At 42.4% G+C, this 70,000-nt stretch overlaps 7 gene segments (V, D, J or C); all 7 read right to left on the reverse strand.

Moving 5' to 3' along the window:
- Window positions 1-9,215: 9,215 nt before the first annotated feature.
- LOC103164412 lies at window positions 9,216-9,645 on the reverse strand (the record flags this gene model as incomplete). The annotated part of the segment is given in 2 exon segments: window positions 9,216-9,520; window positions 9,603-9,645. Coding segments are annotated over 2 exon segments (348 nt in total), but the record flags the coding sequence as incomplete, so codon positions are not given.
- A 7,371-nt stretch (window positions 9,646-17,016) lies between these two features.
- LOC113838592 lies at window positions 17,017-17,494 on the reverse strand. The segment is given in 2 exon segments: window positions 17,017-17,375; window positions 17,449-17,494. Coding segments are annotated over 2 exon segments (405 nt in total).
- An 8,415-nt stretch (window positions 17,495-25,909) lies between these two features.
- Window positions 25,910-26,356, reverse strand: LOC113838591 (the record flags this gene model as incomplete). The annotated part of the segment is given in 2 exon segments: window positions 25,910-26,229; window positions 26,311-26,356. Coding segments are annotated over 2 exon segments (366 nt in total), but the record flags the coding sequence as incomplete, so codon positions are not given.
- A 7,850-nt stretch (window positions 26,357-34,206) lies between these two features.
- On the reverse strand, window positions 34,207-34,712 carry LOC113838593. The segment is given in 2 exon segments: window positions 34,207-34,586; window positions 34,667-34,712. Coding segments are annotated over 2 exon segments (426 nt in total).
- Window positions 34,713-49,895: 15,183 nt separating this feature from the next.
- On the reverse strand, window positions 49,896-50,356 carry LOC113838595. The segment is given in 2 exon segments: window positions 49,896-50,230; window positions 50,311-50,356. Coding segments are annotated over 2 exon segments (381 nt in total).
- Window positions 50,357-52,300: 1,944 nt separating this feature from the next.
- LOC113838596 lies at window positions 52,301-53,097 on the reverse strand. The segment is given in 2 exon segments: window positions 52,301-52,947; window positions 53,052-53,097. Coding segments are annotated over 2 exon segments (693 nt in total).
- Window positions 53,098-57,104: 4,007 nt separating this feature from the next.
- Window positions 57,105-57,611, reverse strand: LOC113838597. The segment is given in 2 exon segments: window positions 57,105-57,460; window positions 57,566-57,611. Coding segments are annotated over 2 exon segments (402 nt in total).
- Window positions 57,612-70,000: the final 12,389 nt, after the last annotated feature.

A 70,000-nucleotide genomic window follows, 5' to 3' on the forward strand; every position in this document is an offset into this window, starting at 1 on the left:
GAATGAATTGAGCAGATGAAGAAGAGAAAACTGAGAAACTGGGAAATAATTAAGTAATAGACTATTATTTATTACATGTTTGTGATATAATCCAAGTCTTATTTTATTGTGTTATTGACTACAGACACCACTCTGCCTGATTAGTGCCACAGAGGCCAATAAAATAAGGTTTTGATGATTTTAGAAGGAATATCAATGTTTTATTAATATTGAATCCAGATATTAAATAGTAGGAATTGGTTCCAAGGAGGTACCTTAGAGCAGATTCATGAAGTCAACTTGTATGTGACACTCAGTTTTGAAAAATAAACATATTTAAGTTGTATAAATTATTATTTTTCTGTAAATAACTTTTGAAAATTTACACGTTTGTTTTTGTGTGGAGTGGGCTGTGTTTCATGAAATGCTCCTGTACATTAGGTCACTATTTCTAAACATCCTCAAAGTAATAAATGAGCATGTCTGTGAGTAAAGAGAGATCTTAACACTCCACTGTGGAACCCTGCTCTGATACCCTTCCAACTCTCCAGTCCTGTACTGAATGGAGGTGACTCTCAGCATGAAAGGCCTTGAAATCACCTCTCCATGGGACACATGTGCCAGCTCCTAGTTTTCCAATTGAGGAAATCATTCTACCATAGGTAAACTGTCTATATGACGGAGAAGGTCTTTGAGTTGTGTCATTTCTGTTCCTGTAGCATCCCCATGAGAGTGACAGATTCTAGGAACTAACTGAACTCATCTCTGTCAGATCTGGTGTCCTTCAATGCATGGACTCTAGATGAAATACAGATGTCTCCTGGGTCTTGCATGTGGTTAACAGACATTACATAAACACAGCAATTCAGCATCAGAGAGAGAAGACATCCCCTGTCTTCTCTGTGCATGGGGAGTGGGAATCAAAGACAGAGGAAACCAGTTGTTTTTCTTTACCTGTTCTAAAGAATTACAGTGCCTATGATTCCTTATTGCTGAGCGCCCCCTGCTGGCCCAGAGCTCCTCTGCAGGGAGGTTTTTGTCTGGGCTCATGCTGAAGTCCCCTCAATGTGTGTCTTGCACAGTAATATGTGGCTGTGTCCTCAGTGGTCACAGAGTTCAGCTGCAGGAAGAACTGGTTCTTGGCTGTGTCTCTGGTGATGGAGATGCGGCTCTTGAGGGATGGGTTGTAGTCGGTGCCACCACCATTATCTATGTACCCCATCCACTCCAGCTTCTTCCCTGGGAACTCCCTGATCCAGTGCCAGCTGTAACCACTGTTGGTGATGGAGAACCAGTGACAGAGCAAGTGAGGGACAGCGACTGTGAGGGCTTCACCAGGCCAGGTCCTGACTCCTGAAGCTGGATCTGGGACAGGACACCTGCAGACAGGAAGAGTCAATTCTGTCAATCACATGTTGTCACATCCCCTCATGGACACATGTATGAAATGGTCACACTCACCAGGAAGGGCTGTCACCAGGTACAGAAGACCCAACAGTCTCATCTTCTAGGCTACACCCCCTTTTCTCAGAGGTCAGCCTCCTGTGAGAGAGATGTGAGCTCCCACAGCCCAGGAGGGGATTTAACTTAGAGCTAGAAGATGCATTTGCATGTGGGGAGTCAGCCTTGTCCTTATAAAAGAGGAGGGTGGATACCACTCCATTTCCTCATTACAACACAGCCATCACTGTGTCTGACTTCCTACCGTGTGAGTCTGGAATAGAGAGCATGGGGACCACAGGGATCACAGGACACACATACTGGCATGACCCCACCTCTGCTCCCTAGCCCACCCTGTCACCAAATTCTTCTGCTCCTGTATATTTTTTTGCTTTTTTCCATTAACTTATTTCTTAATATTTTATAAATTATTACTATTTAATTAATTTATTTATATTTATATTCCAATCCCAGTTCCCCTCCCTTCTCTCCTCTTCCTCCTCCCACCCCCACCTCCCATCGGCTCCTTGAAGAGGGAGTCTACTAAATCTGCCCATTATACGTTTGAGGCAGGAACAAGGCGCCTCCCCACCACCCTGCACATCTGCGTTTTGTTTGAGCAAGCAACTGCACCATATAGAATGGGCTCCTCTAAGAAAGTTTTGCACTAAAATTAGATCTTGGTCACATTCCCAATGGCCTCATGTATAATCCCAGCTGCACCATTGTCACCTATATTAAGGGAGTCTAGTTTGGTCTTGTGCAGGTTCCCTATTTGTCAGACCTGAGTCAGTGATCTCTCTTTAGCTGGCCCAGCTAATTCTGAATTCCTCATCATGGTCTTGACCCCTTTGTTCATATTATCACTCCTCCCTCACTTCGATTGTACCCCAGGAGAATGGTTCATTGATCAGTTTTGGAATTCTGCATCTGCTTCTATCTGTTTCTGAAAGGGGGTTAATGCTTCTCTGGGGTTGATGATTGTAATATCTGCGTATCTTTTACTTTATGTCTGGTATCCACTAATGAGTGTCTGCATACTATATTTGTTTTTGTGGGTATGGGTTACCACACTCAGGCTGTTTTTATTTTTCTAGTTCTGTCCATTTGTCTGCAGATTTTAGGATATCTTTGTTTCTTACTGCTGAGTAGTATTCCATTGTGCAAATTTATCAGTTTCTTTATCCATTCTTCCAATGAGGAGCATCTAGGTTATTACCAAGTTACGAATATTACAAATAATGCTGCAATGAACATAGTTGCAGCTTCAGTAATTTTAAGTCTCATGTCAACTCCAATCTACTATTCATACTTGGCCTTCTGAATTCCTGGTTTCTGATTAAGAAGACCAGACTGCTCAAGGTTTCCTTCCTTTTTCAGTCATGTGATGGGTTCTCATCTTTGCTAGAATTTTATCAAGCTGTCACGTTGCTGTAGCGTATGAACCCCTACTTCTTGCACTGTCCAGACTGTGGAATGTAGAGGAAACACCTGCTGATAGAATCAGCTGCATCCCACACTCCCTCCCCCTCCTCAACTCCCAAGTCCTCCCCATCCGTATAAAATGTCTTGCTGTCTTTATTAGAAGGTGTTCTATATATGCAAAGGAACTCTAGGATAAAATAAGAGATAAATGTATAAATGTATAAAATAGAATTAAAGCTGTGTGATATCATGACACAGGGAACCTCCCAAACGCATTTGAATTGGATCCTGATGACATCTGCAGGTGGACCTGCAGCCTATGCTTAGGAGTGTTTGGTTTCCTCGGTTAGACTCCCTTAAAAATCCCATTTTTCCTTTTAAAGATACTGTAATTGGGGATAGATTCTGGATTACATGTGTACTTCTCCTTTCAACTCTAGAACCCCCTCTACTGTCAACCCACAGAGGTCCTAATATTCCACTGTGAGATAAACTGTATTCATGGTGAGGGGGAGAGGCTTTAAATGGAGTCATTTCCTTTCTGTAGCATTTCCAAGAGAGTGACATAGATTCTAGGAACTAACTGGCCTTGTGTCCTTCTAGAGGAGGGTTCTAACTGTCATCTGAGATGGTCTCCTGGGCCTGGTATGTGGTTAACTCAGAGGAATAATCTCTTGAGTAGATTGAGGTAACATACTTTCTCACTCCTCTGCTCTTATTCCCCAGGGTCTGCATAACTAATTAATTTTGGTTTTCCCCCTTTCTATGACACAAAAAACACATTTAGCACTGTTGTTGTTCATATGAACTTGATGTCATATTGGACTCTGTCCCTCTTTGTTAATTTTGATGGAACATCGTCTCCAATTGGTGATTCTCACTCCCATGTAGGGGTTGCTCTTCAGTGTTTGTAGACAATTTATTCTATCTCAGCAATCCTGTACAGGTCAGGAGGTTGTCCTAGGAATCCTGTGTGACTGGGATGCATCAGGGAAGCCACAATATGGAGTTCTGTGGAGGATGAAAGCTGTGTCTACTCTTCAGAAATCCAGTCTCCTCCCACAGAAGTCAGCCCTATAAACTTTGCATGGGTCCAGCAAGTTCACACATAACAGCAGCCCTGCATTCATACCAATATTGGTCTTTCTTTTGATGGTTCCCGGGATTCACAAATAAGGGAACCCTCTCTCCTATATATCCTGACTCTGAGGTTAATATTAGACTAAGAGAGTTCTTCATGATGGTGTTGAAACTTTACTTTGCAGAGATTAGAACAGATGGGCACTACACCTTGGATGACAAGGAAATTCTGTCCACATTTACTGGAACAGGAGACACTTCCTGAGTATCCTGTGTTCTGCTAGAAAAGGCTGTGAGGATAAGGAAGGATAAGGATGAACTTTGAGAAAAAATTCCAGGAGAAAACTAAATAAACTGGCAGAAAATCAGAAATCCCAACCAATTCTCCACCTGAGTGTGCTCATGTATGTGAGAAGAGCCAGTTCAGATGGGAAAACACTGTTTTTGCTACTCACAGGGCCTTGTTTATAAAACCTGTTTGCTCTCATCTGAGTTATTTTTAGTGTTAAAAAGGAGAAAACCTCAATTTGTTGTTGTTGTTTTAATGAAAATACTCAGATTGTAGCCATGCTACCAATGGCAGAATTACTTCTGTCCCTGGAATTCAGCCTTCTCATAGCCAGAATGTGGGTTCTATATACAACCAAAACAAAACTAAAAAGCATATATAAACAGAAATGATTAGATTCAGACATGTCAAAGTTATAACAGAGGGAAAACCCAAAAGAGGTCCTCAGTTGCCCTTCTGCTTCTAAGAACAAAAAAGGTGTGTGTTGGGGGCCTCCGTTTCACGCACTTTACACTGGTGTACATTCTATGTCAATCACTTTCAAAATAGAATTTGTGACAAAGACAATCCAATTACAGGGAGCAGAGGAATGAGCACCCAGTGCTCTCAATGACGTGAACAGTCCTCTTATGTTCCCAGCCTGGAATCACACTGCTCTGCCCCCAGTGTTATCTGAGCAGGAGCCCACTTTGTTGCCAATGAAGAAATTCCACACCCTGAGGACTCCACAGCATGACAGTCAGCTCTAACTGTGACTCTAAATTAGTAAGAATTTTGATTCCTAATAGCAAAAACGATTCAGGGTTGGACATATCTATAAACAAAATCATGAGTTAGATACATTAGGAAAGTTAACATAACTCCCCACAAATCTAGGGGAACATCTCAACAAAGTATTTGAAATGGAGCCACATATATCAAATTGAATTTTGAAAGGGATTTTTTTGTTTGTCCTGATATTGTTGATTTATAGTTTATTCCCATCAAGACCAGCAACATTTCCAGTCTCCTAGATAAGATATTGTGGCACCAGAATTTGCCTTTTTTGTTTTATTGAAGAAGAATCATATCAATAGAGCTGGTCACTGATCAATCTCTGGTCAAGTATGTTGTATTGTAGGGACATTCAAAATTAGCATCACTTTATTCCCAACAGTCCTTTGACCTGATGAAAAAGACTCTGTAAGACTGTGAAGTTACAAACGGTCACAACAAATGATTATTCCAGAGCAAGTCCTCAGGCTGATCTTCTCTGTCATCTCAGTGCCAGGACATATTCCTGCTCCTCCAGGGTTTCAGACACACTCAGGATGTGGTTACAACAGTGTTTCTTGCACAGTAATAGACAGCAGAGTCCTCAGATGTCAGGCTGCTGAGCTCCATGTAGGCTGTGCTGGAGGATGTGTCTGCAGTAAGTATGGCCTTGCCCTTTTGAGCGTATATAGATTCACTATCTTCTGGATCAATAGCTCCAATCCACTGCAGGCCCTGTCTAGGCCTCAGTGTTTCCCAACTCATATAGTAACCAATGAAGTTGTAGCCTGAAGTCTTACAGGACACCTTCACTGATGCTCCAGGCCGCAGCGGCTGAGCCCCAAGTGCAGCTGGACCTGGGAGTGGAGACCTGTGGAGAGAAAGGCAGAGTGGATGTCACTGTCACCTGAGTGCATGGCCCCGCCTCAAGTCTGGAGCTTGGAGCCCTTACCTGTAGCTGCTGTCAACAGGAAGAGGATGATCCAGCTCCATCTCATGGTGAGGACCTTTGTGCTCAGTGACTGTGGAGAGGACACTGATCATGTGTTGTTGGTTGTGTATACATCCCTGTATTTACCACATAGACTCACATGATTTGCATATTCATGAGCAGGATAGTTCTTAGATAAGGACCTAGTCCAGCTGGAGAAGAAGGAGGTAGAGGAGTCCTGGGTCAGGTAGCAGGATGCTGAGGTCCAAATCTTCATCCTGTCTGAGGAAGCAGTCATTCCTGGGACCTGTGCAGACCCTGTGGATATAACATCAAGGCCTAATCCCTCAATTTACAAATAGAATCCCAACCTGAGAAATTATTTCATTTCCCTGACAATTTCACAGGTGTTGGTAGTGATGAGGAAAATTGTTAATGGAAATTTCAAAACCTCCTAAATTGGGAGAATTATTACTCTTTCATCTGTAAGATATTAATATTTTCTTTTCTAGAATGTTACAGGTGTGTGTTTCTGGTAATTTTTTTTCTTTTTCTAAATACATTTCTTCTAGTATGTTCTTTGGTTTCAATAGAAAAAAGGCTTTGGGGTTTCTGGTAGGAACATGGAAAATATCTGAGAGGATTGGGCATAGAATGTCATCAGAATATTCTTCATGAAAAGGTGTTTTACAAAAATCCAAAATAAATAAATATTTTTAAAAATGAGAAAATACAAATTTGTGCAATACTTAACAATGAATTTTTACTGTGTTTGAAAATTCTTGACTTCACATAATAACTGTATCAGGTGTTGTTCAACTGATAGTCTTTAAGAAGGGAATCCACAGGGGCTCTGGAGTCCCTCCAATCATCATCTGATTTACATCCTAGTGATTAATATCTCCATGGTGCCCCCTGCTGTCCTTACAATTTTTATACTCTTATCATTCTGAGTTTAAAAAGAATAAACTTGTCACAGTCTCAGTCATGCTGTGGCCTCTCCATCCTGGCCTGTTTAAAACTTAGTTTTCATTGACCATAATCAGGAGAGCCTGGCTGGTGCTTTTAAGGTTTGTATCAACTGGACTCATAGAGTTGTTGAAGAATTATTTGCCCAAATCTAAGCAGAAATAGGTCATCTCACATTCATTAAATATTGCTCAAGAATGTATGTCTTTTATTCAGTATACCTGTGAAATATTGAGTAGCTAATTTACAGACTTATGGTGTCAAGCGTCTGCCCAATCTTCAGGTTCACTGGGGTCACCATATGGCACTGACTGCCATGTGGCCTGAGGTCACCCTGGTGTCAGGGAACAAACAGTGGTTCTCTTGGTTTTCACCTTCACACTGGACTGTTCAATGAGGTGTGATTTTTCGGGATCTCAGTAATCCCACATTGTATAGTCTATTTGTTCACCCAAAATTATTGACACATTGCTGAGGTCACTATAATAGTATCCAGAGATTCCTGAAACCTGTAATACATAACCCTAAATTAACACCAACCATCACTTCTCCCATTTATCTTCTCTAACTCACAAGTAAAAACTCCAGCTTTTCTACCTTCAGCTGAGTCAAAGAGCAAATAGACAAACTGAACCAGGAAATAGCAGGAAATAGCAGCAGAAAGCAGAAAACTGAGATGAGGAACTCTGTTGACAATGGAAGCTGAGTTAGAACAGACACCTTAGATGACATCACCTGGCTTGTGCACAATGGTCACTCAGACATTTCACAAGATGGGGAACAAGAAACTCCTGCAAAGGAATCATTGCATGGGATTGAGTTGCATTGTTATCTTTACAAGGATGCAAATTTCCAGTATGATTGCGTAAATCTGTGAAGTAACTGTACCCTTCCAGAGCTGTAACACATTGAAAGCTGGAAAATGTAGAGAGCCTGTTTTCCCATCTCTGAGGAAGTCACATTCATTCATGGAAGATTTGGATTTTACTCTCCAAGATGGGAAATAAATAATAAGCATTTTCAGGTTATTTAAATTTCCCTATGAATTTGATCTAAACCTATCATCACCAAGTCTTAAAATTATAGACACTATAGAAAATCAAGTTTTATTTTTGTTTTTATTCTGACAGCAGGTTGCAAACAGATACCTTAGATGCTCCATGGGGAAATCATTGTATGCATAGTAAAATGGAAACAGTAGTAAATGTGATAGAATAGGACATGGCCAAGGGTCCCTAGAAGATTCTTTGAACAGGAAGAAGAAACCATGTATTCTAAAATGTAATCAGACGTACACTTAATTACAGGGAACTACATGGTGTCAAATGAGAACTGCCTGTCACCTGAGGGCCATCTACTATTTCTGAGTAGCTCCAGCATTTCTTAAGGGCCTGTGTTGTTCCCAAGCTCCTGTGTAGGGAGGCTTGTGTGTGACTTCACACTGAAGTCTGCTCCTGTACCTCTGGAACAGTAGGTCATGGCAGGAGGTTCATTTAAGAAAACTTGGCGATTGAGGTATCCCTACCAATGCTGATGCTGGAGTTCAAGTCCCTATTGCAAATTCTGTCTCCAGTAGTCCAGTACCTTCTTTTTGACACAGTTAACGAATATTGTTTATAAGTGTAAACACAGGAGAATTTGTTTAATTTGATGGTTTTAATATCAGTGCAAATTTAAGTACTGGTTGGACAATATATCCCAGCATTGGGAGTGAGTGCCAACCTCACAACAGATTTTGTACCTTATCTATGTGCAGTTTACCTCAGGAAATCCCTGCTCTGCCTTGTGGCGTGGGTCATACAGCTGCAGTGATGTGTGGACCCCACTCAGTCTTGGCACATTCCTTAGGCACAGCCACAACTGCTTCCTGTCAATACTCTAGGAAGTGCTATAACATTCAGATGTATCCAAGGATGGAAGTAATGGAAAATTCAACATAGAATTTAGTTTTTAATGGTTAAACTACTGTAAGGCCATGGTAAGTTGTCTTTCAAAAATATGGTTTGATTTTAAAAAACAAATTCCCAAGACAAGAGAGATGGCTCAGCTGGCTTGGGTTAGATTCACAACCAAAAGTACAAGAAATACTACTGTGTATCCTGTCTTCAGAAACAGAGTGAGGAACAAATAAACATAAACATGGCATTTCAGCAACACAGAGAGAAAAGATTCACTGTGTTCTCTGTGCTTAGGGAGTGGGAAGAAAAATCAGAGCAAACCAGGTGTTTTTCATTCCCTGCTCTGAGATCTTAGGGTTGGTAAAGGGCTGAGCGCCCCCTGCTGGCCCAGAGCTCCTCTGCAGGGAGGTTTTTGTCTGGGCTCATGCTGAAGTCCCCTCACTGTGTGTCTTGCACAGTAATATGTGGCTGTGTCCTCAGTGGTCACAGAGTTCAGCTGCAGGAAGAACTGGTTCTTGGCTGTGTCTCTGGTGATGGAGATGCGGCTCTTGAGGGATGGGTTGTAGCTGTTACCACCACTATAACCTATGTACCCCATCCACTCCAGCTTCTTCCCTGGGAACTGCCTGATCCAGGTCCACCAGTAACCACTGTTGGTGATGGAGTCACCAGTGACAGAGCAAGTGAGGGACAGCGACTGTGAGGGCTTCACCAGGCCAGGTCCTGACTCCTGAAGCTGGATCTGGGACAGGACACCTGCAGACAGGAAGAGTCAATTCTGTCAATCACATATTGTCACATCCTCTCATGGACACATGTATGAAATGGTCACACTCACCAGGAAGGGCTGTCACCAGGTACAGAAGACCCAACAGTCTCATCTTCTAGGCTGCACCCCCTTTTCTCAGAGGTCAGCCTCCTGTGAGAGAGATGTGAGCTCCCACAGCTCAGCACAGGGTTTAACTTAGAGCTAGAAGATGAATTTGCATGTGGGGAGTCAGCCTTGTCCTTATAAAAGAGGAGGGTGGATACCACTCCATTTCCTCATTGCAACACAGCCATCACTGTGTCTCATTTTCTATAGTGTGTGTCTGAGGTAAAACAGTTTGGGGACCACAGGGCTCACAGGACACACACACTGGCATGACCCCACCTCCATTTCCTAGACCAATGCCCCCCAATCTTCTGCTCCTATGTATATTTTTGCTTTTTTCCATTCATTTATTTCTTAACAATTTATATATTATTATTCTTTAATTAATTAATTCTATATTCAAATTCCAGTTTCTCCTCCCTACTCTCCCTTTCCCTCTCCCACTCCCCCCCACCTTCCATTTGCTCCTTGTAGAGTATAAGTCCTTCCCTAGGAAGCTACTAATTCTGTCCATCATCTCCTTGAGGCTGACCAAGGTGCCTCCCCACCCCCTGGCACCCCTGTGTCTAGGCTGGGCAGGTTCTCTCTCCATGTAGAATGGGATCCACTAAGTCTGATTGTGCATTAGAGTTAGATCTTGTTCACACCATCAGTGGCCTCATGTATTGTCCCAGCTGCACCACTGTCACCTATATTAAGGGAGTCTTGTTCAGTCTTATGCAGGTTCCCCGTTAGTCAGACCAGAGTCACTGATCTCTCACTGTCTCAGGTCTGCTGATTCTGTGGAATTCCCCATCATGATCTTGACCCCTTTGTTCATATCATCCTTCCTCCCTCACTTTGATTGCACCCCAGGAGCTTGGCCCATTGGTTAGTTGTGGATTTCTGCATCTGCTTCTCTCTGTTTATGGTAGAGGGTTAAAGCTTCTCTGGGGTTGAGGATTGTAGTCTGTGGATCTTTTGCTTCATTTCTGGTATCCACTTATGATTGAGTACATACTATATTTGTTTCGTGGGAATGGGTTTCCTCAATCAGGCTGTTTTTTTTTTTCTACCTTAGTCCATTTGTCTGCAGATTTTAGGATGTCTTTGGTTGTTACTGCTGAGTAGTACTCCATTGTGTAAATATATCACAGTTTCTTCATCCATTATTTGGTTAAGGGGCATCTAGTTTATTACGAAGTTCTGGATTTTACGAATAATGCTGCTATGAATGTAATTGCTGCTTCTGTATTTTTAGGTCTGATGTCAACTCCAATCTACTATTCACATTTGGCTTCCTGAGTTCCCAGTTTCTGATTAGGAAGACCACACTGCTCAAGTTTTTCTTCCCTTTTCCAGCCAAGTAATGTTTTCCCATCTTTCCTAGAAACTTAACACGCTGTCATGTCATTGTAGCATGGGGTCCATACCTACTTCTGTTATGATAAATCTTTCTGCCAAAAGCCTCCAAGCCCCCAACACCACGTGTGCACTCTATGCCACCTGCCTGCCTGATTTAGGGCCCCAATTAATGCACAGAGACACTTGTATTGAGTACAATGCTGCTTGGCCAATGACTAGGATTCTCATCTGTTAGCTCAGTCTTACTTATCATAAATCTATATGTTTTATAAGACTTATATTATCACACAAATTCCATTGGTGCTCTCCCTTACTGGTGGATCACATCACTGCTGCAGGAAGCAAAGGGGAAAAAAGGAACACATCCTGTTTCTCCTTGCTTAAACGAGTCTCCTTTGCTATGTCACTTCCTGCCTGGGTCACCACTTCTCTACTACATTTCCCAAAATCCTCTTTGACTCTTAGTCTAACTTGCTGTCTCATTGCCCACACAGTATTTTATTTATCATCCAGCAAGACAAACACATACACAGAAGCACTTCCCCATCATACTTCTTCCTCCTTCCTGACTGTGCAATGTAGAGGAAACACATGCTGATGGAAGAAGCTTCTTCCCATACTTCCTCCTCCCTCCTCAACTCCCAAGTCCCCCGATCCATATTCATCACTTTGCTGTCTTTTGAAATCAAATTGTAGTGAATAAAATACAATAAAGTTAAATTAGATAAAAATTAACACATTTGAACAGGACAAAACATACAAAAAACTGAATGACAAGAGCCCAAGAAAAGGCACAAGAAATAGGGGTGGTTGCAAAGACCACCAGATTTATATACTCAGGAATCCTATAAAAAGACAAAATGAGAAGCTATTCTATATAGGCAAAGGAAGTCTAGGATAAAATAAGAGATAAATAGATAAATGTATAAAATAGAAATAAAGCCATGTGATATCATGGCACAGGGAATCTTCCAAAGGTATTTGATTAGATCCTGATGGCATCTGCTGATGGAAATGAAGCCTGTGCCTAGGACTAATTGGTTTCCTCTACTTGTCACCCTTTGAGAAATGTCATTTTTTTCAATTTAAAGATGTTATGAACAGGAGACAGGTTCTAGGTTAGGGATTGTACCGCATGCACACCTCCTTGTGCTCTAGAACCCAATCTGCTGTCGACAAATGCATGTCGTGGTTTTCCAATAGAGAAATTCTTTCTACTCTGAACTCTAAACTGGCTTCATGGCGATTGAGAGAGTCTTTGAAAAGTGTAGGGAGCCATCCCTGCATTCTCCATTACAATGATGGCGCCTGCAGGCATTGAATGTAAACAAGATTATTGTGCAGGCGCTGGGTAATTTTTCATTCCTTGATCTCTGTCTATTTCGTGGCATCATATGGCCTGATCAGCTGCAGCCAATCATAGGGTGACACGTCCCAGGCGGCGGCTGCCAGCCTTTATTAGGGGACGGGATTCTTGGCTAGGGGTCTCCGCTCTGGTAAGCTTATGCTCTCCTCTCAAGATGCATTAAAAGCTTTACTACAGAAGGATCCGAATGTCCTGTGTCATTCTTGCTGGCGAGGCGATTGCGCTGGACATCTGGTGCCGAAACCCGGGAACTTGTTAACATCGCCGGCACTGCGGAGACCCCTTGGACGGGGCAGATTCAGAACTACAGGGTGGTAAGTTCGGAGAGGTATGCTTTATTCTGACACCTTCTTTTTTGACTTTGCTTTTAATTTGTCACCACTATGGGATGGATCAGTAAAAGCCTTAATTCTAGTCTTTATTACATTGGTCTTATATTGTGCCCACCATGGCTGGTGTTCCAGTTCGAGACCAAGCTTACCCCAGGTAGCCTCCAACAAAATGGGCTCTTCAAAACAGAGAGACCTAATTAAAAACTGTCTAGAGATTAAGGCTTGCCGTCCCATGGTAACAGAGAGTCAAAAAACGCTTAAAGAGGTACAGGATAATATATCAAAAACCAAACGAGATGAGAGATTAGGAGCTCAAAAAAGAAAGGACATGTCTAAGGAAAAAGGCCCTCCCCAGGATACAAAAAAAAGGGGGAGAGAAAATAGGGAATAACCAGTCACACCCCGGTAAATTTAAGAGAAATAAAGACTCAAAACGTAGCCTCTGCCCTACAATGAAATTAGAGGCCTTGGAGCTGAGCAGCTCAGACTCTGAGATTTTAGACTCTAGCGAGGAAGCAGAGCTAGAGGAGGAGGCAGCACGATATGAAGAGGACAGATACCACCCTGATAGAAAAGTGAAAGCAAATATGAGGCCATCGCCTGTTAATCCAGCGGGTGTACCTCCATCAGCACCCCCATTATTTGGTACCGACTCCTTTTTACCATTAGAGGAGCGGAGAAAATTACAGATGGCTTTCCCAGTCTTTGATAGGGGAAAAGGCTGCACATGTGATTCAACCCTGCTTAGAGGCCTGGAATGCCTGGGGAAAGCCTCATAAACATTGACGCTCAGGGCCATACTGCGGCCAAGCGCCACACCTCAGAACTTGAAAGGCCAAAGGAAATGGTAAAATAGAAGGATATCTTAACTGGTCTTTGGAGAGGCCCGGATCCTATTCTCATAAGATCCAGGGGAGCTATATGTGTTTTTCCACAGGATGAAGAGAATCCCCTGTGGATCCCGAAAAGACTCACCCGAAGAGCCACTTCGGACCTTCAAAAGTCGGAACTCCACCCTCTCCCCGGGAGTTGAGAGCCACTATTATCCAGATTAACTCCTGTCCTTGACGGAGGGATTGTCATCATGGATCGCTTCAGCTGTCTCCTATTTTAAGGAATGGGTGGGGATGGGATTGTTTGGTGCAGCCATTTGCTGCGGATTGATGTTGCTTCTCTGGCTGGTCTGTAGGCTCAGGGCTCAAACTAAGAGAGACAAGATGGTTATCGCCCAAGCACTTGTAGCTTTGGAACAAGGGGCTTCCACTGATATTTGGCTAACTATGCTTAAGCAATAGGCCGCCGGCCAGACAGCTCTTGCACACCCGGAGCCTAGGCTCATTACACAGGGTAGAATGTCTGGTTTTAGCAGCCCATGAGGGATGTTGAGCAAGGCATCGCACAGAGAGTTGCCCAGTATGCAGGCTTCTCTGGGAGGCATGTTGTCCTGCATAAGGGTTGCCTGCCCTAGTCTCCCTTTCCCAGAAAAACGGCAGAGGACAGGTCAAGAGCGCTTCGGGTCAAGCTAACAGCCTGATGGCGACTCTTGTACACAGTCTTAATGTTTGATTGGGAAGGTACAACCTCTGCCTCTATCCCTCAACATATGGGTGACCTATTCGCTTGTAAAAATATAAAGCCTTATCATTAATTAATAAAAAAGGGGGGAGATGTAGGGAGCCGTCCCTGCATTCTCCATTACAATGATGATGCCTGCAGGCACTGAATGTAAACAAGATTATTGCGCAGGCGCTGGGTAATTTTTCATTCCTTGATCTCTGCCTATTCCGTGGCTCATATGGCCTGATGAGCTGCAGCCAATCATAGGGTGACACGTCCCAGGCGGCGGCTGCCAGCCTTTATTAGGGGACGGGATTCTTGGCTCGGGGTCTCCGCTCTGGTAAGCTTATGCTCTCCTCTCAAGACGCATTAAAAGCGTTACTACAGAAGGATCCGAATGTCCTGTGTCGTTCTTGCTGGCGAGGCCATTGCTCGGGACAGAAAAGTGTTATTTCTGTTATTGTAGCATTCCCAGGAGAGTGACACAGATTCCATGAACTAACTGATCTTATATCCTACTAGGGGAGGGTTCAACCTGCCATAGGAAATGGTCTCCTGGGCCTTGTATGTGGTTAACTGAGAGGAACAAACTCTGAGTAGAATCAGGAAACACCCTTGCTGGCCTCTCTGCACTTACTCCCCAGGCTCATGAATCCTTTATTTTGGTTTTCTTTTTTGATGCCTCATAGCAAAAATACTTAGCGATGTTATTGATCATATGGACTTGTTGTCATTTGAAAATCATAATACACAATATCAGACTGTGTACTTCTGTGTTTTCTTTGACAGAACATGGTCTCCAATCGATTATTGTCACTCCATGTAGGGATTGCTCTGAAATGTTTGTAGACAGTTTTATTCTATATCAGCAATCTTTTACAGGTCAGGAAGGTTGTCTGAAGAACCTTGTGTGACTGTAATGCAGCAGGGTAGACATAAGATGGAGTTCTGTGGAGAATGGAAGTTTTGACTGTTCTTGAGAAATCCATTCTCTCCCCACAGAAGTCAGCCCTATGAACCTTGCATTAGTCCAGAAAGTTCACGTCTAACAACAACCCAACCTTCATATCACTGTTAGTCTTTCAGCTGAGAGTTCCCAGGGATATACAGATAAGGAATCCTCTTTACTTTCTATCCGGAGGCTGTGGTTTATATCTGAGCAAGAGAGTTCATGATGGTGATGAACTTTATACTGCACATATACCATTGAGAGGACACTGGGCCTTGGAGGAAAAGAAATTTTTGTAATTAAAATTGTCAGCTCGTAGCCATGCCATCAATGGCAGAATTATTTTTCCTGACATTCAGCTTATGTAGAGCCAAGGTATGTGTTCTACTAAATAAAACAGAACAGAAACAAAAAGCCTACATAGACAGAATTGCTTAGATACAGATATATGAAAGTTATAACTGAGTCCAAAATTAAGAGTGGATATAGCAGTTGTCCTCGGTAGGAGAGTGCTGAGTATCCCTGCCTATCACTTGGGAGACCAAGGTTTGATTCCCTGAAGGGGAGACTAGCAGCCTCTTGCCGGGCATTGGAGGCAATGCTTTAACCCCAGCACTCAGGAGGCAGAGGCAGAGGATCTCTGTGAGTTTGAGACCAGCCTGGTCTACAAGAGCTGGTTCCAGGACAGCCTCCAAAGCCACAGAGAAACCAGTCTTGACAAACCAAAAAAAAGAGAGAAAGAAAGAAAAAGAAAAAGAAAAAAGAATGGATATAAGTTGGCCATGACACCTATAAAAATAAAAATCTCTCTCAATCTCTTTCTCTCTCTCTCTCTCTCTCTCTCTCTCTCTCTCTCTCTCTCTCTCGTTTGTGTGTGTGTGTGTGTGTTTGTGTGTGTCTGTGTGTGTGCTTGTGTGTGTGTGTGTGTGTGTGTGTGCTTGTGCATGTGTTGGTGTGGGGGGGTGTGGTTATCATGTGCAATACACTGTTGTCCAGTCAGTGTCAATCAGTGTGAAAATAAAACTTGTGACAAAGACAATGAAAATGGGGAAACAGGGGAATGATCAACTGGGCTCCTGATGACATCAACGCCTTTTACATCACCAGTTTCCAATCCCGCTCCTCTGGCCCATGTTATATGAGCAGGAGCCCAGAATGTCTCCAAAGTGACAGATTCTATATGGAGAGGACTTCACAAAATGACATTTGTCTCCATCGTAATCTCTCAAATGAGACAAAATTTGATTGCTACCAACAAAAGCAATACAGGATTAGACTTACCTATAAATGATTATATAGAATTTAAATTATGAGGAAACATAAAGAGACACCACAAATCTATGGAGAAAACTTCCACCAAAGTATTTGGTGAGCTGTTAGATACATTACTGAATTTAATGAAAGTTGTTTTTGTTTGTTCAGCTATTGTTGACTTTTATTTTCCTAGCAAAATTCATATTATAGTGTATACCCAGATACGCCAATAACAATTCTAGTATCTTAGATTGAAAGAATACACACACACACACACACACACACACACACACACACACACACACACACCTCATAATGTATTGTCACAGCGTCTTTTTCTCTGTTTCATTAAAGCAGAAGCATGTCAATGGAGGTGGTCACTGATAAAGATCTCCTCAATGTCTAGTTACTGCAGGACCACAGGGCTTACTCAGTCATCACCACTTCATTCTCAGATGTCATTTGGAAAGCTTGACAAACACCCTATAGGACTGTTAGGAGGAGGATGAAAAAGGGGCACCCAAATTTATGAATTCTGAGAAAGTCCCCAGGCTAATCTTCTGTGTCCTCTCAGTTTCATGTTCCTCCAGGTTTTCTGACAAACTCAGGATGTGGTTGCAACACTGTGTCTCTTGCACAGTAATAGACAGCAGAGTCCTCAGATGTCAGGCTGCTGAGCTGCATGTAGACAGTGCTGGAAGATTTGTCTCTAGTCAGTGTGGCCTTGCCCTGGAACTTCTGATTGTACTTAGTGTTACCACTATCAGGATCAATTCTTCCAATCCTCTCCAGGCCCTGCCCAGGCTTCTGCTCAACCCAGTGCATATAACCAATAGTGAAGGTGTAGCCTGAAGTCTTACAGGATATTTTCACTGAGGCCCCAGGTTTCACCAGCTCAGCCCCAGACTGCTGCAGCTGGACCCAGGAGTGGACACCTGGAGAGAAATGCAGAGTGGATGTCACCTGAGTACATTCCCCACCATTAACTCTGGAACTTGGAGCCCTTACCTGCAGCTGCTGTCAACAGGAAGAGGATGATACAGCTCCATCCCATGGTGAGGACCTGGGTGCTCAGTGACTGTGGAGAGGACACTGATCATACGTTGTTGGTGGTGTGGACATCCCTGTATTTACCACCATAGTCACCTGTGATTTGCATATTCAAGATCAGAGTGCTTCTCAGATAAGAACCTAGTCCAGCTGGAGAATGAGGAGGTAGAGGACACCTGGGTCAAGCAGCAGGATGCTGAGGTCCAAATCTTCATCCTGTCTGATGAAGGAGCCATTCCTGAGACCTGTGCAGACCCTACAGAAACATCAAGGCCTAATCTTTCAATTTACAAATAGAATTGGAACTTGAGATATTTGGTCCTTCAGGTGAAGAGATTAAGTTCCATTGGTACTAATAATTATGATTGGATAATTCCAAAGCTCCTGAAATTAGCAGAATTTGTATTCTTCTCTCATGGAGGAACAATGTTTGCTTTGCTTTTCCAGCTGTTTGCAGCTCTGTGTTTCCCATGTTTGTGTGTGTGTGTGTGTGTGTGTGTGTGTGTGTGTGTGTGTGTGTGCATTTGGTCTTGTATTCTTTCTTTTTTTGTCGATGTGTTTCTTTTTATAGAGACAAAGAAAGGCTGTGGAGTTGAGTGGTAAGGAGATAGTAAAGATCAGGGAGGAATTGGGCAGTGAGATTGTGATCTGAAAATACTATATGAAAAAATTTCAAATACCAAAAATAAATAAATCTTAATAAAACAAACAAGAAAATAAAATGTGCAATATTTAACAAAGAGTTTTACTGTGTTTGAATATTGGGGAATTCACATACAACCTTCAATAGGTGCTGTTCATGGATAGGCTTTTATAAGAATTCCACATGGAACATGGAGTCCCCTCCTATCCTCATCTCATTACTGTCCTGCTGATTTTTGGCTTCACTGTGACCCCTGCTGGTCCTGAGCACCAGTGCAAGTTAGTATGTATTAGTTTACACTCAACATTCACAGTGTAGCTTGAGCAGTGTTCACAGAGCTCAGCTGCGTGGGAAAGCAGTGTTTCTTTTCCAGGGAACACTGAATGGATGTGACAGAGAATGATTTTACTTGCTTCCTGTATCATTACTAATGTTCCTCTCAACTGGCCGGGAATTTACCTGCTGGCAGCTGGATCTAGCTTGTCACTACCCTCTGCTTCTACAGAGTGACTACAGAGAATTATGGCATGCTGAGTCACTGCACTTTGAAAATTAACCATCTTGTTATTGCTTGACCCATCACATTTTGTGAGGCATCATGGAGTTGGTCCAGTCCTGCTACATTGAGAGGAAAATGTCATAGGTTTCCAGGTCAGAATCCTTGGCTCCTGGAACATTGTGGTCCTTCCAGGTCCTGATACGCCCAGGCACTCCCTCAGTCAGAGAATCTTTCAGGACACCTTTTTTTCTACCTGTTTCCAGAACACCTACTTGATTTCCTGAATCCTGACAGTGGGATCTTCTTCACTGTCTGTCTCACTGTCTCTGTCTCTGTCCTCATTTCCTGGTCTTGGATCCATCTTCTCTGATTCAGAAAGTCCATGGGCCTAAATTTTCAAATGTACACCGAGAGCAAAATTTCCCTAAACCTCTTATTTGAGCTTTCTCCCTAGTCTATATATTGCATCACATCTAAACCAAATGCAGACTGCTCCAGGCTTTCCCTCAAAATTTGCATCCTGGAACAGGTTTAAAATGGCTCATCTCCTAGGGACCAGGCTCACAAATTGCTCCAACTAATGTCCACATGTCTCTAGCCTAGAAGTTTCCTTAGAAGCTGATCGGCCTGCACAGGACCAGCATTCCAGCTTCTATTGGCCCCACCCTGTTGTGGGAATTCACCCACCCAATAGTCTTTTAGGTTCCAGCCCCTTCCTGTTGGAGACTCAGGTGCTGCATGCAGACTGAGAGGGGAGCTCTTGTCCTCAACTGTGTTTGCAGATCAGGTCTCAGCTTCCAGATCTCTGGGCAGAAGACCTCAGTGGTTCTCTATCTATTTTTATTCATGAGTAAGTCCCAAATAAATACCTGACTTCCCTTTATCCAGGTTTTCACGGAGTCTATTACAGTCAACCATTACACCACCCAACAATGATGCCTCAGTGTGGCAGGAAGTAGTCATAGAGAAGATTACACATAGCTCCTAATCATTTGTTTATTATCAGTAAAAGCCTGAGATGATAGCTTTCAAACCTGGGACAAATGAATGAGATGCCAATTAAAAATATCATGGCTGAAAGTGGACACCATATCTCCCTGCCTCCCTCAGTCCCTACCTCTTACAGGGTCCTCCTGGCTGGCATCTCCTTCTACCTATCCTAAACATTCCAGCCCTGGGCTGGGCTCCCCTACCTGAGCTGCTCTCCTGATATAATTCAACTGTTTCAGGGACCTGGTCCTTTTCATCTCTTTTGGGAGTCCTGAGTGCTTCACCTAGTTCCCCTGTGTTCCCTCCCCTTACCACTCCCCCCACTCATCACATGACCCAGGGTAGTATCCACTCTGGACTCTCACAGATGTCCAAGCCTCTGGCTATGCTCTCTGACATATCTATAATAATGTTACTCCTCCACAATACGTCCTGCAAGTCATGATTTTTTTAAAAATTTTATTTCTTGTTTTCATTCAATAACAGCCTTAACCTTGTCACACAGGGTTACAACCTAGGTCTCAGGTGAGTTTTTTGTAACTGGTTCATGCCTGTTTTGAACAAAGACAAGGAGTTAGAAGAACAAAATCTAACAGGAGACCCCATGATGAAAGTTACAGGTTAAGTAACTGCATCAGGGAAAATACAAATGGGTCACATCTGTGTCTGATGTGCACAGTGCTCAGGGAAACAGAAGACCTGAGACCTGTTAGGGTGTGGGGGTCACTGAGTGTGGCATCACCTCCCCTGTGAGTCCACTAATCCCAGGCACTGTCCTCTCACTGTGTCTCTAGCACAGTAATAAATGGCGGTGTCCTCGGCTCCTAAGCTGTTCAAAAGCAGCAAGGGGCTGCTTTTGGAGTCATCTCTGAGATGGTGAATCTGCCACTCACAGACTCCCCATGGTACGTTGCATAATTTTAATCTTTGTTTCTAATTTGTGCAACCCACTCCAGCCCCTTCCCTGGATCCTGGTGAACCCAGCTCATGTAGTAGTCACTAAAGGTGAATCCCGAGGCAGCACAGGAGACTTTCAGAGACTTTCCAGGCTGCACCAATCCTCTCCCTGACTCCACCAGCTGCACCTCACACTGGAAACCCGTGAAAAGAGAATCTTGTCAGTAAATTCTCACCAATGTCCACAGTTCCTCTCACTCCTGTCCACTCACACATTATTTCTCCTTATGTATAATTTACCTTTGAACAGAACCACAAGTAAAACCCAGTTCAGTCTCATCTCCATGCTGAGTGTTGACTGTTTAGTGATGACCACAGAATGGGAGGACCTGTGAGTCCAGAGCTGGGCGTCTCTGTCAGAGCTGTAGCGGCAGGGCTGGTTTTCATTGGCAGAGGAGAACAAAATTTGCATGTCTTTCTGCTATATCATGAGCTGAGAGATGTGAGGCTTACTTGAGACAGTTTATGGTCCAAATGTCTGTGATGAAATAAGGACCAAAGTGGCATTTAGAGCATCAATGTGTCACTTAGTGTACTGGGGACAGAGCTCAGCTGGTAGAGTGTTTTGCATGCCTGATGCTCTATGTTCATCCCCAGCCCTGCATGATGGGCAAGCATTGGAGCAGGGGAATCAGTTTTGACTTGTGATTTGTTTATATGAAACTGTCAGAAAAGAACAGAGATGGCAAAAGAATGAAATTGAAAGACCCGCTCGGCATGCTTCTGCAAGTCCCCTGCCCGCTGCCTCTTTGTCTTCCCTGCCTGTGCCAGTGCTGGGTGTTCTCTCTGGAGCAGGCGGGATGGGCTGGGGAGGATGGGGGATGGGGATCTGGTAGGGGCGGGAGGAGAGTTGGCTGAGGAGGAAACGGGGCGCTCCCACTGCCCTGCTTCCCCTCATCCTGCTGTCCCTGCTGCAGCTGCGATTGCAGATGTTGGGGGGCACCCCTTGAAAGACCTCGCCCCTTAGCTTTTTCTCTCTCTCGCTCGCTCTTGCACACTCGGTGACACTCCCGCACGCGCACGCACCCACATGCCACATGCCCGGCCGCCGGCTCCCTCCCAAGCTAGTTCACCCCGGCCCGCCCACCTGGCACCGCGCCCTGGGGCTGGGGCCGAGCGAGGAGCCTGTGAGGCGGCGAGAGGGCACCCCCCCAGCTCCCCCGCCTGATGGGGAACGCTCCGTCCAAAGGTCAGCCATCTAGACGTGGAGGGAGATGAGATAGAGCCAAGGCCGCTTCGCCTGATTACCAGACCTTGAGAAAATGCTCTGTACCTCATTAAATTGTCCAATAGAATCCCTGTAACTATGCTTTTCGCTTCTGCACTGTGCTTTTTGCTATATAAGGACCCCTCTCCCTTGGCTCGGCGCGCTTGGCCACACAGAAGCTAAGTCGCCCCGGGTACCTGTGTATCCAATAATACCTCTTGTGGTTTGCATCCAAGTCCGTGGTCTCGCTGATTCCTGGGTATGGGTCTCCTTCTGCGAAAGTACCTCTTCTGGGGTCTTTCAAAATAAAAGATTATTTATTTGGAATGAGTTTATGTTTTTATATTTAAATATAGGTTTTTAGTCTGTATTATGCTTTGTATTTGTAAACTCCTTTCTTGTTTTGCATAGATTATTGAATAATGTCATAGGAAATTAATATATAAAACTAAAATATAAAAACATAAGAAATTGGCCTGGTGTTGGTGGCGCACGCCTTTAATCCCAGCACTCAGGAGGCAGAGGCAGGCAGATCTCTGTGAGTTTGAGGCCAGCCAGGTCTCCAGAGCAAGTACCAGGATAGGCTCCAAAGCCACAGAGAAACCCTGCCTCGAAAAACCAAAAAAATATAAGAGATTTTATATAAGGTTCAGTTAATAATGAATGATTACATTAAATTAAGTAAGATAATCCTACTGAAACCACAGTACATTGCTACTGTATATCCTGCTTAAATCTCTAAAATTGATTGTCAAATAATGAAACAGCACACACACACACACATATATATTATATATTATATATTATATATTTATTATATATAATGAGACTATCCTTTGACCAATGGTAAAAGTACTTTTTGAATACCTGTGTCCATGATTTAGCTCCACCAGGACTGACCAACCCCATCTACCATATAGACCAGCTCTTCACCATCACAAAGGTACAGACAGCTCTTCTGTGACCTCCCTAAAACACCCAGGGGGCCTCGTAACTTCCAGCCACTTCCTTCTGCTCTCTGGATCCTCAGTGACTTGTCTTTCTCTCACCACCAGCTAGACCTGCTCTTTCCCACAGAGAAGATCCCCCTGGTCCCTGAGGGACTGGCCTGTGCTGCACCACCAGGTCCTGTAGCTCCTACCTTTCCACAGTAAACTCTCTTCCTGTGACCTTCCTCCCCTGCCATCATGCTGTCTTTGCTCCTTCCCACATCTGAGGCAGTCTTCACCATGGTCTTGCTTCTCAACACGGCTGGGCAGACATTGTTTTCCTTAGCATACTTAGGCCTTCTAATCCTCTAGGTTCTTGCTTCTCATCATTGCCAGACTACTTGGGTTTTGCAGAAACTTTCCTCCCCATGGCTTCACTGTTTTTAAACATTTCCAAAACACCAAAATTACCATGTCTGTGAGTGACAAAGTTGGAGAAATATCTGAAGCCTCCACTCTAGGGTCTGGCTCTGATGTCTCTGCGTCTCTGCAGTCCTGACCCTCCCTAGGACATGACACTCCATAGTGATCATGGGGGAGACACAGCATGGAGAGCCTTGAAATTGCCTTTCCATGAGACAAGATTGGCAGGTTCTAGCTTCCCAATAGAGAAATTAATTCTTTAATGAACTGAGCTGTCTTCATAGTGATTGAGAGGGTTTTGACTTGTGTCATTTCTGTTATTGTAGCAGTACCAGAGCAGTGACATAGGAACTAACTGATCTTGTATCCTTCTAGGAGAGGGTTCTAACTGCCATTGGAGATGGTCTCCTGGGCCTTGTGTGTGGTTAACTGAGAGGAATAAACTCTGAGTAGAGTCAGGAAACACCTTTGCTGGCCCCTCTGCACTTACTCCCCAGGCTCTGCATAACTGATTTATTTTGTTTTATCTTTTTGATGACTCATTATAAAAATACTTAGCAATGTTATTTATCATGTAGACTTGATTTAATTGTAAATTATAATGGTATTTCAGACTGTGTTCCTGTGTGTTTTCTTTGATACAACAAGGTCTCCAATTGATTAATCTCACTCTTCCATATGGATTGCTATGAAATGTTTGTATACAGATTTATACATTCTCAGCAATACTGTACAGGTCAGAATTGTTGTCCTGGGATTCTTGTTTGACTGGGAAGAATCATGGCAGAAATAAGATGGAGTTTTGTGGAGAATGGAAGCTTTGTTTATTCTTGAGACATCCAGTCTGTCTCGACAGAAGTCAGCCCTAAGCACTTTGCCCGAGTCCAGCTAGTTCACATCTAACAACAACCCAGCATTAATGTTACTATTAATTTTTCTGTTGACATTTCCTCAGAAGTCACAATAAGTGAACCCCTCTTTCCTTTCTATCCTGACTCTGTGGTTTATATCTGAGCAAAAGATTTCATGATGGTGTCCAACTTTTATGCTGCAATAAGACATTGGGCTTTGGAGGACAGTGGGCTTTGGAGGACAAGAAATTTCTGCAATAAAAATTGACCGATTGTAGTCACGCTATCAATGGAAGAATTATTTTCCTGATATTCAGCCCTTTCAGAGCCAAGGTGTGTGTGTTCTCCTAATTAAAACAGAACAACAAAAAAAATAGCCTAATAGACATAATTGTTTATATACAGATATGTAAAAGTTATGGCAGAGTCAAAAATCAGTAGAGGTCATAGTTGTGCTTGACACCTCTAAAAACAAAAATCTCTCTCAGCCTCTCTCTGTGTCTCCCTCTCTCTCTCTCTCTCTCTCTCTCTCTCTCTCTCTCTCTCTCTCTGTGTGTGTGTGTGTGTGTGTGTGTGTGTGTGTGTGTTGTATGGAGGTGCTGGGGTTATCCTGTGTCATACACTGACGTCCAGTCATTGTCAGTCAGTGTCAATCTAAACGTGTTGCAGAGACAATCCAATTTCAGGAAACAGGCAATGATCACCCAGGGCTCCTGATGACATCAAGGCCTGTCACATCATCAGGTCAGGATCCCCCTGCTCTGGCCCAGTGTTATGTGAGCAGGAGCCCAGAATATTGAGCGAGTAACAGACTCTACCCAGAGGACTCCACAGTGTGATATCCGGGTCATCTTCATCTCTCAATTGATAAAAAATGTGATTACTACTAACAAAGAAATGCAAGATTAGACTTACTTAAATATTAGCATATAGAATTGAAATTATGAGGAAAGGTAAAGTGACTCCCCACGAATCTTTGGTAACAACTTCTACTAAAGTATTTGTTGTGCTGTTAAGTACATCAAGCTGAATTTTGACATGCGTTTTTGTTTGTTCTGATATTGCTGATCTATTTTCCTAGCCAAATTCTTATTATAGCGTAATTCAAGCTACTTTATCAACAGTTCTAATCTCTTTGATTTAAATCACACACACACACACACACACACACACACACACACACTGTCTCTCTCACATACACATGCACACACACATACACACACAGGCATGGACACACACACACTCACACACACTCACACTCACATACACACATGCACACTCGCACACACTCACACACACACATACACATACACCCACCCACCCCCACACAAGCACACACACACACACACACTCACACACATGTACACAACCCACACACAGATACATGCACACACACTCACACATACACACACATGCACACACGCACATGCATACATGCACTGCACACACTCATGTGCACACACACATGTACACACACTCACACACACACTCACACATACATGCACACACGCACACAATCTCTCTCTCTCTCTCTCTCTCTCTCCCTCTCTCTCTCTCTCTCTCTCTCACACACACACACACACACACACACACACCGCATGGCACAAACACACTCATGTCATAATGTGCTGTCACAGCTCCTTATATTTGTTTCATTAAGGACACATGTTCATGGAGGTGGTCACTGATAAAGATCTCTTCAAGGTCTGGTGAACCGCAGGGCACACTCAATCAGCAACACTTCATTCTCAGATGTCACTTGGAAAAATTGAAAAACTTCCTACAGACTGTTAGGAGGAGGCAGAAACAGGGCTTTCAGGTTGAACGTTTCTGAGTAAGACCCAGGCTGATGTTTTATGTCATCTCAGTCACAGGGCAGCTTCCTGCTCCTCCAGGGTTTTTGACACACTCAGGATGTGGTTGCAACACTGTGTCTCTTGCACAGTAATAGACTGCAGAGTCCTCAGATGTCAGGCTGCTGAGCTCCATGTAGGCTGTGCTGGAGGATGTGTCTGCAGTCAGTGTGGCCTTGCCCTGGAACCTCTGAGCATAATCAGTTTCATCATCTTCTGGATCAATACTACCAATCCACTCCAATCCATGACCAGGCCGCTGCTTCACCCACTCAATATAGTAGCTGGTGAAGGTGTAGCCTGAAGTCTTGCAGGACAGCTTCACTGAGGCTCCAGGCTTAACCAGCTCAGCCCCAGACTGCAGCAGTTGGACCTGGGAGTGGATACCTGTGGAGAGAAAGACAGAGTGGATGTCACTGTCGCCTGAGTGCATGGCCCCTCCTCAAGTCTGGAACTTGGAGCCCTTACCCGTAGCTGCTGTCACCAGGAAGAGGATGATACAGCTCCATCCCATGGTGAGGACCTGTGATCTCAGTGACTATGGAGAGGACACTGATCATGTGTTGTTGGTGGTGTGGACATCCCTGTATTTACCACCATGGTCTCACATGATTTGCGTATTCATGAGCAGGGTAATTCTTAGATAAGGACCTAGTCCAGCTAGAAAACAAGAAGGTAGAGGACACCTTGGAGAGACAGCAGGATGCTTAGGGCCAAGTCTGAATCCTCTCTGAGGAAAAGTATAATTTAGTTCTTCCTGGATTCCAGGGCAGATGCTGATGATGTAACATCACGATATTTCTACTATAAAATATTGACTCAAATATGGTAAACAAAAACTCAACTACAAGAGAATGTGTGCAACAAGTTCACTAATTTAAAACTCCTGCTCTCTGAATCTTGCATATGGTGTGTTCATTCCCTCAGTACTTGACCACAGGTTTGAGAAAGTCTTCAGGTTATTATTCCCTGTCCTCTCAACCCCAAGTTAGTTTCCTACCCCTTCAGGGTTTCTGACACACCTCAGATGTGTGCTGTGACACTGTTGTTTGAACAGTAATAGACAGCAGAGACCTCAGACTTCAACCTGCTGAGCTCCATTTGGACTGTGTTGGATATTGTGTCTGCAGTCAGTGTGACTCTGCCCTGAATGTTCTGTAAATAATTTGTTTGGCCAATTCTTGGGAGTATCAATCCTACCATTGCTATCTCATGTATAGGTTTTGCTGCAGCCAATTCATATACAAAATTGGGAAGCTATCTTTGTCAAAGTCCTTGCAGGAAAATTTTACTGAATCTACAGGACTCCCCAGTACAACTCCAAACATCTGCAACTGAACCTAACAAGGGACATCCCCTACAGGAAGAATGGCATGATCACTTCAGTTTCTGGCCCCCCATCAGCCCTGCTTCTGGTATTGGATTTACCTATAGTTGCTGCTACAAGGTAGAGGACAATCTCACTTCAGTCCACTGTGAGAACTTGTGTGCTCAGAAACTGTGGTCAAATGAGGACTAATGCAGTCCTGCTGGTTGTGTGGATATCCCTGTAAATTATCTAATCATGGGGAATGGCATTTAGTCCATGAAAACATGATCATTTTGAGACAGAACAGGTAGAGTTTTTCCATGTTAGTCAGGGACAGGGAGAATGAGGTTCAATTCCTAAACCTGTCTGGAGAAATAAATTCCTTGCTTAATCCCAGCCCCTGTGTGGACAGCGCTCTTCCATCCCAGTGAGAATCCAGTCACCACATCCGGGTACATTGGAGTGAACCACACTTCAAGGGTTCAAGGCTCATCTGAACCTCCTTATGGTCAACCATGTTTATGATGCTGAGGAGACACATTGACCTCCCTGGCCCCATCAGACACTGGCACAGAGCTGTGGAGGCTGCTGTCCATTCCACACCAGTGATCAGCAGGAATGTGCTCACCTCTGATGTGAGCTGGGAACTCCTGGGACACTTTTCCCAAAATGTTGCCCAGGGTTCTGGAGCTCAACTACCCTTAACCTTTACCGATAATTCTTTCATAAACTATTATCCTATCCAGCAGCTGTATGAATCCATTCTGGATCTTGGTGACGTCACTATGGATTTTATTTAACACACAACCTCTGCAGTGTTGCAGCATGGAGATCTCACATGTCAGCTACAGCACTGTCTCTGAACGTAATGGCAATGAAATCTAGAGTTTGTTGAAATCTACTCAATGTACAACATCATTTACTGCTTTTGTTGCTCTTTACTTCCCAGAGATTGATGGAACCACAGTGCCCCCTGCTGCTTCTCAGGACTGTATGAGTTCTAATATACAGACACCTCACTATGACTCTTCTTTATTTATCTTCTTAGTAATGTGCCTGATGATGCTGAGTAGAGATTTCATGCATGGAAGATGAGCTGTGCCTTAAAATCTGTCTCCATGAACCACAGTCCTTTCTCTAGGGCAGTTAGATGAAGCTTTATCAGTGACCACTGGTGATGAAGGGAGTGAACAGAGACAGCAACAATTGATGGATGGGATCCAGAATTGCTTAGGACAGTACACTCACAACTCCTGGAATATGAACAAATGTGGTACGTGCAGATCTGTTCCCAACTACAGAAAGTATTTCCACCTTTGAGAAGTGATAAGAATTTATGGAAATTTAGACTTGGTGCAATCTGTTTGCTAATTCATCATTTGTATTATGGGTGGGGTGTACACCTCTATGTAAAAATTTAAAAAAGATTCTTCATCTACCTTTCTGGCTCTAAATGGTGGCTGTGTTCTCTCTGAATCTAGCTTTTCCAAGATCAGAGTCCTCTATTCACATAAAGTCATGGCAATTGATTTTCAGAGACTTGGATGGACTTGGTATAAGGTTAGTGAATGACAGCTGTGGAGCTGAATAATCCACTACCAGCTCCAAGGAGTGAGTGGAATCAGACATAAACATAGATACAGATATAGATATAGATATAGATTTAGGTCATAGGTTTGTCCACATGCATATACCTGTGTGACTTGTAGGCACACATAATCTCCCCTAAAATATCCTGCATATTGAGGTGTAGATGGGTTTGTCTGGATGGAAGTACTGTGACTATGAGACAGATGCATTTCAGTCCTATACAAGTATCTCCTGCATTGAAAACTTTCAAGTGTCTCATGGTACTCGATATTCCATTTCTGTATGTAAGTGTTTTGACTGCCTCATGTACTCAAAGAAGAGTTGTTGAAGTCAAGCTCACATGTACAATATATGTAGTACATCGTAGATGCTTTTGTGTGCAGGATGTTTCTTCCCAGCATTGCTGAAATGGGTGACTGCTGTTGATTCTAACTAAAGAGGGCTAAGCATTCACAATACAACATGGGCAGGAAAACAGAACACAACAATTTCACAGAGGAGTGAGAACATTAACAAAAATAATTAAATATTGATGCATATAAGAACTTGGGTGACTCTTAGTAGTTGAAACAATTTTGAATTTATAATTGAAGTAGGTCTGTGTTTCCAAGAACTGATAATGAGAGACAGCTCTACTTAGAGAAAGTGAAAATGGACAACTGTGGGAAGAGTGCAAATCTAAGAGATCCGCCTGGAAAAGACACCAGATTTCCAGCAGAGACATGGGCCATGAAGACTCTCTTAATGACATCATGTGGGGTAAATGGAAATGACACCAGGATTGCAGCAGAGACATGAGCCATGAAGACAGAAGACGACAATGTTGATGATGTCATATAGGATAACAATCAATATGCTGATGGACACTGAAATATGATCTTTCCTGTAAGTAACAGAGACCTGTCTGACTGTATCTATGCTTGACTAAGTCTGGAAGGGAGCACTTATCACTTCCATATTTTGCAAGAAGCTTCGCTCATTATAGTTGTGTGAGGTACAGATTAATGTGCATATATAGGCATGTCATCCAGAATTATGTTCTGAGAAACATGTTCTGAGAAACATCTGAGCAGTGAAACATAGAGAAATATCCATAGATTCCTACCTGGGTATTGTCAGAGAAGGAAGACAGAAATGATCAATAGTATAGTAGGCAACTGACAGTAATTGTTGGTAACACTCCAAACAGGTTGTTCATTCACATGCCAATATCATAAATAACCATGTTCTGCCTATCCACACTGTCCTAATTTATCGAAATAAAATTGATACATGATTTTGTAGGGGGTTTATATTTTAATGAAATATTAGTGTTTAAACAATAATTTCTGATCATAATTTATCTGTTTCCCAAGTAATCCTAGATTACATTCACTTCCTAACTAAATACCAAAAGAAAAGTTCTCTCTTTCTCTCTCTCACTCACTCTCTCAGACACACACACACACATGCACACACACACAAGCACACAAAACACCATATCAGAAATGACTATATACAAACAAAAGAATAACAATAAAAAATGCCTGAATAAAATTATGTATGACAAAATGTATAAAATGTACAATGTGCTTATTTTGTATTGGTCTTAGGCATAAAACCTATTGTGGAGAAGGCTTAATACAGCCAGTGAAATTTCACTGAAGTACATTATTTTTCCTTTGCATGTAAGTATCAATTGCAGATAGTTTCTTGTTTAGGATTGAGTATCCATGCCCAATCTCCCCTCTCAGTATTAGAATCCCCTGCGGCTTGAACCTGTGCAAGCCCCAGATTTACTTACACAGTATACTGGGTTCATGTGTGCACCAGTCCAATTGTGTCTGAAAAAGACTTTATCCTTGTAGTCATTCAACACCTGTGGGTCTTAAAATCTTCCTGTCTCTTCCCCTGCATTTGTCTCCGAGTCCAGAGGAAAAAGTTTGCTTGAGACAACACATTTATGACTGAATGTGCAAACATCTTTCATGCTACATAGACTTGAGAGTCTCCATATCACCTTCCATATTTTGCAAGAAGCTTCGCTCATTATAGTTGTGTGAGGTACAGATTAATGTGCATATATAGGCATGTCATCCAGAATTATTGGGTTGTTATATTCATTTACACAGTTGTCCTCAAATTTCCAATCGCTGCAATCTGTCAATACTGTTCTTCATCTTGTGCTGACAGATGAACATAAAATTATTTTTCTTCTATGAATCATTATGTAGATATTTGACATCCAGGAGATCTGATTTGTGACCCCTGTAAAAGAGTCCTAGGACATTTGCTTTTCCCATCATCCCAAGGCCTATCTTGTCTCAGAATCTGGTAGTTTCAGGCTTGGGCTACATTCATAGAGTGGGCTATAAATCCAATCTCACCATCAGGTCACCAATGTAGGTCAGTGTCCTGTTAGGTTGATTCTCCTATAGAGCAGGCCAAGTACCTTCTACTGCTATGAACAGTAGTCAGTAGGGCTGAAGTCTGCAGTTAGGCACCAATTCAAATTTTCTATGTTCCGTGAGATATGTAAATGTTGACTTCAGAAATAAGATGTTACAATTGACTTGGACATAGCCTAAGATCTCTTGTGGTTTCCATGGAGCCACTTTGGTCAATGACTCAATTTATAAAAGCTTATCCAGAAATGTCAATATTCCACATATCCAGGAGATTTTTGAAGGTGAATGTTATAATAATTTTGAATCTGCTGTTCTGGGGATTTGAAGCCAAAGACTGAGTGGAACCACAGCCCTGATCCACCTGGATTAGGAACCACACACATACGGTTAGGATGGGATCTAGGTAGGTTAACACATTTCTTGTGAACATTTTATAGCAACAATGAGCTATAAATAACCTAAATTGTTAGATTTTTGTATGTTGACTGTATAAGGTCTTCTTTCTGCTTACGATGTTTTGCACAGAAGTATAAAGACCTTTCAGTTCTATCTCATATATATATATATATATATATATATATATATATATATATATATATATCATATAGTACTTGCTGAATTATTTTGGGATGCTTCAGCCATTTACAACTATGTTTCTGAGAATTACAGATCATAGTTATCCATGTTTCTTATACCTATGGGATTAGTCAGACAGAGATATAATCATATTCAAACACTTCATAGACCATAAATGTTTAAATATTTGTACTCCGTTGACATGAGACACAATTGCTCCTGACAGCACCAAGCTATTCCAGTGAGCATGGTGGGCACCATTGATGAATCCGTCTGGAGTTCATTCTCTCCTTGGCTACTAGCCTCTTGTGCAAAGACCTGACCCCACAACAACAGCCGACTCTGGACATGATGTCCTACTGAACTTTCAGGAGATAAACTTAAAGAAGACTGCTGAACACTGCCAATCAGGGTAAGACAGTCTTTTAACCTCCCAGCTTCTGTGTTGGTCGGTCAGTTACTCTAGGTCTTAGGCAAAACTGATTGCCCCTATGCTGCTATGAGATTCTGGGTGACTGTCCAGGTAGCCTGTTGATTCTGTCTTCTCTACAACTTTGGAAGTTGCTCACCTGCACTTCCTGCCTACCCTAGTATTGTTATCTTCCTTCTCAGGTCTCTGATGAGGTTGATGATTTGACTGTCCCAAGTATTGTTCTGTCTTCCTAGATAGAAATATTAGGTACAGGATTAAAATTTTCCAGTTTAGGACAACTTCATAGTAATTTCTGTTATGTCTTTTCCCAAGGACTGGATATGTAGTTCATGGCAATTGCTCTATGTTGCATCACTGGCCATAGGTCATAAATTGTGTATGATTTTACCATGCTTTCTCCAAGAGCATACTTAATATTTGCTATATTTGTTTAAATATTAGTACTCTGTTGACATGAAACACAATTGCTCCTGACAGCACCAAGCTATTCCAGTGAGCATGGTGGGCACTGTGTATAGTTTTGTATCAAGTCTAAATCTTATTTAGACTAAAAGGGGAATTATGGTGAGATATTCATCCACTGTACCTGTAGAATTGACATCCCCTTTAGGGCGTGTTCAAGGGTGTGGATGTGATTGGTTTAATGGAATAGGATTGGGGCTCCAGAAGCCCCTTCTTCTGTTCTCAGAGAGCATCCGGATGTCAGGGTCTGCATCCTTGGAGTGGGAGTCCATGACAGTCACTTGTTTTCTGTGTAAGATTCTTTTCCCCAAATGAACTCCACTGCATCTTATTGGTCAAGCATCCTGATTTTCCATGTCCAATATGAAGACTTGATGCTGGAAGAGAAAACAGAAAGTAGGGAGTGCACAGGAAATCTTCACAGGATTCTAAGAAAACCATCTCAGTGCTCACTTTCCAGGGTGATTCTCAGAGAACCACCCTATCAATGCACAGGGGAAGAGGGACAGGCAGCTCCTTCCGTAGTCTTTCCCTCCAACTTTCCTCATGACAAACCTGAGATCTGTGCTCTGAGCTTCTCTGGAAATCATCTCATTCATGAAACTGAGGGAAAGCAATGAAAGAGGAACTTTGCCCACTAAGGGAGCCACTGTGATGAGGGACGAGAGGTTCTAAGCCTTAAGAACCACAAGAATCATGAGGAGCAGAGGCAACGACCATGTCCTCTAGAAGCGGTACTCACCTGTCTGAGAGAAGAGCCCCAGATGAGGGCAATGTGTTCTTGGACTTACCTGGTTTTGGAAAATTCTACCTTATGTATTAATTAACTCAGATTTCTAAATGAATCTTACAGCCTGGGTTGTATAAAGAATAGAATCATTTCCATTTCATATATGAAAGCTTCAAATCCCACACTAAAGGCTGCAAGGTTTCTAATGACGCCTCTTCGCACAACTAGTCAATGGTTACATGAGAACTTTGAGGCTCTGCTTCAGATGAAATTTGAATGTTAGAAAGCAGAGTGGAAATGGGAAGAGGGACATGGGAGAAAGACAGAAAGAGAAAAAGACAGGGACAGGGACAGAGACGGGGACAGGGACAGAGAGACTCCAGTATCTGCATATTTTCCTTCTCACACAATGACATCAGTGTATTTTGTTGATTCAAAGTTGCCCTGGATGACTTTTAACTTTGATAGTATCCTAACAAGCCACAATCCAAAGGAGCCTATGTTGTCACTTAATGTTTCCCATGTTTGTTTTGTAGAGACGAAGTTCAGCTTATACTTCAATCGAGAGGCAATGAGAATCATGGCATATACTGATGCTCAAGACGGAAAAGGAGGCCAAATGATGATTGGTGAGGACAAATATTCTACTCATTATCCCCATGGCATCTATGAAAATAATGTCACTGTTTTCTTATGGCCTTTACTGCCACCCGAGGATCTGTGAAAGCAGAAACACAATGGCAAGGAATAATGTCCCTTTGGGACAGCGTGTGGTTGGTGGACATAACACTCCCCAGCCCACAGGAAGTAGGTGGTCCTTCCTCACTCTGCTGCTTTCGGGCTGAGACTAGACTGCATTAGTACTCAGTGCCAGCTGTCACAGAGGCACTCCTGTCCCCTGCAGGAAGGCTTGTTTTTGTGCAGACTCACACTGAAGTTCCATCACTGTGTCTCGTGCACAGTAATACACAGCTGTATCTTCAGTGGTCACAGAGCTCAGCCTCAGGGAAAACTGATTCTTCGATGTGTCTACTGTCATAGTTATTCGGTTCTTGAGAGATGGGTTGTAGTAGGTGTCTCCATTGTTATAAATATCACCCATCCACTCCAGCCCTTTCCCTGGATGCTGACGAATCCAACTCCACCAGTAACCCCTGCTAATGGAGTAACCAGTCACAGTACAGGTGAGGGACAGTGACTGCGAGGGCTTCAGCAGACCAGGCCCTGACTCCTGCAGCTGCACCTGGGACAGGACACCTGTGAACAAAGAACAACAGTGAGTCAGGAGCTCAGAACCAGCAGAACAACGTTCTCCACTGCTTCCCTGTGGAACTCACAGCTGGGAAACATCAGCAGGAAAATGAAGACCCACAAGGATTTCATGTCCATTGTGGTGAATTCAATGCCTCCCAGAAAATATTCTCCAGGGTGTAGGAGGCTCTGAATTTAAGCAGGTGCTTGACTTCTGGTAGCATTGCTACAAATTTGCATGTGGGATGTTCCTCTAAGTAAATGTAGGAGAGCATGCTGCATGACCACTTTCACCACATGTGTGAGAAGGCTGCAAACTTGTCTCTCTGAGAGCCCAGCTCTCTCTCACTCAGGAACTCTCACAAGCTACTGACAATAAAGGGGAGAATGTATACAGTGGGCTTATCTAGGGCCAGAGTTGTTATTGACACACAGTAGTTAATTAGTTAGTTAGTTAGTTAGATAGATAGATAGATAGATAGATAGATAGATAGATAGATAGATAGTGAATGAATGAATGAATGAATAAAGTATCAAATTTCACCATTCACATGAGGTTCCCCAGACTGGTCACTGAGTGACCACATTTGACTCACCAGTTGAACTATTAATATTATTGTCCCTTCTAGAAAATAGCAGTGACCTAAGCTCTCAGCTCTGAGTGCAGGGCCCAGGGACACATGTTCTGATTCTGCTCATGTCATAACCCACATAAGGCAAGTGACATCACATACCATCATCCCAGAGTCATCCGTAAAACACTACCTGATCTGTACACAGTCCTCTGAAGTTTCATGTTCATACAAGTTCATACACTTTACAGTGCAGCCTGGCTGTAAATAGTTTGCAACGAGTGTACTGAGGGAGAGAGAGAAAGAGAGAGAGAGAGAGAGAGAGAGAGAGAGAGAGAGAGAGAGAGAGAGAGACTGAGAGTGGAGTCCTAATCAGATCAGCAGTAGTGCAGTGAAGTTGATCAGCAGTGTAGTTCAGGTAATAAAGTGCTCACATATGAAATCCACACAAAGTTAAATAAAACAAAAGGTTATGCTGTTTAAATCAGAATAAAAGGAGGAGAGAGAGTGGGGAGAGAGGGGAGGAGGGATGGGAGGAGGGAGATGGGGAGGGGAGGGATTGTTGTGATGAAGCAGTAGGAGGAGGAGGGGATCAGAAGATGAAGGAAGGAGGAGGAAGAGCAGAAGAGAGAGAGGAGGAGGGGGTGGAGTCATCTTCACACAACTCACTGAAGTCTTGGGGATCAATGTGAAGGAGTGTGGGGAGAGTGTAAGAGTCAGAGAAACAGGGGGATTGCTGTGAGAGGATTTTTCCTAGAAAGTCCAAAAGCTGCACCCCGGAGGTCTCTCCAGCTTAAATAGCAGCTTCCTTTATGGCTTTGTAGCCACATTTTTGTACCTCAGAAATGAGGAAATTTGGGCACAGAAAATTGTTTGTTCTGGGCATTGTAGAGACAATCAGGAGCCACTATCCAGTAGAGGCCAACAGAACCCCACCACGATGGCAGACACTCTAGAATATTTTCTTACAATGACGTATGTCCATGGGTGAAGAGGTGTAGACCAGCTGCAGTAAAGTGTGGCCTCCTTTCTCACAATAAAAAATTCACAATATACATCTTCCAAAATGCATCTTGCTCCCCTATCACAGTGATTACAGACAGCATAGGACGTGCTCACCAGGAGGCAACCACAGTAAGACACATCTCAAGGTGGAGACTGTGTGTAATTAATGCCAAATGATTTAATTTCAAATGCTCTCAGGTTTTTTTTGGGGGGCGGGGTGTTGAGAGAGGTTGCTTTAGAGGCTGTCCTGGACTTAGCTATTGTAGAACAGACTGGCCTTGAACTCACAGAGATCTGCCTGCCATGGCCTCCAGAGTGTGGTGAATAAAGGCATGCGCCACCACTGCCCGGCAAATGCTCACAGTTTTCAGCAACCTAAGTTTTACCTCTGTGGGGTTTTTGTACTTTTAAACTAACCTTAATATCAAGGCCAGTTAAATAAGGGCTATTTTAAATGATATTCTTTATTCCAAACACAATATTCCTTGCATCGATATGAGTTTATAACTAACCAAATACAATCATTATAGGACTATTCCTGTACATTTGCATTTGTAAACTGTTAATTTTCCCTGCTCTCTGTCTCCTTGAGTTTATCAATCTATCTGTCTGTCTATCTATGTTTTATCTATCTATCCATCCATCCATCTATCTGTGTATCTATCACTTTAGCACTTTCTGTCTCTTTCTCTCTCTCACTTTCTGTCTGTCTCTCACTCTGTCTCTGTCTTTGGCTCTGCCTGTCTCTCTGTCTTTCTGTCATATATTTCCATATTAACTCAATGGTTTCTGGACTCCCCAGTGGCCAAGAAATAGCCTAACCTCAGTTCAGTGGAATTGTCATCATGCTCCCTGAGAGACAGCTTCTTTCCATTTAAATCAAAGCTGTTGGCCTGCAGAGAGCAGACAGAGGAGAAATATCTGAGGCCTACCTAGGTGTACAGGTTACAGCATGTGTCTGTGCTGATCTCCGCTAATCCAAAACACTGTCCTAATCAGAATGACTTCAGTTTTGTCCTGAAACTCATCGAGAGTGCAGCCTCACAAATACCTCTGAACTTCCTAAGCTTTTTAACCCCGGTGACATCTACAGAGTCATTTTTGTTATCAGAGGTGATTTTTAGCATTTACATAATTTAGACTGTGTGGTATATGTAGATTTTTAAGTTAATAAAAACAGAAATCAGTTTCCACAGATGTTACAGACATCTGTAAAACACAAGTGCAGAAAACATCTGGGACATCATCAGATGGAGCTGAGACCCCAGAACCCGGACTCAACTCTGTCTGCACCTGTTCCTGCACTGTCCCTGTTCACCATGTGCTGTCGTCGCCCCCTGCTGGTCCTGAGCGCTCCTGCAGGGAGGTTTTTGTCAGAGTTCACAATGAAGTCCTCTCACTGTGTCTGTAGCACAGAAATAAATGGCGGTGTCCTCGGATCTTAAGTTGTTCATTTGCAGGGAGACGCTGCTTTGGGAATCTTCTCTTGAGACGGTGAATCTGCCTCTCACAGACTCCCCGTAGCTTGTTGCATAATTATTACTTTTGTCTCTAATTTGTGCAACAAACTCCAGCCCTTTCCCTGGAGCCTGGCGGACCTAGCTCATCCAGGCATTAGTGAAAGTGAATCCAGAGGTTGCACAGGAGAGCTTCAGGGACTTTACAGGCTGCACCAAGCCTCTCCCGGATTCCACCTGCTGAACCTCACACTGGACACCTGTGAAAAGAGAATCCTGTCAGTAAACTGTCACAAATGTCCACTGTCCCTCTCACTCTTGTCCACTCACACACTCAGTAACTCCCCTTATGTATGAATTACCTTTTAAAAGAGCAACCCTTTAAAACCCAGCTCAGTATCAAGTCCATGCTCAGTGTTGAGTGTTCGTGATGAGCACAGAATGGGAGGATCTGTGAGTCCAGAGCTGGGCGTCTCTGTCAGAGCTGTAAGTTCAGGGCTGGTTTTCATGGGCAGAGGGGGACATAATTTGCATGTCTTCCTGCTCTATTGAGAGCTGAGGGATGTGAGTGCTGGGAGACAGAATTAATGCTGCAGACACCTGAGATAAAATGAGGTGGCTTTTACAGCATCAACTATAACTTACTTTCTGGGAGCCTTACCTCAGTTTGTAGAAATATTATTCAAGGCTAAAGCCCTGTTTTCACCTCCAGCCTTGCATGGATAAATAATATTTGCTTAGTAGGAGAATCACATTTTGATTTATGCTTCTTCAAATAAGGAAAGGAAAGGAAAAAGAAGGTGAAAGGAAATGTTACAGAGTGTGAAGTTTAGTTGTAAATAGTAATTTAGTATTGCAACCTTTACTGTGGTTGTTCCATGTAAACTCCTCTGTTCTCTTAACAGAAATCATCTCAGACAATCATAGGAAATAAAGACATGAAATCACTAAATTATGCCACTTTTAGAAAACAGTCAATCATGAATGCATACATTAAACTAAAATAAAAAATAGCAGAGGCCACAGCTCAGTGGTATTGTACAGCACACACAAGGCTTAAATATTAATTCATAAAAATAAGGAATGCCATTGCATAAATATGAATGCTATCTGGATTATTCTTTGATCAATAATAAAAGCAGATCAAAGACCTGAGTTACATCTGAACTCCACAAGGCTGACCTCCTCTCCCCCACACAGGCCACCTCCTATCCATCCCAATTTCACTCCTAGATCTTCTGGGACTTCCAACAGGCACCATTAAGCTCTATTTCTTTCCATTGCCTATCCTTATGTGCCACAGTTCCTCAGGGACTCGCCTTTCTCTCCCCACAAGTGAGGTCTGCTGTTTCTCATAGAGAATATCCAAATGATCTTTCAGAGACATCCCTTCCCTGCACCAGCAGGTAGTCTAGGTCCTTACTCTCCCACAGTTTACTCTCTTCTTGTGACCTCCAACCCATTTCCATCACGATGGCTTTGCCTGTTCCCAGGTATCAAAAGAACAGTCTTCTCCAAGGTCTTGATTCTCTAAACTAATAAGTAGGCTTTGCTAATTCCTACCTGATAAGTTCCTGCCTCCTTCGGATTCATGTATCCAAGTCTACAATATCCAAGGCTTTTCCAAACTGTCCAACTCTGCTTGTGTCTCCCCAGGCTATAACATATCTGCCCACTCCTCTGTTAGCATCTCACAGGCTCTGTGTTTCCTGATACTATAAGCCTTAGGAATACACACCCACAAGAGATTCTCCAAAGTAGGAAAACCAGACGTGGAGAGATACACAAGAGTCAAGGAAGAAGATGACAATCAAGGAGTCTTCTGAAACATGTGTGGAAACAGTCGTCCTGGAAACCAGTTCCACCAATGAAAGAAACGTTATCGCAGCTGACTCCATTGTGATTGAGAAAATCTTTAGTAATGACAACAAAAACTTATCCAATGGAAGTCTGGGATATCCTAGATGAAATGGAACAACTTCTTAGTTCAAATCATCTAACAACGTGAGACTGGAAGGCATAAATAATGCAAACAGACCATAATCAATGAGGTTGATGCTGGTCTCAGAAGCCTCAGGTTAAAGAAATGTCCAGGAGAAGACAGAGCCCCTTATGAATCCAACAAAAGATTACAAACATATACAATAACCTATATAATAAACACATATGCAGGGAAAGTTGCAGAAAATTTCAAAAAGACATATCACTAGTATTAAATGCAGTGACTGTGGATGAATGCAATATCCTATCCTCACCAACACACAGTTCATTCAACACATTACACGGGGAAACATTGGAGTTTAATGTGATGTACATGAAACGAATCTCACAGATATTTTCCAAATGTTTCCCACAGGCATGACATTTATAATTTGTAGGTAAGGCTTAGCATGAAGAGCCTTGAAACTGCCTCTCCATGTGAAAAGACTGTCAAGTCCTAGGTTTCCATTGATTAATTTTATTGTGGGCTATGCTGTCTTCATGGCAATGACATTTCCTTGAAATTGTGTCATCTATGCTTCTGTAGCTAACTAGGAGAGTGATATATATTTTGAAAACTAACTGTATTTGTCTGTGTCAAATTTTTTTTATCCTTCAAGGCAAGGTTTCTAACTGACATAGGATATGGACTCCTGGGACTTGCCTGTGGTTAACTGAGAGGAATAAACTCTGTGTAGTCAGAAAACACACTTGCTGGCCTCTCTGCACTTACTCCACAGGCTCTGCACAAGTCATTTATTTTGGTTTTTGATGTCTCATGGCAACAAATATTTAGCAATGCTATTGATCATATGGAATTGATGTCATTTCAAAATCACAATAAAAATAGTAGATGGTGTCTCCGTGTTGAATGTGATGGATCATGGTCTCCATTTGATGATTCTCACTCCATATCGGGTTCAATGAAATGTTTATAGACAGCTGTGAAGTCTCTCGGCAATTCCACATAGGGCAGGAAGATTATCCTAGGAAACTTGTCTTATTTGATACATTAGACCAGACATAAGATGGAATTTTGTGGAGGTCAAAGGCTTTGGATCTCTTTGAGAAAACACACCTCTCCTTGGAAAGTGGGCCCTGTGCACTGTCATGAGCCCAAGCAGTTCAAAACAAACAACAACCAAGCATTCATACATGTCTTAAGTTTCCGTTGATGGTTTCCCCAAGTTCATATGTAATGGAACACCTCTTTGCTTTCTGTCCTGACTCCTTGGCTTATATGTGATAAAGAGACTCCATGGTGGCATCAGCATTATACGCATAACACAGAAGAAAGCAAAATAGTGTTGGTCCTTGTTGGACCAGAAATTTCAGTCCACCTTTACCTGGTGTGGGAGACACATACTGAATATCACATTGTCTGTAGAGTTAAGACAAATCCTTGAACCCAGGCCTTAGATCCTCTTGATAGACACCCTCCAGCATATCTGAGAGTCCCATTCAATACAGAGGCCTGAAGTGGAAGGTTCCCCTGCCTTCTGGTCAACCCCTGCTTTACAAATGGGGGAGACAGCATGGTTTTTCATAAAGCCCCCAATATCTCAAACATTATTTAAACTTCAACATAGGTTTACATAATCTTTAACATAGAATTGGCCAAGGAGACTCATGCCTGCCCATGAGTGCATTCCCCATACAATTGCATCCATAGTAAGCCTATAAAATTCATATTTATCATAGGGAAGGAATGTCTGCTAGAGAAACAGCTAAAGTAGATATTCTGAGTCAAAGAGACTTCTCAGTGACATCAAGACATTGAGATTGCCAAGTATCACATTTTTTATGCGAAACCAAAGGCTCTATAGAATGTGTCACCACCAATGGAGTGTGAGAGATGATGGTTTATTTGTGCAGGTCTATGTTCTGTGAGGCTTTAGTGTGTAGGTCAGGACACTGAGACCAGGAATGCAGACAATATGAGACCAGAGAATAATGAATAGTGTCAGGACCTATCTTTATTTAACATGGATATGCATTGGGGTACTCTGTCAGTTTTGTGAAAAAATCAATTAACAGCACTTTAAACCAATTTACAGGACTTGTACTGGCTTAGAAATGCATAATAAAATATCTCTTACATTCTAAGAAGCCTTTTAATGCCTTTTCTGGACATCCCAGCCAGAATGAATAATATGCTTAGAGGTCTCTTAAGACTGCTATGGTACTATAAATTTAGCCTGTTTCTTTAACTTGCCTTTAAGAGAAGAATGTAATGATCTGTAGGGAGATGTCCCAGGTACCTGTAGCATTGGCCATGCCCATTCAGGGAGTTGTGGATTTGCTGCTGTTCAGTTGCACCTCTACGGACCATGCTCTTCGGGGTCAGCCAGAGAGGCTATGTCCTTCTGCTGTGGGCTGTGTGAGGACCAGCCATATCCTATTCCTGGCACCAGCTTAAAAGGAAATTGAACTGCACACTGGATAAGAGGTATACTTGGTTATTTATTATGGGAAATTAATCACAAGAGAAGCTGGTAACCCAGGTTGCCTCTGCAGCCTTCTGAGACCCAACCAGAACAGCAAAGAGATCCAGGGTCCCTGTCCCCATCCTTTTATTCCACGTGCCTACTATGTACGTGTGACTCAGCCACAAAAGGGCATGGTCAATGATAGTGGTACCTGGGGGCATAGCATCCACCAAGCTACTTCCTGCTGAAATGGGACACAGATAGCCTTTTGGGGTCCTGTAGGAAGAAAATGTTAGTATAGTAAAAGTCTTGAATGTATTGTATCCAGTCCATGTTAGATGGGATTCGCTTGATTGAAGATCTCACTTGAAATCTTCAACTTGGTTGAAGTCAGTACCCGAAGTTCTGTTCTGAGTGTCAGTTGAAACTAAGTAAGTAGCATCCAGTGCAGTCAAGGAGGTATGGCCCAATTTCTTTCCAAGGTGTCCAGGGATTGCTGTCAGGCAGGTCTTCATAGGCTGTGTGGGACTGAAACATAAATCTTAGGAGAGAAATGTTTGCTTGAGTAAGTATGTATCCTCAATGTCAGACCTGAGACAGTGGCCCCAGTGTGTGACAAGGTTATCAGATTAATTTACAGATGGTGGTTGTGATGGTGATGGCAGTGACAGGAAATTTAAAACCTGGTAAGTTTGAAGTTCACATCCTCCATTCAGATATATGTAATGAATATTTGCCAACAAATTGTATACTAAGAATCCATCCCAATTGAAACAAAGCAAATATACCACAGAAATATTTGCTCAACAATGACTATTGTAGCAGCATCACTAAATTGTGGATATAAACTATGTATCTGTCAAGAGAGGATCTCATCAAGAAGACATGTTTAAATAAACAACACAACAGAAGTTTTTCTTCTACAAGGAATATGGAAATGACATGTTATAGATAAATGGATGCAGTTAGAGATAAATTGATTAAGACCATCTCAGAAATCAGACATTAAGTGAGACTAAAATCAGCAGATTTTAGATATTGCATGCTTGTATATAATTATGAATAGAAATACATCATGAAGCATGAGTGAAATTGTCTATTAGAATAAGGGTAAAGTAGGAGGGGAAAGAAAATGAAGAGAGGAAATTATGGGAAAAAAGTATATAAATTACATGAGTATAAAACTTCTAAAAATATAAAAATTGCTATTTTTATATTTTTTAATTTTTGAAATTTTAATCCATGTATAAAATACAGTATGATCATATCTATATCCATTATGTCACACTGGTTCCTCTTGGGGCCTCTCCTATGTCTCTGTCCCTCTTCATGACCTCTTTTAATTCATTAAATAATAACATCTATATACACATAGGTGGAGTCTTTCACTAGTACACCAGAAACCTCCAGAAAATTTCCAAATAAATCTGATTATATTTTCCTCTCAGATATCAATGCCAATAGATTCTCAGCTCTGTGTGGGTCCTCAGGAGTTTCTCTCCATCCATGTAATTGTTTTAAAAATTGTTATACCATCTTCAGTGGTGTGAACAGGGGAGACATGGACCAAGGTGCATGTGTGATCCTCAGAGGACAACTTATGGAATTCAGTTCTTGTGTCCTATCATGTGGGTCCAAGCAATCAAACTGATGTTGCTAAGTTTGCCAGTAGACACCTTTACATACTCAGCTACTTCACAGGCTCTGACAAAAATGTACTCAAGGGTATTTTTTAAAAGGTTTTCAATCATATCACATTGTGCATTTTTGTTTCACTATATCTGACTGTATATCATGATTACAGAGTTGGGTTTTGGATTTTGTATGTGCTTGTGTGTAAGAGTATTGGCTGTTTTATTTTTGTTTAGTATTAATCATGTTCCTAAATTATTTTTGTCTATTTGTTTTTGTTTTTTTCCTGGAGAGAAGGCAGGGTGTAGAGTTGGTTAGGAGAGGATACAAGAAAACATAGGAAGAGTAGGGGGTGGGAATCAGTGAACAGATTACATTGTAAAAAGTTTTTCAAATAAAATTGTAAAATGTAAATGCCCACTGAGTAAAATAAGCAAGAAAATATAAACCCATAAAAAGTTTGCCAAAGAATCTTTACTTTCATGCATGGAAACATCACAAGTCAACAACAGCAGGTGCAGGTCAGCTAGTAGACTCAAGAAAGGAAACCACAGAGGACACAGAGTCCCCACCACACCAACCTCAGCTCTCTTCTGGGGAGTTTTGGCTCCATTGCGACCCCTGCTGGTTCCAAGCTCCCCTGCCTGTTGGTTTGTCATTGCTTACACTGAAGCTACACTGTCTGTCTTGATCAGTAATACATCCCTAAACTTCAGTGCTCACAGAGCTCAGCTGCAGGGATAAATGGCTTTGATTACTGGGAGATGCTGACAGGATGTTTCAGAGATGGATTTCATGTTGTGTCAATATTACTGTCAGTGTCCCCCTCAAAGCCAAGCTTCTCCCATGTTTCAATAGTATCCAGTTCTAACAGTTCCCAATATAATAAATGACAAGGCCATAGATCAGGGCCTTTTCTGCCTTCATCAGGCTATATCTCAGTCTGAGCACCTGAGGTCAGAGACACACAGCAAGTCTTCAGGTCAGATGGAGCCCCTGTATTCATTTATGAATTTCTGAAACATTCAGATACAGAAGTCAACAGGAGGAGGAGGCAGGAGCTTGGAACTCACAGATCAGTTAACAACACTAAAAATATATTAACTTGAGAAGGAAGAAGAAATCAAGCAAATTTACACTGAATATCAAGCTATTTTCTAGCCTCCATTTGGGGAAGGAGAGGACATTTCTGAAGGTCCATGTCCTTAGACAGATCTCTCTATTTTTCTCTCAATCAATCTCTCTCTCTCTCTCTCTCTCTCTCTCTCTCTCTCTCTCTCTCTCTCTCTCTCTCCCCTATTCCAGGTCCATTGTCCTCTTATTCTTGGACAGGGCATGTGTCATTAAAGCTCTCCAGGAGTTGACAGTGTTCATTCATGAAGGATGGATTTGGAAGGAATGAGAAAAGCTAATATAACAGTGTATAATGTTGTTTCCAATTCAGTATGAATCTCTGAATTATTCTTACGCACATTAATACAATAATATATGCTCCAGAGAGTCAGATAACTCTTGTCTGTTTAGCTCTATCTTCAATATCATAAATCAGATGGACTTAATGTTGAAGGAGAGAAGCAGCTGGAGCCAGTCGATTGCATGGCTTCTGTTCTATCAACACCGCAGTCTCTGAATGTGATAATTCTGGCAATGAAATCCACAAAGGCTGCTAGAATCCCCTCTGTTACGATAAATCTTTCTGCCAAAAGCCGCCTGAGCCCCACTGCCACGTGTGACCTTTACACCAGCCGCCCGCTTGAGTCAGGGTCCAAATGAATACACAGAAACTTGTATTAGGTTCAAAGCTGCTTGGCCAATGACTAGGATTCTCATCTGTTAACTCAGTCTTAGCTATCATAAACCTATACATTTTATAAGACTAATATTATCAGACACCTTATTGGCATCCCTTCTTGCCGATGGCTCACATCTGCTGCTGGAGTAGGTGAACGGGAAAAGGGGGACACTTCCTGTTTCCTTGTTTAGATATGAGTCTCCTTGCTATGTCACTTCCTTCCTGGATCATCACTTCTCTACTACATTTCCCAGAATCCTCTTTGACTCCTAGTCCTGTCTAACTTGCTGTTTCATTGGCCAAGGAGAACTTTATTAAACAATCAAAAAGATAAACATACACAGAAGTAATTCCCCTATCACCCCCCAGTGCACAACTTTCTTTTTTTTTCTACTCCCTTTGTACAGGGAATTACATTTTATATCTTGTCATTCATTTTTTTTCATCCATTTATTTAGCTCATAAATAAACAATTATGATACAGAATACAGTATGTTCACAATGGCATGTCTAAATTAAACCAATGAACATAATATATCACACAAATTCATCATTTTTGTTTTGAGAACACTTAAAGTATACTATCTCACAACATTTAAAATATAGCATATTTTTATCAACCATATTTATCATGCTGTCAGTAGACCTCAAGACTTCACAGAGTCTATGCCTCTTGTCCAACTGCAGTTTTATTTCCTTTAACCAATTGTTTCCCCATTGTTAAAAGACCCACACTGAAGCCTAATAGCCACAATTCTGCTCTCTGTTCCCATAAGTTCATCATTTCTAGGTTACACATAAAATTGAAATTGTGTCACATTTGTCTTCCATTGTGTTAATATTTTTTGGCAAGCATATAACTTTACTTCTTACTAAAGAAGAAATCAAATTTGCATGCACAGGTGAGCACTCACTGAAACACATAGAGAGAGAGAGAGAGAGCAATGATGGCAATATGTTATGCATCAATAGCATCAAAAGCTTTTCCAGGTTCTGCAGTCCTTTTAACAAAATTGTAGAGACTTCCAGCACACTCCATTTTTAAAAAACAAAAAGCAAAAACAAACAAACAAACAAACAACAGCAACAACAACAAAGTAAATAACAAAATCCCAGAAAACAGCACAGTTCTGTTACTCTTGTGGTATTGGCACCATTTTTTTTATTCTTATCAACTTCTGATACCATTTACTTCTAAGGCACTGTTGGCTCTACAGTGCTGTCTGCTACTTTGGAGAATCTAATATTTTAAGTTTGTCTACAGCCTCATGCACAGTTCCCCAACTGTGGCTTTTCTTTCTGTCTTCATTGTCTATGGTCTATATTCCAAGAATGAATGGTGGTCTGTGCTTCAGTTGTTTTCCAGATCCATGAAACTCAGTCTGTGCTTTGGTGTTGTTGGATCCAGCTGTAGCAATGATCACTGATTATGAACTGAACTGATAGACAGCACAACTGATGGACGGTGTCTACAAATGCTCTACCAGGCCAAATTCCAAACACTCTGTAGAACAAAGGAAACCGCCAGGTATCCAATAGCCTCTGAGCGATGATGGAGTATCACACAGGTCCATGCTCTATAAAGGGTTGAGATTATGGGGCAGTTGAGTGACACTGGGAAGCAAATAAGTATGGGACCAGAGAATACTGTGTGACCTCAGAACCTACCTCAACGAACATGTGCATACATTGATTATATTAACAATTTTTGTGAAAAGTTACTTAATAATACTCTTGAAAACTTGTAAGAATTATACTTATGTGGTGTTACATTATGATACAACCTCACATTCTAAGAGAATGGAAATTCTGCTAGATTACACAGCAAGAATTTATTATGCCCCTCATTCATATATTGGTTTATTAAAACCTAGGCCCACAAAGGTCCCAGTCTCAGACTGTCCAGAGATATTTTTACCATAAAGCAGAATCACACTTTTCACTTTTATTGTCTTTTAATAAAGAAACCTATGAATAGAGGTGGTCACAGGTGAAGAGAATATCAAGGTGTGGTGCACACTAAGGCATCCTAAATCAGAATCACTTCATGCAGAGTTGTGGTTCTGAGAAGCAGGTAGATCTGTGTGAAGTAACAGATGAGGGACACCCAGAATGTTTGTTTTAAGCACATCTCCAGGCTGATCTTCTCTGCCATCCCGGACCATGGCAGCTTCCTGCTCCTCCAGGGTTTCTCACACACTCAGGATGTGGTTGCAACGCTGTGTCTCTTGCACAGTAATAGACTGCAGAGTCCTCAGATGTCAGGCTGCTGAGCTCCATGTAGGCTGTGTTCAACTGTGTATCTGCAGTCAGTGTGGCTCTGTCCTCAAAGTTCTGTGCATAGTTTGTTCTACCAATGCTTGGGAGTATGTTTCCAATCCACTCAAGCCCGTGTCCAGGCTTCTGCCTCACCCAACTCATATAGGAAATGGGGTAGATATTAGAGTCAAAATCCTTGCAGGTCACCTTTACTGCAGCTCCAGGAGCCCTCAGTTCAGAGGCAGACTGCTGCAGATGACCCTGAGAATGGACTCCTGGTAAGGAGAAACAGAGTGGATGCCACTGTCACTTCACCGTCTCTCTCCCCCTCGGGCCTAAGACAGGGGATCCACTTACCTATAGCTGCTGCCACCAGGTAGAGGATGATCCAGCTCCTGTCCATGCTGAAAACCTGTGTGCTCTGGACTGGGGGCAATGGGGTAATAGCCTGCTGCTTGTGGGCATGGGGACATTATTTACTCACAACCAGAACCTGCAATTTACGTATTCATGAGGGAGCGTAGTTATTAGATCAGAGCTGATCCTGTTTGAGATAGATCAGGAAGACCTCCACACTTCGATGCCTAACTTCTGTGTTAGACATCGAGGTCTGGAGGTCTGAGCTTCAAATGTGTCTGAAGAAATCATTTTGTGCTCCATCCTGGCACTGTTCACACAGAGCTCTTCCATCCCACAGAGAGTCAGTTCACCACATCCAGGTTTGTAATGCAGAAACACCATTTATTTATTGGTTCAAGGAGCACCTGAACCACCTTAGGGTCACCCATATATGTGATGAAGAGAAGTCCACTGAGATCATCCTGGCCCAATAAGACACTAGCATAGAGCATTGGAAACTGCTGTCTTTGCCATACCAGTGAGTGATCATCAGGACGATGGACACCCCTGAAATAGGCTTGCAAGCATTGGGACATTTTTTCCCAAAATGTTTCTCAGGGTCCTGAGGCCCACATTTATTTATTCTATGATTATTATTGGTTTGTACTTCTACAAAGACAATAAGAATCCAATGTGGCATTTGTTGGGTTCACACACATATTCCAGTTAACAAAGAACCTCTCCAGTGTAGAGCATGGAGATCTCACATTCCAACTACACAATGAGCTCTCCATTTATTATGTTGACAATGAAATCCACAGAGTCCCTTGAAATCTCAGTGCACAACTTCCTGCTCTACTTCTACTGTCCTTTACTTCTTAGGGATTGGTGGGTCTGCAGTGCCCTCTGCTGGTCTTAGGAACCTGTTTATGTAAGTTTGTCTGTGATCTCACAGTTCTCTCATAATGGTGCCTCCTTCAGTGCCTACCTGGTGATTGTGAGTGATATTTTGAAGACAAAAGGTAAGCTGTACCTGAATTGTTTAGAAGATCTTCATAAACCACAGTCGTTTCTTTAGGTGTTGTTGCACCTAGCTGTATCATTAGCCACTCATGGGGAAGTGAGTTAGCAGCACAACTGTTGGACACTGTTTATAAGGTCATTTGTCAACTCTTGGCGCTGCCTTTGGGACACAAAGCCTTACAACACCAGGGAGAGGATGAATCACAGCCTGCTACTTACAGATCACTTTGCACCTCTTCAAAATGGTTTCACACTTGAGAAAGAACCACAATTTCAGAAACGGTAGACTGTGATTCCATCTTCTTTTCTAATTCATCATTTCTATCATCAAGGCTGTATGTTTGCATGTAAAGACTTAAGGGTGATGGAGTGGTCTCTTTGCCATAAACCTTTCTGAATGGAAGATGCTGTCTCTGTCCTCAGGCGGCTCTCTTCTCTCTCTAGACATATTTTCCCTAAGTGCAGCCTCCACCTACTTAGATGCAGGTCATGGCTGCTAAAGACTTTCAAAGACTTGGATGTATTTGTTATAAGCTTAGTGAATGATAATTGTGTAGACCAATAAATTGCTATCATCTCCAAAGATTAATCCGTGAAGATTTAGTGGAACGACCTGGATTAGGGACCACAAACTCTTAGTCTTCATAAAATACAACAGACAGATTTTCATATCTAAACAATTATTAAAAGGGGCCTCATTTGTATAACAGGAAGCCAAGGATATGAAACTCAGAATGGAGAGGAAACCACAGAGGCTAGGACGAAATGTTTGCCCTCTCCCAACGCTGTGACAGAGCTGAGAACCAACCTGGGATACTGTACAGCTGTCAGCTGAAGCTGTGTCTCTGTGTTCCCCGAGCACAGTAGTATGTGGCAGTATCTGCAGTGTCCACACTGGCAGTCTTGAGGAATACCTGGTTGTTGGAGGTGTCTTTGGAGATTGTGAGCCGGCTCTTCAGGTTTGGGTTGTAGTATTTATCATCATCCCAATAAATGATTGCAAGCCACTCCAGACCCTTCCCTGAGGGCTGGCAGATCCAGCCCACACCCATATTAGAAGTGCTAAGTGAAAACCCAGAGAAAGAGCAGGTCAAACTGAGAGTCTGGGAAGGCTGCAACAGCCCAGTGCCAGACTCCTTCAGGGTAACCTGTGACAAGGCATCTGTGGAGGAAAAAGTAGAAGGTAAGGTTGGCACAGAGTGAATTATGGGAGTCCATGCAGTAGGAATCCATGGCACTCACATTCAGGCACAATCAGCAGCAGGAATGAGGAGGCAAACAGGGCCATGGCTGCACACCAGTGAGTGCCCAGACCCAGCTGTGCCTTTTCAACCTATGCTTCTGTGGAGCCAGGAGAGATTTGCATTCCCTCACCAGGAACTGACTCTGGTGGAGGACTTTAATTATGTGTCTCAGGGGGAATCCAGTCTGAGATGAGTTACACAGGATGTCTCAGGGAAGTTCACTTCTGCTCACCATAGAAAGGAGCCAACATGAGAAGAACCAGGTCCTCAGTAAGCAACATAACTGATGAGAACTGTGTGAATTCAGCAATGAACAGTATGTGTCATTTACAGGCTGGCAGTTATGCAGTCTATAATTGCATGGAAGAGAGTTGTATTTCATCGACTTTACTGATCTGTCAATATCCTGCATCACATATTTGATATTCTATTCATTCAACATGGGCAACTTCATGTTTACACTGCCGTCTATTTCTGAAAACTTTAAAAGCAGCAGCAACAGAAAACATAACCTGTAGCAGAGACATGGTCAGTTATCTCAATTCTCTCAGATGCTAAGCATCCTGGAGAAAGGGGAGAAGGACAGAGAATGATGAAAGTCACAGCTCACAGGGACCAGCGATTTCTTCACAGGTTCAGTGATGTTAAAGAGCAATGCATTCTGCTTTTTTCTTGTGATTATTGATGTTTAAAGCCAACAACTGCCAGCTCCAAAGTCCTGCAGTTTCTTCTGCACACTGGGCTAGGAGAGGAAGCCATGGCTCACAGGAAGTGCTGTCTGGCCTTCTGTGCACCTGCTCAAGAATACTGTTAGTATCGTTCTCCCTAATGGAACACTGACTCCCTGCAGCATGCTGGCCCAGGCTGATGGTAAAAGCATCATGATGGCTCCCTTTATCCAGAACAAAGTCCTGTCTCACAGCCAGTCCATGACTTGGAAACCGGGAAGAAAAGACTTCAGAATAACATAATTTTCTGATAATTTCAGACTATACTTTAAATTATTGTTGTTTACTTTTGCTATTAGCATGATAGTTACATAAGCAATGCTGACTTCTTGTGCCATGTGAAACAGTTCCTCTACTGAGCATTTAGCTGTTGCTCTTTCCAGATATTGATCTCTCCTGGGTTAGATGTTTCAGTATTTCTCATAATGTCAATCATGATGCTAAATGATTTCTGGTCTGAGGGGCACAGATCTGTCACAGTCATTGACATAGCTTAGAGACTTGGAATTAGATGTTTCTCTCCACATCTCACACAGGACAAGAGCATGGACATTTTTGTCTCTTGTGTCCTCTGCGTTTCTATCTCTCTCTGGCATGAACTCACAGCCTCATTCAGAATTCAAATGTGTTTTTTTCTCCAGGGGAGTGTATAGATGTATTCACCATTCATAGGTGTATTAATTTCAATTCAAATCACTGTTTGTCATTTAATTCAGTATCTTCATCAAGTTCTAGGTTTGTGTGAAATTCACATGAGCAACAATTTATTGAGCAGAAACCTGACAATTACAGTGTGCACAGTGCTGGGGAGTCCCCGGCTCTCTACTCCTAACATAACTTCAGACACAAAAAAATCCATGCATTCCCTGTGCACACCCATGTTCCCAGGTCCCCGTCCCATTCAACAGTGCATCTCTAGGATTTATCTGTCCTTAACTCATTCACATCTTTCAACAACTGAAGGGATCAGTTTAAACAAATTTCCAGGATGACAGAGATGAAAGTCCTGCAGTAATAAACTGAGTTAACTAAAAGCACAGCTGGGTCACATCTGGATTAGAGCGCACAGTCCTCAGTTAGAGGAGAGGAGGGAAGGTTCAGGGAAGGATCCAGGCCTGCTAGGGTTGATGGTAATGATCTCTGCCCCACCTTCCCCTTAGTTTTCACCTAAACACAAATTTATGAGTATTATAATCAAGAAATCTGAACAAGACTCTGCCTAGAGTAACAAAAGCCTCAGGAAAGTCCAGGAATTCCTTATCATGTGATGTCAGTGACTGTGTTAATGTCCTTTATGTCCTCATAGCTGTCGGTTTGCATCTTGTTATGGGGACTGTGCTTCATATTTTTAAAATAGTACAAAGAGAACATGTAATGTTTGAGGACACTGTATCTCTTCACATCACACGTGGAGAGAGAATTTCCAGAAAACAGCAAGAAAAAGTGCAGCCCAGACACCTGATGGGTGCTTCCTCTAAGCCTGACTGCATAATCTCCTGGGATGGACCTGTGTTCAGTGTGTGCTGTGCGCCCCCTGGTGGTCGTGAGCGGCCTCACAGTGAGGTTTATGTCTGGGTTCACACTGAGATCACTCACTGTGTATCTAGCACAGTAATAAGTGGCGGTGTCCTCAGACTTCACACTGTTCATTTGCAGGTACAGAGTGTTCCGGGCATTGTCTCTGGAGATGGTGAACCGGCCCTTCACGGATGGTGCATAGTTTGTGGTACTGCCACTTGTACTAATTTCTCCAACCCACTCCAGCCCCTTCCCTGGAGCCTGGCGGACCCAATTCATCCAATAGTCACTGAAGGTGAATCCAGAGGCTGCACAGGAGAGTTTCAGGGACCCCCCTGGCTTCACCAGGCCACCCCCAGATTCCACCAGCTGCACCTCACATTGAACACCTGCAAACATAAAAATCCTGGTCAAGTAATCATCACACATGTCCATTGTCCCTCAGATTAATGTCCAATCACACAGTCAGCATCTACTGCTCTCCATAAATTACCTTTTAAAAGAGCAACAAGGAAAATCCAGCTCAGCCCCAAATCCATGCTGATCCCTGAGTGAAGTCTTGGGATCCACAGCTGAGCTCCTCTGTCTGAGCTGTAAGGTCAAAGCTGTGCTGCTTTTCATGAGCAGAGAGAGGGCCCATTTGCATGTCTTCCTGCTTTATAGCAAGCACTGTGGTGGAGCCTGGACATGGCAGGTCTTGGGTTATTTGTGAATGTGCTGGAGGAAACAGATCACATTGTTAATGTTGGGGAAAACGTTATTAAATTAGATGAATTTACAATAATCTCCTGTTATCCCTTTGCAATGATGCATAAAGAGTATTAAATTACATCAATTTCAATCATCTCCTGTGATCCATTTTACAAACAAAAGACTCATTTTAATATTAATTTCAACTCAGTTCTCTGTGTCTGGGATTATAAACCTCAGTGACATCGCTTTGTCATTCTCATTTCTGTAGGTGTTGGCGCTGCTGTTTGGACCTCATCCCAAATGAAGTTAGAATTCCCTGCAGAGCTATAGCTTTGTTTGCAGCTGCTTCCTGAGGTTGGGAACTCCTTTTCTGTATGGAGGTCATGTGACCTGCTGAATTCCAGTGTTCAGATAATCACATGCATGAGCCTTTTCCAGACAGTGTGTGTATTTCTTGTTTTATCATTTAATTCAGTTTTCCTTTGCTGCACGTTTACCTATTTGTCCCTAGAAATCTGGAGTGACTGAGAAGCTGAACTTCAAGGAGAGCTGAGCCTTGACTTCTGTGTGATTGCAGGTGGCCCTGTCAGAGGAGCTGCAGGTGCCAATTGAGGTTCAGGTGTCACCTCACCAGGAGGTGAAGCCCAGATGGATGAATCTCTGATTGGCAAAACCTGGAGGCCACAGACTCCAGGATGTCTTTTGCTTTTGCTGTTCCTTTTCATTTTTTCTGCTGCCATCTTTCTTTGGTATCTTGAATTGTGTCAATGGGTCTGGGGAGACCCCCACTGCCTGTAATACAGTGTGTTCTCATGTGGAAACATCCCATTCTACTGGACATATCTGCCTGTGCATTATTGTGAAGATGATTTCTTCTTAACCTGAACTGTCTAATTGATAATATTAAACTTAGTTTAAATATTCTTTTGATAATGAAAAATAAATACAAGGAACTGTCACACAGCTAGGGCTTCTTATTTTCACCTCCGTGGCTGCATAGACTGTAGTGCAGGTTAATGAATGGGGAAAACAATTGTGTCCCTGGAAGTCAGGCTGTCTCAAATTCTTTCACTTTTAATGTTGAAAGATGCATTCACAGATTTTAGTGTTCATCCTAGCTGCAACCAAGCCTGAAAATAACTACAGGTTAGATTAGATGATTTGATAACAGCTTTGAGATGAAATGTCCCAGAAAATAACTAAAGTTTAAAGGACACATAGTTGAGTTATAAATTCATTAGGTTGGGGTCACAAATACACAGCAGCCCAATTTTTATTAGCTGACATGTTTTTATGCTCAGGATTGGTTGATAGTCAAAGATAATGACTAATACCTTATTGGATTAAAGTCTCTTTATTTCCAAGCACAGCCGGGTGAAACACAGGCCAGAGCTAGGTTAAGAACCCAGCCAGCGCAGCCAGAACAAAGAGAGAGCGCGAAGTCCCTTTTACGTCATCCCGGCTTTCCTTCACCCCGCCCTTATCGGCGAGTCCCCAGGTCCACCTGGTACCTGCCCCAGGACTATTGGGCGGGGCTAGGGTTAGTCCCTACAATACCTTGTACCAATTTCTTCCTTCAGCCTCCTGATATAAAAAGTGATAATGCTGGTTTTAATGTAAATTTAGATTTCTCATTCTTTTAAGATTTCTTATAGGATTACCTTTCAAGATAAAGAATGAAATGATTGATCCTTTCTTTGTAGCCAAAAATTGCAGCCTGCCAGTAAAAGAACTGGCTGAGAAGAATACCTTGCTTGCTTACACTGTTAATCTATAACAGGTTGCTTGGTTATCATTGTACATGGGTTCTTTAACAACTTTCTTTTCATCTGTAATATGTAAAATATTTAATCATGTAAAAGATATGGAAAATATGCTGTTCTATTTGCTTATATTGATTGCAATTATTCTCTTGAAAATTTGAATGTAACCATATTGTAATTTTTATATTGTTTGGAAAATTTTGCTGGGGTTTAAAAGCTGTGAGGGATTAATAAGGATCGGGAGGAGGAAAACATCAAGAGAAAAAGAGGGGTCATTTCTGGATAGAGATGACAGAACATAGAACACAGAAGAAAGAGTACAGGAAAAGCATAAAGAAGGAAACCATCAAGAGTGTACATGTTTTTTCCCTCAATGCCCTCAGATAAAAATGTCATACTACTTTGACTCCATGGATTCTGTTTGAGCCTTGTGCTGCTGGAGTCTGGTCCCTCAGGCAGGAAACAAGTCTTCCAGGTGACCTGCACAGCCTCCCAGAAGGATGGCCTCACTTCCAACACTCCTCCAATTGTCTTTTGTTTCTCAGTCTCGTTCATGCTCTATCCCAGACAGTTAGAAATCCTTATTTTACCAGGTGTCCTTAAGTTAGGTTTTCCTTTTCTTGAGTCTACAGAAGTTAACATACAGGATGCACGTCTGTTTGATGTCTCAGTCAATATATTTAATTATGAAGAATGACACCAGATTGCTTTGTTTGCAGCCTGCACTGTTTGAGTGGTGACAGACATGCTGACAGGACAATTGAAACTGTGGCTGTTATATCTGTTAATTTACTAATTCACATTTGAATGGGCTCCAGGATTAAGAACTGTAGATGACCCAGCTGAGCTCTGGGATATCATGGGAGAACAGTGTTGCTCTCAGTGTTTAGCAACAGGAGCCATGCAGTACATTCATGTAGAGAGAAATGCGGAGAAACTGCTTAGAAAGAAATGCAGTCTAGACACCAGAGTGGATCATGTCTGCATAATATCCTGAGCTGATCTTCATTCCTCCCTCTCTTCAACTAAGTTCTAGAGTTCAGCTCAGTGTATATCTGTGGATGTCTGTCTCTGCTTCCACCAGCCACTGGATGAGGGCTCTAGGATGGCATAAAACGTAGTCATCAATCTCATTTTAGGGGAAGGGTGTTTAGGTTATCCTCTCCACCATTGCCTGGACTGTCAGTTCCTGTCATCCTTGTAGATCTCTGGAAATCTCCCTAGCGCCAGATCTCTCCTCGAACCTATAATGGCTCCCTCTGATATGGTATCTCTCATCCTGTCCCCAACTCAACATTTCTGCTCCTCCATTTCCTCTCCTCCACTCCTCTTCTCCTGCTCTCAATCTGGCAGCTCCCTCTCCCCTACCCTCATGCTCCCAATTAGCACAGGAGTTCCTGCCTCTTCCCATTCCTGGGGTCCATTTCTTTATCTCTTAGAGTCCTTCATGTTTCCTAGTTTCTTTGGTGAAGAGGATTGTAGGCTGGTAATCCTTTGCTCTGTCTAAAATTCATATAAGAGTGAGTACATACTCACTCATATGTTTGTCTTTTTGTGCCTGGGTTACCTCACTCAGGGTACCAGGTTGGAGAAACCCACAGAAATAGCTGGCCTGAACAAGGGGGTCACATCGACCCCAGACTGCTGTCTAGGATGCCAGTACAGGACTGATCCAGACCCCAGAACATAGATGTTAATGAGGAGGCCTCTGCATTCCAGGGGGCCCCAGGTAGTGGATTAGTATTTTTCCCTGGTGTAAAAAGGGACTTTGAGAGCCCATCCCACGTGAAGGGATACACTCTTGCCCTGGACACATGGGGAAACACCCAGGCCAAGCCCAGGATGACATGGTGGACTTTGCAGAGCCCTGGTTGAGAGCCCTACACTGCCTGGCGAGTAGAGGGTGCATGGGGTGGGGGTTAGGTTGGGGTGGGGTGGGAGGGATGGGGATGTGAGGTGAGAGAGGGAGAAGGGATCGACATTTGAAACAAGCTTGTTCCTAATATGAACTAATTAAAAAAAAATCCTGAAATCCTGAGCTGAACCTTGTTCTGTGTGTGCTGTGCGCCCCCTGGTGGCGGTGAGCGACCTCAGTGAGGTTTATGTCTGGGTTCACACTGAGATCGTCTCACTGTGGAGGGCCTAGTACAGTAGTAAGTGGCCGTGTCCTCAGACTTCACACTGTTCGTTTGCAGGTACAGAGTGTTCTTGACATTGTCTCTGGAGATGGTGAACCGGCCCTTCACGGATGGTGCATACTTTGTGTCACTGCTGTCTCCATTAATTTCTGCAACCCACTCCAGCCCCTTCCCTGGAGCCTGGCGGACCCAGTCCATCCAGTAGTCACTGAAGGTGAATCCAGAGGCTGCACAGGAGAGTTGCAGGGACCTGCCAGGCCGCATCAGGCCACCCCCAGACTCCACCAGCTGCACCTCACACTGGACACCTGCAAACACAGAGAATCTTGTCAGCAAACTGTCACACAAGCTCCAGTTTATATTGTCCTGCTCATTTCCACTAACTGACCCAGTATCTCTTCTTCATAAATTACCTTTTAACAGAGCAAAAAGGAAAACCCAAATCAGCCACAAATCCATGATGTGGTTGTTGTTCAGTCCTGATCACTGAATGAGAAGACCTGAGCTTTAGCGTCAGTGCAGGGCTGGTTTTCATGAGAAGAGAGAGGCCCTATTTGCATGTCTTCCTGCTATATAGCAAGTTCCCTATCTGGATCTTAGAGATGATGGATCCTATTATAAATGTGAATGTGCTCGGGGAGTCTGGCAATAAAGATAATAGTTGGAATATTTTTGTAACATAATGCATTATTTTCTTCCTTGGTACATCCTAAGTTTCATCTGTTTCATTTTATACAAGCAAACAAAAAAATGCACTTTCATGTGAATTTCAAAACTAATCTCTATGTCCTCCATTATAGAGGGCGGGTCCTTGCTTTTCCACAAGCTCTGGAGCTATTATCTTTTGCCCAGTGGGTTGCAGCCCTGATGGACACTCCACACGCCAAGTGCGGCTGCCTCCTAAGTTTGAAACTCCCTTTCTGTACTGAGATGATGTGGCATGCCTGCATCCCAGTGTTCATCTATGAGACTGGAGAGGCCTGTCCATACCTGTGTGTATCCAGGAGACTGAAATACTTCTGTTCTTATCTAACTCAGTTCTTCTTTCATGGCGCATTTACCCATTTGTTCAGTACAATGGGGAGTGACTGATACTTGAACACAGTGGACATCCCGGCATTTGACTTCTCTATGTCCTCCATGGGCCAGCACAGGACTGCTAGAAGGATGACCTCATCCTAACCCACCCTTCCTTGCTCCTCCTTTTGTTCTCAGCTATTTCCTGTGCCAAGCACTTTCCAGTCCTGATCTTACTTGAAGTGCAGAAGTTTGTTTCCATTTTGTAGAGGCCATGAGTGTTGACTTGAGGATGGTCTTCTGTCTGACTTCTCACTCAACTCCATTCATCACAGATGACAACAGTTGCTGTGTGTGCAGCCTTTCCTGCTTTAGTGGTGACTGACATGCTGACAGGACAACTGAACAAGAGGTTTTTATCGGTTACTTCACTGATTCAAATCCAATGGACTCTGGTTTCCAGTATTGTAGGTGAACCAGCTGAGCTTTGGGATGTCATCAGAGAAAAGTGTTGGTCTCACTGTTTAACAACATGAACAAAGCAGGCAGATTGCAGGTCAGCTCTTGAAATTCTGCACATTACAGAAACTGACTATCAGTGGATACTGGGAAGTTCCAATTTACAAAATTCAGACACTCGGATCTAGGTAGACATGGTGAGCATAAAGTGGCTGAACCTGTTAGAAGCAAACCCTGCTGCAAGAGACAGTCAGAGGGGAGAATCAGGAAGATTCCATCCACAGGGGACAGTGTGGCCTACAGTTAGCCTAAGGTCACCTGTGATGCAGAGCAGCAAACTTAAAATGTAATTTTAAAAATTGGAAGAGGAGAGAAGAGAACTGAGAGTATAGAGGCAACAAGGGAAGTTGAAGTTGCTGCATTGGAACCCCAAAATATAAATGAGGAAAAAGAGAGGTATGTGAACATTTCAGCAATAAATACTGAAAAGGAATCAACTTGATGATAAACTTCTAGCCTCACTTTTAGGAATCTAAGAAAAACCCAAGCAGGTCTCCAGATCACTCTCTCTCTCTCTGCTTCTCCTCCTTCTCTCCTTCTCCCTCTTTCTCTTCCTCCCCTTCTCCCTCCCCCTCAACAATAAAGAAGTTCTGGTACTCACATGTTTTTTTTTTTTTAAACTCATCACTTCTCCTATTGATAAATCTAAAGATGACAGATAAACACTCCAGCCTTCCTACCTTCAGCTGCATCAAAGAGCTCCATTGCAGTAACAGTGTTAATAAGGAAACACCACAAAATCAGAAAACTATAATGACAGAACTCTGTTGTCAGTCGGAAGGGCATTGTCACCGAGACTATAAATGACATCACCTGGGACGTGCACAATGGTCACTCAGAAACCCCCACAATTTGAGGGTGAAAGTAACACCTGCAGAGGGAACACTACATGAGACAGTGAATAAGAAAATCTTCTTTACCTGAGGGTACAAATCTCCACCATGCATTGTGTGAAAACTGTACTCACGTAGACCCTATTAGAGACATTCACTCGTGGGAAAACTGAGACTGTAGACAACCATGCCTGGGTCAGATGTGATCACTCCTGGAAAACACATTTTTCTCGAATATCTTCCCCTAAAATAATTTGGGACCTGATTCATCCCAGGTTTCCTGTCTGGGATGCCAGGTGTCCCTCCAGACCCCTGGAGCTGTTGTGATTCAGGGCTGACAGTATCAGTGTGGATCACCTTGTTTCTGTTAAGACGCTTTGATTGACATTTTCTTGGAAATGTGTGTCTATGTTCCTCATCTTTAATTTTGTAAAGAGAGGATGTACCTTGCACGGCATTTGGCCAATTTAGCAAAATGGTAAGTCTTGATTTTGGGTAAAAGATCTTTTGATGTAAAGGTTGGGAAAATAATTGACATATTTGTTTTTACTGGAGGTTAATGTGAGAAGATGGGAAAAACTTGTTTATTAGTAAGGAAATCCATTCTTTATTTTTTGGAAAACTATTCTTGTTATGATGTAGAAATAAAGATAACTGGAGAAATTCAGAGCAGGCTACCTGTGAAATTCTTCTGGTGATCTGACAATTCACTTCTTCATGCCAATGCCTCTTCTGCATCTCAGGACATGAACTCAGGCAGGGACTAGACTGTGGCACCCCCATCCCTCTCTGTGCTTGTGTGTGTAACACACTCATATGTGTGTACATGTGCTTTGAGAAAAATTGTGTGAATGCTGGTTTTTGTGTTAAGCCACATGGGCGGATTTTGAAGACAATCCTGAGTGTAACTCCTCACACACCATCTAATTTGTGTTTAGGTTACAAGTCTGCTGCTAACAAACCCATCTTTACTCTCAATATTTAAGGAATATTATTTATACCCCCATTCTGGTACTAAATTCTGTCTTATGTAGGTTTTCTATTACTGTGAAGAACCACCATGCCCATAGCAGCTCTTATTTAAAAAATAAATCTCTTGTTTGGTATGGCTCCCTTACAGATTCAGAGGTTCAGTCCATTATCTTCATGGCAGGGAGCATGGAGGAATGGAGGCCGACACGGTGCTGGAGTCGTAGCTGAGAGTCCCACATCTTAGAGTGGACAGGAAGTTGACTGATACACTGCGTGATATTCTCAGCACAGGAAACCTCAATTCCTCTCCCCACAGTGACATAATTCCTCCAACAATGCCATACCCACTGAAAAAGTCATACCTCCTGATAGTGTCCTGTGACATCATGGGGGCCAATTTTATTCAAACTATCACAGCTAGTACACATACAACTTTTCTCTAATATGATTAGTGATTTAGTGAAAGGTAATATAATAATGCTCTTGAACAACTTACAGGATTTATCTTGTGTGGCAGTGCATTTTGATACATATGACATTCTAAGAGTGGAACCTCAGCTGGACCACACAGACAGAGTTAATGATACCGCTGATGTCATGTTAACTTTCAGACTATGAAAAGGTTTTTGTTGCCCAGATGTTATTATTTGGACTTTACGGGTCAAATTCATATTTCAGATATTTTTAAAAGCTACACCAACAATGATCCCAGTCTCATAGATCCAGAAATAATTTTCTCATAATGCATGATCACAATTTTCAATTTTATTGCCTTATTAATGAAAAAATGTGTCAATAGAGATGATCACTGGTGAAGAGATTGTCAAGGTATGGTGTACACTCAGGTCATGCACAATTTTAATTTTTTTATTATTTTATTAGTTCTAGATAGGGAACAAGCTTATTTCAAGTCCCTTCTCCCTCTCCCTCCCCTCACCCCCAAATTCCTCCCCCACCCCCAGCCTACCCCCCACCCCATCCACCCACCACTCCCCAGGCAGGGTAGGGCCCTCAACGGGGGCTCTGCAAAGTCCACCAAGTCTTCCTATGCTGGTCCTGGGCCCTTCCCCATGTGTCCAGGGCCAGAGTGTAACCCTTCATATGGGATGGGCTCTCAAAGTCCCTTCTTGCACCAGGAAAAATACTAATCCACCACCAGAGGCTCCCTGGAGTGCAGAGGCCTCCTTATTGACATCCATGTTCAGGGGTCTGGATCAGTCTTGTACGGGCCTCCTGGACAGCATCTGGGGTCGATGTGCTCTCCCTTGTTCAGGTCAACTGTTCCTGTGGGTTTCTCCAACCTGGTACAGACCCCTTCGTTCTTTATTCCTCCCTCTCTTCAACTAAATTCCCGATTTCGGCTCATTGTATATCTGTGGATGTCTGTCTCTGTTTCCATCAGCCACTGGATGAGGGCTCTAGGATGGCATAAAGAGAAGTCATCAATCTCATTTTAGGGGGAGGGTTTTTAGGTTATCCTCTCCACCGTTGCCTGGATTGTCAGATCGTGTCATCCTTGTAGGTCTCTGGAGATCTCCCTGGTTCCAGATCCCTTCTCGGGCCTATAGTGGCTCCCTCTGATATCGTATCTCTCATCCTGCTTTCTTTCCTCTATTCTTCCCCCAACTCAATGTTTCTGCCCCTCCATTTCCTCTCCTCTTCTCTTCTTCTCTTGCTCTTATTGTAGCAGCTCCTTTCCCCCCCACCCTCATGCCCCCAATTAGTTTGGGAGTTCATGCCACTTCCATTCCTGGGGACCATTCATCCCTTAGAGTCCTTCATGTTTCCTAGTTTCTTTGGTGAAGAGCATTATATACTGGTAATCTTTTGCTCTATGTCTAAAATTCATATATCAGTGAGTACATACCATGTTTGTCTTTTTGTGACTGGGTTACCTCACTCAGGATGGTTTCCTCTAGTTCCATCCATTTGCCTGCGAATTTCAAGATTCCGTTGCTTTTTTCTGCTGAGTAGTACTCCATTGTATAGATGTGCCACATTTTCTCAATCCATTCTTCAGTAGAGGGGCATCTAGGTTGCTTCCAGTTTCTGGCTATTACAGACAATGCTGCTATGAACATGGTTGAACATATGTCCTTGTTGTAAGTACATGCCCTATTTGGGTATATACCCAAGAGAGGAATGGCTGCATCTTGAGGTAGACTGATTCCCATTTTTCTGAGCAACCGCCATACTGATTTCCAGAGTGGTCTTACAAGTTCGCACTCCCACCAGCAATGGAGGAGTGTTCCTTTTTCTCCACATCCTCTCCAGCATAGATTGTCATTGGTATTTTTTATTTTAGCCATTCTGACAGGCATGAGATGGTATCTCAGAGTTGTTTTGGGTTGCATTTCCCTAGTGGCCAATGATTTTGACCACTTTGTTAAGTGTCTTTCAGCCATTTCAGATTCCTCTGTTGAGAATTCCCTATTTAGTTCTGCACCCCACTTTTTAATTTCATTGTTTGGTGTTTTGGTGGCTAGCTTCTTGAGCTCCTTATATATTTTGGAAATCAGTCCTCTGTCAGATGTGGGATCGGTGAAGATCTTTTCCCATTCTGTGGGTGGTCGTTTTATCCTACTGACTGTTTCCTTTGCCTTGCAGAAGCTTCTCAGTTTCAGGAGGTCCCATTTATTAATTGCAGACCTCAGTGTCTGTGCTACTGGCATAATGTTCAGGAAGTGGTCTCCTGTGCCAATTTGTTCAAGGGTAGTTCCCACTTTCTCTTCTAGAAGATTCAGTGTGGCTCGATTTATGCTGAGATCTTTGATCCATTTGCACTTAAGTTTTGTGCATGGTGACAGGTATGGATCTATCTGAAATTTTCTGCATGTCCGAATCCAATTGTACCAGCACCATTTGTTGAAGATGCTGTCTTTTTTCCATTGTATAGATTTAGCACCTTTGTCAAAAATAAGGTATCCATAGGTGCGTGGGTCGATATCAGGGTTTTCAATTCGATTCCATTGGTCTATCAGTCTATTTTTGTGCCAATACCAAGCTGTTTTCAGAACTATGGCTCTATAGTAGAGCTTGAAGTCGGGGATGGTGATGCCTCCAGAAGATCCTTTATTGTAAAGAGTTGTTTTGGCTATCCTGGGCTTTTTATTTTTCCATATAAAGTTGAGTATTGTTCTTTCGATGTCTGTGAAAAACTGTGTTGGGATTTTGTTGGGGATTGCATTGAATCTGTAGATTGCTTTTGGCAGGATTGCCATTTTTACTATGCTAATTCTACCTATCCAAGAGCATGGGAGATCTTTCCATTTTCTGGTATCTTCTTTAATTTCTTTCTTTAAAGTCTCAAAGTTCTTATTGTACAGATCTTTTGCTTTTTTGGTTAGTGTTACCCCAAGATATTTTATGTTGCTTGTGGATATTGTGAAAAGTGATGTTTCCCTGATTTCTTTCTCATTGGATTTATCATCTGTATATAGTATATATATATATTATATATATATAATATATATATAGAGAGAGAGAGAGAGAGAGTAGGGCTACTGATTTTTTGAGTTAATTTTGTATCCTGCTACCTTGCTGAAGGTGTTTATCAGCCATAGGAGTTCCCTGGTTGAGTTTTTCGGGTCACTAATGTAGACTATCATGTCATCTGCAAATAGTGAAAGTTTTACTTCATCCTTTCCAATTTGTATCCCTTTGATCCCCTTTTCTTGTCTTATTGCTATAGCCAGAACTTCAAGTACAATATTGAAGAGATATGGAGAGAGTGGACAGCCTTGTCTTGTTCCTGATTTTAGAGGAAACGCTTTGAGTTTCTCTCCATTTACTTTGATGTTGGCTATTGGTTTGGTGTATATTGCATTGATCATGTTTAGATATGTTCCTGTTATTCCTGTTCTCTCCAAGATCTTTATCATGAAGGGATGTTGGATTTTGTCAAAGGCTTTTTCAGCATCTAGTGAGATGATCATGTGGTTTTTCTTTTTCAGTTTGTTTATATAGTGGATTACATTGATGGATTTTCGTATGTTGAACCATCCTTGCATCCCTGGGATGAAGCCTACTTGATCATGGTGGATGATTTTTCTGATATGTTCTTGGATTCGGTTGGCCAATATTTTATTGAGTATTTTAGCATTGATGTTCATGAGGGATATTGGTCTGTAGTTCTCTTTCTTAGTCATATCTTTGTGTGGCTTGGGTATCAAAGTGATTGTAGCCTCGTAGAAAGAGTTTGGCAATATCCCATCTGCTTCTATTGTATGGAACAGTTTGAGGAGTACTGGAATTAGCTCTTGTTTGAATTTCTGGTAGAATTCTGCAGTGAAGCCATCTTGCCCTGGACTGTTTGTGGTTGGGAGGCTTTTGATTACTGCTTCTATCTCATTAGGGATTATAGATCGATTTAAACTGTTTATCTGATCTTGATTTAATTTTGGTAAGTGATATTTATCCAGAAAGTTGTCCATTTCCTTTAGATTTTCCAATTTTGTGGAATACAGGTTTTCAAAGTATGACCTAAAGATTCTCTGGATTTCCTCAGTGTCCGTTGTTATATCTCCCTTTTCATTTCTGATTTTGTTAATTAGCATGCTCTCTCTCTGCCTTTTGGTTAGTTTGGCTAGAGGTTTGTCTATCTTATTGATCTTCTCAAAGAACCAACTCTTTGTTTCATTGATTCTTTGTACTGTTTTCCTAGTTTCTACTTTGTTGATTTCGGCTCTCAGGTTGATTATTTCCTGGAGTCTACTCCTCCTTGGTGTGTTTGTTTCTTCTTGCTCTAAAGCTTTCAGTTATTCTGTCAATTCTCTAATGTGACTTTCCTCCAGTTTCTTCATGTGAGCACTTAGTGCTATGAGCTTCCCTCTTAGCACTGCTTTCAGGGTGTCCCATAAGTTTGGGTATGTTGTGTCTACATTCTCATTAAATTCTAGGAAGTCTTTAATTTCCTTTTTTATTTCTTCCTCAACCCAGGAATGGTGCAATTGGGAGTTATTCATTTTCCACGCAAATGTAGTTTTTCTGCAATTCATATTGCTGTTGAATTCTAGCTTTAATGCATGGTGGTCTAATAAGATACAGGGGGTTATTTCAATACTTCTGTACCTGTGGAGGTTTGCTTTGCTGCCAACTATGTGGTCAATTTTTGAGAAGGTTCCATGTGGCGCTGAGAAGAAGGTATATTCTTTTGTGTTTGGATGGAATGTTCTATAGATATCTGTTAAACCCAGTTGTGTCATAACTTCTTCAGATCCTTTGTTTCTTTGTTAAGTTTCTGTCTAGTAGTTCTGTCCAATGGTGTAAGGGGGGTGTTGAAGTCTCCTACTATAAGTGTGTGTGTTTTTATGTGTGGTTTGAGCTTTAGTAATGTTTCTTTTACAAAAGTGGGTGCTTTCGTATTAGGGGCACAGATGTTCAGGTTTGAGACTTCATCTTGATGGACTTTTCCTGTGATGAGTATGAAATGCCCTTCTTTATCTCTTTTGATTGCTTTCAGTTTAAAGTCTAATTTGTTAGATATTAGGATTGCTACCCCAGCTTGTTTCTTGAGCCCAAATGATTGGAAAATTTTTTCCCATCCTTTTACTCTGAGGTATCACCTGTCTTTGAAGTTGAGGTGTGTTTCTTGTAAATAGCAGAAGGATGGATTCTGTCTTCGTATCCATTCTGTTAGCCTATATCTTTTTATGGGTAAGTTAAGACCATTGACATTTAGGGATATTAATGTCCATTGTTCATTGGTTCTTCTTTGTTTTGGATTTATTGTTGGTGGTATCATTGCGTGTGGATTTTGCCCTCCTGTTTCTTTTTGTTTGGTGAAATTAGATTAACTACTGCCAGTGTTTTTGTGATTGTAGTTATGTTCATTGGGTTGGAATTTTCCTTCCAGAACCTTCTGTAGTGCTGGATTTGTTGATATGTATTGTTTAAATCTGTTTTTGTTGTGGAATATCTTGTTTTCTCAATCTATAGTGATTGAAAGTTTTGCTGGGTACAGTAGTCTGGGTTGACATCCATGCTCACTTAGTGCTTGTAGGGTATCTATCCAAGACCTTCTGGCTTTCAGAGTTTCCATTGAGAAGTCGGGTGTGATTCTGATTGGTTTGCCTTTATATGTTACTTGGCCTTTTTCCTTTGCTGCTCTTAATATTTTCTCTTTACTCTGTAGATTTGGTGTTTTGATTATTATGTGTCGGGGCGACTTCTTTTTGTGGTCCAGTCTGTTTGGTGTCTTGTAAGCTTCTTGTACTTTCATAGGGGAGTCCTTGGGAGTCCTGTTTTCTTTCAAATTCATTGCTTATTTTTAAACTTATTAATATTTCTCTCTCTCTCTCGCTCTCTCACCCTAGCTCTCTGTGCTGTTTTAAAGTCTTGTGGTTTTGTGCAGTTGTGTACAGAGATGAGTGTGCTTGTGTGTATACACACATACAGAGGAGAGATTTGGTATTGGCTGTCTTTCCCCTCCCACTTTATAACCCTTCTTTAATATAGGGTTTCTAACTGAACATGAAGTTCATCAGTTCAGGACAAATGACCTGTCCCTAAGCTTCAATGACAAATCTCTTTGTCCCCCAGTGTTGAAATCATAGTTACCACACTCATTCACATCTTTCAACAACTGAAGGGATCAGTTTAAACAGAGATGAAAGTCATACAGTAATAAACTGAGTTAGCTAAAAGCACAGCTGGGTCACATCTGGATTACAGCGCACAGTCCTCAGTTAGAGGAGAGGAGGGAAGTATCAGGGAAGGTTCCCAGCCTGCTGGTAATGATCTCGGCCCCACCTTCCCCTTGGTTTTCACTTAAAAACAAATTTATGAGTATTATAATCAAGAAATCTGAACAAGACTCTGCCTAGAGTAAGAAAGGACTCAGGAAAGTCCAGGAATTCCTTATCATGTGATTTCAGTGACTGTGTTGATGTCCTTTATGTCCTCATAGCTGTCGGCTTGCATCTTGTTATGGGGACTGTGCTTCATATTTTTAAAATAGTACAAAGAGAACATGTAATATTTTGAGGAACTGTATCCCTTCACAACACACGTGGAGAGAGAATTTCCAGTTTCTCCTCCCTCCTCTCCCTTTCCCTCTCCCACTCCCCCTCCTCCCATCTGCTCCTTGTAGAGTATAAGTCCTTCCCTAGGAATCTACTAATTCTGTCCATCATCTCCTTGAGGCTGACCAAAGTGCCTCCCCACCCCCTGGCAGCCCTGTGTCTAGGCTGCACAGGTTCTCTCTCCATGTAGAATGGGCTCCACTAAGTCTGATTGTGCATTAGAGTTAAATCTTGTTCACACCATCAGTGGCCTCATGTATTGTCCCTGCTGCACCACTGTCACCTATATTAAGGGAGTCTTGTTCAGTCTTATGCAGGCTCCCCGTTAGTCAGACCAGAGTCACTGATCTCTCACTCTCTCAGGTCTGCTGATACTGTGGAATTCCCCGTCATGATCTTGACCCCTTTGTTCATATCATCACTCCTCCCTCACTTTGATTGCACCCCAGGAGCTTGGCCCTTTGGTTAGTTGTGAATTTCTGCATCTGCTTCTATCTGTTTATGGTAGAGGGTTAAAGCTTCTCTGGGGTTGAGAATTGTAGTCTGTGTTTCCTTTGCTTCATTTCTGGTATCCACTTATGATTGAGTACATACTATATTTGTTTTGTGGGGATGGGTCTCCTCACTCAGGCTGGTTTTTTTTCTAGCTTAGTCCATTTGTCTGCAGATTATAGGATGTCTTTGTTTCTTACTGCTGAGTAGTACTCCATTGTGTAAACATATCACAGTTTCTTCATCCGTTATTTGGTTAAGGGGCATCTAGGTTATTACCAAGTTCTGGATTTTATGAATAATGCTGCTATGAAGGTAAGTGCTGCTTCTGTATTTTTAGGTCTCATGCCAACTCCAATCTACTATTCACACTTGGCTTCTTGGGTTCCTGGTTTCTGATTAGGAAGACCACACTGCTCAAGTTTTTCTTCCCTTTTCCAGCCAAGTAATGTTTTCCCATCTTTCCTAGAAAGTTAGCATGCTGTCATGTCATTGTAGCATGGGGTCCATACCTACTTCTGTTATGATAAATCTTTCCACCAAAAGCCGCCAAACCCCCACCGCCACATGTGCACTCTATGCAAGCTGCCTGCCTGAGTTAGGGCCCCAGTTAAGTCTACAGAGAGACTTGTATTAGGTACAATGCTGCTTGGCCAATGACGAGTATTCTCATTGGTTAGCTCAGTCTGAATTATCATAAATCTGTATATTTTATAAGACTTATCGGACACCTTCCCTTGGCACCCTACCTTGCCTGTGGATAACAACACTGCTGGAGGAGGCAAAGTGGAAAAAAGGGATACTTCCTGTTTCTCCTTGCTTAAATGAGTCTCCTTGCTATGTCACTTCCTGCCTGGATCACCACTTCTCTACTACATTTCCCAGAATCCTCTTTGACTCTTAGTCTAACTTGGTGTCTCATTGGCCAAACAGTATTTTATTTATCATCCAGCAAGACAAACACATACACAGAAGCACTTCCCCATCATACTTCTTCCTCCTTCCTGACTGCAGAATGTAGAGGAAACACATGCTGATGGGAGAAGCTTCTTCCCATACTTCCTCCTCCCTCCTCAACTCCCAAGTCCCCCGATCCGTATTCACCACCTTGCTGTCTTTTGAAAACAAATTGTAGTGAATAAAATACAATAAAGTTAAATTAGATAAAAATTAACACATTTGAACAGGACAAAACATACAAAAAACTGAATGACAAGAGCCCAAGAAAAGGCACAAGAAATAAGTGTGGTTGCAGAGACCACCAGATTTATATACTCAGGAATCCCATAAAAAGACAAAATGAGAAGCTGTACCATATAGGCAAAGGAAGTCTAGGATAAAATAAGAGATAAATAGATAAATGTATAAAAAAGAAATAAGGCCATATGATATCATGACACAGAGAACCTTCCAACGGCATTTCTGTTATTGTACCATTACCAGGCTAGTGACACAGATTCGAGAAACTAACGAATCCTGTATCCTTCTAGGGGAGGGCTCTAACTGCCATAGGAGATAGTCTCCTGGGCCTTGTATGTGGTTATCTGAAAGGAATAAACTCTGAGTAGAGTCAGGAAACACCCTTGCTGGCCTCTCTGCACTTACTCCCGAGGCTCTGCATGAATAATTTATTTTGGTTTTCCTTCATGATGCCTCATATCAAAAATACTTAGCAATGTTATTGATCATATTGACTTGTTGTCATTTGGAAATCATAATACACAATATCAGACTGTGTGCCTCTGTGTTTTCGTTGACAGATCGTGGTCTCCAATTGATTATTGTCACCCCATGTAGGGATTGCTCTGAAATGTTTGTAGACAGTTTTATTCTCTATCAGCAATCCTTCATAGGTCAGGAAGGTTGTCTGAAGAACCTTGTGTGACTGTAATGCAGCAGTGTAGACATAAGATAGAGTTCTGTGGAGAATGGAAGCTTTGACTATTCTTGAGATATCCAGTCTCTCCCCACAGAAGTCAGCCCTATGAACCTT

Source organism: Cricetulus griseus, chromosome 5, assembly GCF_003668045.3.
Source record: "Cricetulus griseus strain 17A/GY chromosome 5, alternate assembly CriGri-PICRH-1.0, whole genome shotgun sequence".
In the NCBI taxonomy this organism is placed as follows: Eukaryota; Metazoa; Chordata; class Mammalia; order Rodentia; family Cricetidae; genus Cricetulus; species Cricetulus griseus.